This window comes from Hermetia illucens, chromosome 3 (genome assembly GCF_905115235.1).
Source record: "Hermetia illucens chromosome 3, iHerIll2.2.curated.20191125, whole genome shotgun sequence".
Classification (NCBI taxonomy): Eukaryota; Metazoa; Arthropoda; class Insecta; order Diptera; family Stratiomyidae; genus Hermetia; species Hermetia illucens.
The window spans coordinates 120,472,384-120,544,472 of record NC_051851.1 but is presented as its reverse complement, the minus strand read 5'-3'; the positions used below and the strand labels follow the sequence as shown (position 1 = coordinate 120,544,472).

The 72,089-nt window shown below is 40.7% G+C and overlaps 1 protein-coding gene across 2 annotated transcripts; it reads left to right on the top strand.

Moving 5' to 3' along the window:
- The first annotated feature begins 31,449 nt into the window (after positions 1-31,449).
- On the top strand, positions 31,450-52,078 carry LOC119652968 (type-2 histone deacetylase 1-like). Of its 2 annotated transcripts, none has more exons than XM_038057371.1 (3): positions 31,450-31,711; positions 42,458-42,678; positions 43,188-52,078. In XM_038057371.1, exons 2-3 carry the CDS (start codon positions 42,523-42,525, stop codon positions 44,049-44,051), a joined length of 1,020 nt encoding a protein of 339 aa, XP_037913299.1. In that variant the 5' UTR covers positions 31,450-31,711; positions 42,458-42,522; the 3' UTR covers positions 44,052-52,078. The 2 variants fall into 2 exon arrangements, with proteins under 2 accessions (XP_037913299.1, XP_037913300.1); XM_038057372.1 differs by lacking the exon at positions 31,450-31,711 and adding an exon at positions 32,020-32,617.
- Positions 52,079-72,089: the final 20,011 nt, after the last annotated feature.

Sequence of the window (72,089 nt, the reverse complement as noted above, 5' to 3'; positions counted from 1 at the left end):
CGGCACTGGTCAAACGGAAAGAATAAAGAGAGGAGACTTCAACTTTGAGACCGGTGATAATTTCTCCTATCTAGGGTCGAAAATCACAACGATAAAAGCTAAACCGGCATCCAACAGAGCATATTGCAGCTTACAAAAACTGTCCCACTCGAAACGTCTCACCATAGGGTCAAAGCTCTTACTGAACAAGACCATGATCTTGCCAGTCCTCATGTATTCCTCGGAGACTTGGGTTCTTAGCAAGAAGAATTGCGAACTCTTGGCCGTGTTCGAGAGAAGAATCCTCCGAAGAATTTTTGGCCCCCTAGATGTGGATGGATGATTCCGTAGCCTACATAACGACGAAATCTATGAGCGATACCATGACCGTCCGGTTGTGGATAAAATCCGGCTCAATAGGTTACGGTGGGCGGGTCACTTAATCCGTATGGATGAGGATGATCCAGCCCGAAAGTCTATAAGGACAATATCTATGGTAGAAATAGAAGACGAGGCAGACCCTGCCAGAGATGAAGCGATTGCGTAGGTCAGGACGTTAGAGAGCTTTTAGAGATATCGAATCGCTGGACCTCGGCTCAAAACCGGGATGTCTGAGTTCCTTATTAAGGCAGGCCTGGACCGGATACCGGTTGTTACGCCGTTGATGATGATGATGTACAATTATATACTTAACCTTGGGGAGCAGCACATAGCCCGCAATAACGTCTAAAAAATTAGCGCCTCCTATGAAAGACGTTAGAACACCCAAGATCTACCTCTTATGAGCGATGTGGCACAATATGAATATAAGGAATAATACTCCAAACAGAGGGAAAATTACTACTGCTATCTTTGTCATCCACGCACTCAGAATACAGTCAATGGGTAGTATAGGTCTCAGAGTGAAATGTTTTCTTTAATGAAAAACTTCAGACAGAGGAGAATAAAGGAAAGTCTCCTGCACCTAAAAACGGGAAAATTGTACCAACTGATCCTCCAAATTGATGTTGGGTTAGACTCATAATCATTTGTCGCACCGAAAAAATCTGATCTGCCGCTGATTTGCCTGGAGTGAAACCGCGTTGGTATGGACCAATGATGTTCTCGACGTAAGGGGCTATCCAATCTAGCAAGATAGCGGAGAATATCTTGTAGATGGTATTCAGCAACGTGATACCTCTATAATTGCTGCACTGCGTGATATTCCCCGTTTTATGTATAGGACAGATAATGCCCCGTTGCCAGTCGTCAGGCATTGATTGCTCTACCATACTTTGAGCATCAGTTGGTGAACCGCCTCCTGGCGAATTATGGTCTTTAAACCGATGAATTGCACTGGACTATGCTGATTGGTGGCAGCATTTGTCCATCGTCTTCAGCTGGCGGGACCTCCTACTCGCCGATATTTTGGGTTTTGTGTAGTTCATCAAAATACTCAACCCATTATTCCAACATGCCCATTCTGTCGGAAATCGAATTTCTCTCTTTGTCTCGGCAGGAGTTCGTTCGCGTTCTTTGAGAATGCAACATTACTCGGTATGCGGCATTCTTCCGTTCCGTTGCTAGCTTCCATTCATCGTCAAACCGACCGTTTTGACTTCTCTTGCGGCTGGGGTCAAGTATCTTTGTGGCCTTATTAATGATAACGTTCTTCAGGTGATTGTGAAGATGATTTGTTGTTGCTTCAACTCCAGGACATGTTAGCTGTGGTTATTGTAACATGGGGGAACACCCTTTATGGGTTTTACGGAGGGTTGTGTTATGAATGGCTTCAATATTCACTCTCACCTGATTGTTAGAAGCGATTATAGATGGTGTCGTAATTCGAGCAAGAAGCACTATGCCAACGAGATAGTGGTCCAAATCTATATTGGGCCCCCAATATGTTTTTACTTTCGTCAAGGCTGAGAGCTGACGGCGTTCAAGTGATCAATTTGGTTGAAAGTGGTCCCGTCTGGAGAGTCCCACGTATGTTTATGGACCGCTTTCCGTGCAAACCAGGTACTTCCAACAACCATTTCGTACTATACTACTAACCGAATAATCCACAGTCGGTTATCATTGGTATCCCTATGTAAGCTATGGGTGCCAACGTATCGCCTGAATACGGGCAGGCTTCGAAGGTCTGTTCAACTGCCTGGTAGAAGGTATTCTTCTCCGACTCTGCAGTCTCCTGAACGTTTATGAGGTTTGTAAGTGAACGTTTATGAGATTTGTATTTCTAAATTTGCCTCGCAAAGCAGAGTGCACAGCTTTCCGCTTATAATTTCAAAGCCGCTAACAGCAGATTTCATTTTTTGGCTGACTAAGAAACCTACTCCCAACACATGGTTTACTGGATTGCCGCTATAATATATGGTGTAGTTGCTCTTCTTCAGGAAACCGGTTCCTGTCCAGCGCATCTCTTGCAACGCTATTACATCAGCCTCATATTGGGACGGATAAACAGCTAGTTGCGCAGCAGCATTTGGTTTGTACAGAGAGCATAGTTTCCTGGAGAAAATGCGCAAATCGTTATTCCGTTGTCGTTTGCGGGTTCATTGTTTTGAAATCCATCCTGTCCGAGCCTCCTGCCGTGGCTTCGTAACTTCGGTTTTCCGTGTAAGATTGTCAGCCTTACCGAAACCCCAACCTGGAGGACCGTATGCACTTTTTCATGAAGAATGAACTCCCAGCAATCACCATGTAGAGGTGGAGATAGGGTTTGGTAGTAAAGCTGTTGGTGTTGGTTCAGCAGGGGTTTCCCAGGTGTTATGCTCCATCGTGGTTACCAATCCACGTTTCGCCCCAATCCCCCCCCCCCCCACTACTCCCATAGAGGAACACAGAAGAAACACTAGCACGGAACGGTAGAGATCTTGGTTTCCAGATAACTGCATTTCCAGATTTTAACAAGGACAGCAAAACCAGATCTAGCGCTGTTACTACGTCGCCCCCTGATTGACACCTTCCATGCTCTGTCCATTAACCTTGGTTTTGTTTTTATTCAGTACAACTCTACTTGTCGCTCTTTCCAAATTCAGGGTCATTTGGCCAAGGGTCATGACCCAGTGAGAGGGTAAACAGATGTGAGACAAAAGGTCATAGTCCATTGATGGCAGCATGAAGAATGTAATCGATAACAAAAGAAATAATAATGGGGACCGGTACCAAGAACAAATAATAAGGTATGCAACCCTGACACACACCGCTTTGGATCCAAAAATCCTCTGAAATTCTACCCCGCTGTCGCTCTAATAATGCTTATTAGTTTCTCCAGAATGTCGCACTACGTAGAGCAATCAAGATAGACACCCTGTTCACACTATGAAAATTTTTTTGAAATCGAGGAAAGGCAGATAAAGCAAAGATGTTAAGTCCGTACAATTCTCTAAAATGATCAGTAGGGTGTTGATGTGGTCAATGCAGGAGGCTATGATGGAGGGGAAACCAGCCTGCTCTCTGTTGATCAAGCTTTCGAGATGTTATTTAATGCGTTCCAGGATTATTTTAGCCATTATATTTGCGACAAAAGGGAGCTTGCAGATACCCCTCCTATTGTCACACTCAAAACGGGTCTCCTTCTTTGGAATCTTAACCATCATCCTCTTCTTCCACTCTCTGGGAAAGGTCTCCGATTCCCAAGATTTACGTACGAATGAAAGCAGTAAAAATGCCGTAACTGGAAGTACTGTAGGTGATAAACAACTCTGTGAGGAGACCGTCCAGCGGCTTTACTCCATTTGTGTACATTGATGACCGAAATGATTTTTCCTCTGCTTGGAAGAACAGTCCGTATCTATTTCATCCAGAGAATGAACCTCGGATCTGATATGGTTAAGAACGGCGGTGAAGTGTTCTTTCCTCCTCTTCAGTTGCTCGTTATCGTGGATGAGAAGTCAACCGTTGACGTCCTTCACAGGACCATCGAGAGATTTGCAACCATATGCAAGCTATTCGTGATGCAGTATACACTTCTGGAATCATTGTGATCTGCGACATCTTCCGCTTCTGTGCCCAACGCAATAGCAAAGTCACTCTTGTCATGGCGTACAGTACGCTGAACTTCTCGGGATTTCGGTCGGTATTGGAGTTCGAGGGCGTTACGCCCGCCATCGCTCGCAGAAGGTCATAGAGCTAATCCCTTCCGTGACGGATCAAAGATAGCCTATGCAGTCGGCGCGGGGGTTTTCTCGAATACACACAGTGTATCCAAGTCGTATGGTCTCCCAGGTTTCGCCAGTGTATTCCAGGCGGGAGTACTGGCGATATTGGAAGTCTGTCGATGGCTGGAGCGAGATTCGAGCCCCAAGCGTAACATAGCCATTCTGACCGACAGCCAAACGGCCATCAAGGCCTTGTACTCAACGACGACATCTTACCGGCTGGTGTGGCAGTGCAGAGACGCGCTCAACCATCTGGGCGGCACGCTCAAGTCACTCTCCTCTGGGTTCCCGGGCATAGGAACATAGAGGGGAATGAACGGGCTGACGGATTGCCATGCAAGGCTCTGTTCTTGGGAGTCCCTCGGCGAATACAGTCGGTGTTCCGCTGGCGGCTGTCGGAGGCCGAGTCTACTCGCACTACCTAGCAGTCGCAGGTCTGAGATGGCGAAGGCTTACAAGCTGTGCCAAGTCAAGGAGAATTTGGCCCGCTTATAACATAGCCCGATCACGAGAGCTCCTGTGCAAAACGCGTGCAAATGCATTCAAGATTACGGCGGTCTCACAGGGCACTGGCCCATAGGGGACCATGCCGCTAGACTCGACATATCCTATAACTCGCAATGCCGAAGATGCGGAGAAGGAAAGGAAACCCCATGCACTTTCTCTGCGATTGCCCAGCTCTGGCTAGAGTCAGGCTGCGGACACTGGGTAAACCACTCTTTGGGGACCTCAGAGAGGTTTCTAGCTGCAGGGTGGGAGAGTTGCTTTCCTTCGTGAATGCTACGGACTGGCCCTGAAGATCCGAACCGGCTGGACTCTGTCACCGTCTTAGGCAGGCCTAAATCCCAGGAGAGAATAATTTGAGTTCGGCGTGGACCTTGGTGTTTTTCCAGCGAGGGTATTTTTTCTTTTTCTATAGATGAGGTGATTGATAACAACAACCAACAAATTCGCTTGGCCTCATCCTGGATAACTGAATATTGGTAGGAAGGTGAATATCACGATACCCTTTATAAAATTTTTAATTCTTTCAATCTTTGTACTGTATAGGCATATGTAAACTCGTGAACGAAACCTTAATAGGGAATCATCTACTGTTTGGCTTTCACTCCATGCGTACTTGTATTTCGGAAACATAAAAACTACGACTTTATTCGCAAAGTTATTCTACAGTGGCACGTTTTCCTGCCTTCAGATTGTGTATTTTTGCATGCCCTATTCATACATAGGCATAGGTTATGGAACTAATAAAGAAAGTATAAGTGGCACGACACTTTGGTCAGTCGAAACTTCCTTCGCCTATAGCCTTAAATGCTACAAATAAATGATATAATAATGTGCCTGGTTTTCACTTCCACTTTCCTATGCTACATATTAAACCTAATTAGAGCAAAACAAATTCCTTCCCCATTATTCGTATAAGCTACACTGTCCACAGAATCCTTTCAAAAACATGGAAACTTTGCCAAACACGCACACCAACGCCACGAATCCCAACTCCTGTGAGTGCTGGCGTATTAAAGCTTTTTCATTTCATCTCATCTCGTCGTTGGGTCACCACCGGTAGAAAATTGGGCGGTGGTCTATTTATTGATTTCCTGGGTTGTGATTTTTCTGTTCTCCCCAGCCTCCATCACCTAACCCTACAGCAAGCAATCACGCTTCTCCCCAAACCGCTTGGCTTCGACGAGAAGATGGCTGCTAGCTGAATGGTTGGATACTTGCTTCGACCCTTCCTGCATCCTTTCGTTTTGTTTTTGTTAGATGCCCGAGACTCCAAGGGCGGAAAGATCTACATAGCTCGCTCTCAGTTTTAGTTAATTCCTGAAGTGAAAAAATCGAGAAAGATTCATTGGGTTTTCTTTTCTTCCTTTTGGGGATATACCGAAAATTGCCTTAGATGAATGGGCGGATGTATCTTGAAGAGTTGTGGAGATTTAATAAGAAAAGGAGGAAGAAAGGGCGACGGTTGTCGGGATATTTCTTAAAACGTCTTTACTTGGAGTTGTGGGGAAGGCAGCCCGAACAGAAAAGTTGGATGGTAGAAGCGCTGCGAAAAATGTGGGTTGGTTTCTATAGGAACTGGAGCAGTAGAATGTTAATGGCAGGTAAGCTATTTATCAGTATCGTGTTCAGTATGCGAAGTTATTGTTGAAAACTGAAGAGTCTGAACTTTTAATTGTCTAATTTGTTGACCACCATTGTCGGTGAGGAATTCAAGTGAATCATTCGTTTAAGAAGGGTGGCTGGTTGACTGCATGTGATTGGCAGTCGTCGCTGAATCAATTTGCAACTGCTTTCAACGAGTACCTGGTGCATTTCAGCTCTTCCCGCATATTCAAATTCAGACTAGGGAGTTTTCTGAGAATAACCACTTAGAAGACTAATGAGAACCCCTGTTACCAGAAGCAGGAAATATGCAGAAGCCATCAATACATGTGACCGAATGTTTGTTAGGTTTCATACATAAATCAATAAAAAGCGAGGAGTGAGGATATTCCGACCATGTCCGAATCAGGGTCACCTGTGCTGTAGTTGGGTGGTGGCTTGGCTCCACATTATTAAATGAAGATTGGGAGCTGGAGTCGTTACTATGCTGGGGGCATAGCTACGTTCTATTGTGGCACAGTTGTGTACTACGCTCGGGGAACGTTCCATGATGCAGTCTGCAATTGACTACATGCTGTTGCTACCATGGATGCCTATGTACTGTTATAAATCATTCAGGAAAATACCTAGAGGATGCATTTGTTACTTGGCTGGCTAGTGTCTGCTATAGTCGGTGCTCTCGAGTCCTCACTGATTATTATGTTGCGGCAAGTGCAGCTGATGTGAATGAAGCTCCTACTGCTGCTACTACTCCTTCCCTGCGTCAGCGGACAGGACAACTTTAGAAATCGAATCTAGACTGACTCTGCTAATGACATCCCGCTGTAATTCGATTTCGATTCGTGAGGTTTCCCAGTTTCCTTTGCCATGAGAGGTTGGGAGTGTCACCGCTGATTTGGTGGGAGTTAATTGGGCATTGCTTTAATTTGATTTTGGGTAGTTATTCAAGCTGACAGTGATTTAAGGCATCCTGAATGTTTTCCTCTTTACTATGGACAGCTAGACTAGGGACTTCTGGTTGGAATACGTTTCATCCTCAAAGTAAATTTTACATTTGTTCGAATACAGTAAAATCGTTTACTTCGCTTCCAGCAAAATGTATGTGGGAACCCCCTCACAATGGCACCTGCTGGGGAAATCGAGCCTAACATTTTCCTAAGAAATAGTATAATGCAAATACCTCACTCCAAATTGAGCTCACTGGGGTTGCGACGAAAGCTTCTCGGTTTCGTTATCGAACCTTTTCTAAAAATATCAAATCATTGTTAACCGAGGCCGGGGCACAACATGTATCGTTAGTTAATTTTGGTTACAATCAAATTTTGTTTGTATGCCTACAGTTCTGTGACATACGAACCGACCCCGATTTATGAGAACTGAGTCAGTTGTGAACAGAGCACGAAGGATATTCGAACGGGAATTCACAGTTGCCTATGTCCTCCGCATCGCCCTCCGTTAACGGTGGGGCATTCCGTATGCGATAAGATCAAAAGGATATCAAGGAAGGGACATCGAAACTCTGTGTGTTAACAGAATCATAATATATAGCGGTAATGTCAAAGTAATCGACCGCTGATGTAACCACAAATTAATGCAGTGCTCGATTACATAGCAAAATTAATGACTGCAACTGTGGAGAGGGTGAATTGGTCCCGGCTTCCTCGCTATACGGCCGAGGTACAATTCATTCTCATGGTCGTCTGGACTGAAATCTGTACGGAAGAACATACGAGTGTATGTAGTCATCATTAGAGTGACGAACAATTATTCTTTTTTAATCGAAACATGGTCACTGGTTTCGATTAATTTTCCGCTTTTTTCTTCTGCTTCTTTCGGTGAAATGAAAAATATGATAAATGGTCGGGGATCAGAGGATGCTCCCTTGTTGAGCTTGCACGACTTTGCATAATATTGGGAGGGTTTACTTCTGGACTATGTTTAAACCAGAGCCTTGAAAATTTCCGAAATGATGCAATATCAAAGAATAGCTGTAACATAAAAAACCCAGTTGAGAAATATTTCAGTGGCATCTTAATTTCTGGAATGTTTTACAGAGATTAAGCGGGACGTCCGAAAGTTTATCGCGCACGGACGTGAATTTTTTCCCTTGCATTTTTTTACTCACACTATTTCTCTTCAAGCCGGCAAATTTTCCTTATGATTTTTCATCAGATTGGGGCGCATTTCTTTTATTATTTGTGCACGATGTGTTCTAGTGATTTATAAACATAATGACGGTACTACCAACATTTTAATTTTTCAATTGATTGACCCTTGCTGACCTTACTTACTACACCCTGACCAAACTTTCCCAATAGTGACATTTCGTGAACTTTTCCAATATTGATTTAATTAGCGCACATTTTAACAGCCTTTCTCCTACATACACTCAAGCGTGTAGCACTTCTACTATTATACAACACTTTATTTGTAAACTTTTTGAACAAAATGGCATCGTGCTCTGCAATCTACGGTATTTTATGTGCAATTTGGAAGCAACCCACAACGTCTCGGTCGAAGTTTTTAAACTGCGTTGGTTATTGCAGGAAATTTTTCCATGTTTTGTAAACATCTTGAAATTCCTTTAACCTTTCTGGACATCCGAGCAAAATTCTCATCTAACATTTCTTATCATTGCGATAACTGCCACGATGTATAACTTACAAATACGATCTGCCTTCCACATCAGCAGTCGGACATGCTAGCCTCCCTTCGTCACCAGCTACAACCGCCCACCTCCAACAACAGACGATCCTGGATCTACTTCGAGCAGATTACGAATTGCCACAAAACTACCCGACCTTTTGACATGGTTCCCGTGTCAGACGAAGCTCACTTTCCCACCGATGCTCTAAACCCTGGCACTTCATCCACGAAGTACTGGAGTACATAAAAAGCAAAGTTGGCATACTTCCACTCAATCGGCAATCCTCCTTTCTGTCCCGAAGGCGTATTCATTAAACCGTACAAGCGTAGCAACTCGCGAGTAAATTTCTGGGCAACCTGTTTGCCTTGCCAATCAATGTAACTAGTCCTGTGTTCACTGTCCGCTTGTTCTATCAAAATATAAAAGATTTAAGAACCAAGCTTCAAGGCCTTCAATTTATCCGCACCAGCTAGCCATCATCATGTAATTTGTATTTCTGAAACCTGGCCTGACGACAATATACTGAACCCGTAACACTCCAAAGTGTATTTAATTTTCTGCTGCTACCGGGACCTTGTATGTCCACTGGTGGTAGAGTCCTAATTGCAGTAAAAATTAATTCGGCGCCAGACCCGCCCTTTCCTACTCTGACTCACCTTATGATTGTGTTGCCCTAAGTGTCTCCTCGCCTAACATCCTCCTATTTATTGTACTTTATATCTACGTCCCCTATGGTAGCCCTTTCCACCTGTACGAAAAATTGTTTGACAGCTTGTCGGAACTCCTTGCTGCAAAAATTCCCTTTTCTTCCTCTGTAGAGATTTTAGCCTTCCCATGCTTAACTAGCCTGAGCATCCAACTCTTCCTACTCCTTCCAACAATCTATTCCACATTTTCCTTCTGTTTTCTTCGTTTATGAACACTTGTTCTGACCTGAATTTTAACACCTCCAAAAACTTCTTGAACCCCACCCTCCATGTCTTCCTTTCCAACCTCCCTGAGCATCGCCTCTCTCTATTTCCTCGCCTATCTCCGTATAGAAAAATTAACTGTCATCACTCCCACCTAAATTTGAAGTAGAGCTCCCTCCCTAAAACGCCAAACCTGCGCGTAATTCTGTTCAACTTCCGGCTTTGCGGAACTTTGACGGTCTTAACTCAGTTTTAGCGTCAATCAACTGGGATCACATATTATCAAAAACTAGTCGATGATTAAAATAGTGCATAGGAGATATTTATTGAGCGTCGAAACCGCCCTTGCCAGCGGTAACTTTATACCATTTTGGTCCCACAGTCACCATAACCCCACCCCATCTTTCCCTTTTTCCATTAACTAGGCTGATTCCACTGCCAGCTTCCCATAACATGTTTACTCCATCAACCACAGCACCCTCTATGCCTATTCTTGATCCAGACTGCTCCGGATCTCTCCTCACGCCCTTCTTATATTGAGTTCCTCATGGATTACCTCGACACAAATGTCGGCCCTGGCCCCGGTGGGCTTCCTAACCTCTTCCTTATTAACTATAAAAACACACACGCCCTCCCTCATATCTTCAACAAAAGTTTAGAAGAATGCTACTTTCCTCGTCCTCGAGAGATACGTCTACGACTGGTCATGGTTTCATGAAACATCGATCTACTGCTTCAAACCTTTTGATATTTACCAATTTCGCAGCTAAATACCTTCATTCAGAACAGGAGGTACACGCTATTTATACAGATTTCGCTAAAGCCTGATACGGTTGACTACAATGTTCCCCTCTCCAGACTCTCTGTTCTCAACCTCTGCCCTCCTTAACACTTTTCAACTCCCTTGCCTGAGACATTCTTGAATATTCCTGCTTTCGCAACCGTGACTGTCTCGGTCTTGAAGCTGTACAACGTAAATTCACAGGGACCCTCTTTTTTAAAAAATAACCTTCCATGTAAGAATTGGAGGATATTATAAGAACCTTCTATTTCAGTTGCCAGAATAAAAAAACGAGGTCCTCCTTTACTACAGAAGGTAACAGCATTCTGCCCGACACCATAATAACAGACTTGGGAATTACTAGGTGAGGTTGATGGTTGCCAACCGAAATTCAATAAAAGCCTTGAATATGAACTTATTGTGTTTGTTTGAATGCACAATCGGGCCTGCCTCTTATCGTAGTGTTAATAATATGAGAGCTGTGAGTAGACTCCTCTTCAACCCAGTAACTGCTCTACTCAACCCTCTAGCAATTAGATCACTTTTAGGGAGTAGCTCACTTCGGTAGAAAAGAAAGGTAATTAACTTAGTTCAGGCAGCTCTAAACTTTCTCACTTAGTGTGTCTGACACAAACAGTGTATGCTGGGAACCAAGAATAAGATGGGCGAGCGGCGAAAACCTTTAAACCACTCCAATCACCGGGAAGGGACGCATTTTCCCAGAAACATATTCTGTTGTCATGAACACTACTCAAGATTGTCCGCAGGTTAGGGTACTATCACCGCTAATGAAGAATATAGTGGTTGATCAACTCCTGGAAAAACTAACAAAAACAGGGTTACGCTAACAATATTTAATTTTTTCGAAGGCCAAATATGAGGATACCCTATGTGATAGAATACAAACTATTATAGATTGAGAATTGCTAGGGCGGGACTGCGCATCAATCCAGCCAAAGCCATAGTACCATTTGCTATGAAGCGCAAGGCTAATCACCTAAGAACCTTTAGACTACACGGCAGGTGCAGGTTAAACGTGAAACAGGGGTCAAATATTTGGAAATTATACTAAACCAAAACTTACTCCAGAAAACACATTTTGGGAACATATGTGGCAAAGCTAAAAGAACTTTGATAATTTTCAAGCCCATAGCAGAAATGGAAGGGAGATACACCTCAGAAATACTACAACAGCTAGGTAGTTACATAAACTCTAAAGGGTAGCTTGTGTGTACATCACTGGGGCAATGGGAACGTGCCTAAAGCCATCCCTAGAAGTCCCTTCAGGATTGAGTTCTCTCCATCTTCACATATATGTAGATACAAGGCAATTTTATACTGCCTAGGCATATCAGCGAGGCAGTGGTGTTGAAAGGGTAACATGAAAATGAAGTTTCATTTCATCAAGAAAAAAGTGGCGATGTTCACAATGTCCTTTGGATTAAACCAGGAACCGATTACCTAATGAACTGACAGGTCTTTCACAACAGACCAAGTGGACGCAAGAATCTTTGGATTCTATTGCATATTGAGTTAGAAGGCAATGAGGTAGTGGATAAACTGGCCAGGAAAGGAAGAGGAACGTCGCTAAACGAATTAGAACCCTTGTTTGGAATCGAAAAGGGGTCCATGACTGCTAAGGAATGAAGAGGAACAGTTGACGAAACTATAGTGTGCGAATTTACCAGGAGCAAAATAATCTAGGGTGCTCATGGAAGAATACAACCCAAACGCTCACCAAATTGTTTAAATCTAATCAAGGGCGTAAGAATCATAGTAAGAATGCTCGCTTGGCACTGCTGGCTAAATTACCACACGTGGAAGATGGAAAAAAGGCTATCTATGAGCAACTCAATGTGGTCCAGAAATGGCTTCCTAAAAGTGGCACTCTTATCAGCATGGGTCACCTAAATGTCAAGATTGGCTTTGATAATAGCTTGCTGGGATGACAATGATAAAATATCGTCGATTTCTACAGCTTCCACAGCCAATCAAGGTGAGGTAAATTTTAAGTGACCGGCAACGTACTCCCAATCAAACGACAGTAAATTTGGGAATTGTCCTTCGGATGTACGAAACATGAGATGCGCTCACTTCGGTCTTATTTTTGCGATACGGCTGCTTTCATGATACGGTTGTTGTTACGCAGTGAAAGAATTACCTTTCTGACCAAACGACAGACATCTTGAATAGCTCTCCGAAGAATATTGATGAGCACTGGGCTGCCATTAAAAGTACTCTTTTCTCTGCTACAAGTAAGTTGTCGGTTAAATTCCGGAAAGGCGCTTCAAGATCCGCCTGATTGCAAAAATATCAAAGCGTATGTCAACATGCAACAAAACCTGGAAAATGCAGCGTTTGTGTTACGTCACAAAAATTATCTCCATGATCCCAAACATCCAAGACGACCGAGATGGAGAGGGTAGCGCTCAACTATCTTAACCATTGTACCGGTCAAAAGTAATAGCTAAAATAATCTTATATCATAACCCAATATCTCAATAATAACACATATAAAAATTGGAAAAGTACCACCTATTGCCAAAAAATTCTTTAAGAGGATTAGAAGTAGGGGCCTTTCTCATTATTCTATATCCCCCCCCCCCCCCCCCCATTCCTTGCAGCCTCACGAGGTAGGCTTAAAAATTCAAACGTGACCATCATTGTATCAGAAAAACCTCACCGCCATGAGCTTCCATTGAGTTTGAAGAGAGCAACCCCCTCCCCTTCCCCTCATCCCCTTCGAGGATACGGTTCGAAATTCAACCTTTACCACAATTATTATTCAGCCGTCAACTGAAAAATATTGCGCAACACCCCATACACAATACAACGCGTTGCACAAACGTTCCTGTTTCGCAAGAGATTTTATAGAAGTTCATATATATTCACTCCTTGGTGGCCTATAACCTAGTGATAGAGCAAACAGCGTGAAGAACATCACCGATAACAAAAAGAAGTTAAATCGGTGACAGGATGCAACCCTGGCGTACTTCACTATGGATCCCAAAATCCTCCATGATCTTATCTCAGCGCAGCATGTGACATTTGGTATCATTATATGTCGCTCTGATATTAGCTATTAATTTCTCCAGAATCCGCTTCCTTTCGTACAGCATTCTTGGTACACTCCGCGGAAGTCGTAGATCAGCAGTAATTGCAGGCGCAGCGATAAATAAATATGCCGGAAGACCGTCAAGCCCAGTACTTTACTCCGTGTGAGTGGAGTGATGGCTTAAATGATTTCTCTTCTGCTTAGAGGAATCCTTTGTATCCGAAAGATTTGCGATCGCATGCAAGCTTTTTCATGATGCGGTATAAATTTTTGAAACCAGTGTGATCTGCGGCATCTTCCGCTTCCCTTATCAGCGCAATGTATACACGCCGTACACTACGCTGAATTTCTCGGGATTTCGTTCAGTATCAACGACCTGGGTAGATTCCGCGAAAAAACATTTTTGATAGCAGCCCAATGCTCATCGATATTCTCAGTCATATTACTCAGTATATCTGCCGTCTGATCAGCAAGACAGCTCCCCCACTCTTGAGCGACAGTTGGATCATAAAGCGGGATCAACCATCATGATCACAATGTCAATTTTAGAAAGCCTCTCCTGAACTGTACAATTGTGCTGCTTGTTAACCTGGACCCGCATCTTTAAATTAGAAGAATCAGAAACCTGCTTCCAGGTTAAGAGAGTGCTTTGCGGTAGCCGTCAGAAGGAACCCGACACCAGATTGGCGTCTGCTACCCCTTGGCTTTCCAGAGTACAAAAACACATTGAAGCACGAGGAAAAAGAGTCCCACCATCTTATTTCGCTTAGGCACAGAGAGTCCAAATTATATCGTTGGAATTCCCGCTGAAATTGGAAAAAGCGAGCATTCCGAGGAACTTCGCTACCGTTGCTGAGCAGTGTGAACACATTCAAAAAACCAATCATAATCCGTTTTCGATAGCCGAAGGTCGTAATGCAAGGCACCGTTAACGTTCAAGTAGCAATAAAGTTTGCATTTCCTTTTTTTTAGTCGCCTCTTACAACAAGCAGGAAAACTTTGCGTGTATTCTTAAGTCCCAGCTCATAGAGCTGTCATATCTTTGAAACCCGTCAAACATTTGCTCAACCCATTAAACACCATTGACAAATTATTGCGCAATTCGTTTGTCAGTATACGGGCCCTTTTAGTAAAGATTGAATTTTTAGCCCCATTCGGTGGGTGGTGGGAAGTTTATGGAGGGGAGAGGGAGATACTCCCTCTTCAAAACTCATAACAATTGCCCCCTCTCAAAAACTGTTTCTCGGAATGGAGTTGTTTTGGTATCATCATGGACAAGATTAAATTTTCAAGCTTTTTCTTTGAGAATGGAAAGGATATGTAGAAAAAAGAGAAGGGGCCAGTCTTTCTAATCCCTTTGAAGGATTGCGGCGGTTACCACCCCCTTAAATACCATGGTTCCTCAAAATGGTGCTATATTCATATCAAAATGTTCAATTTTGGGCGCTATACCCGCAGAGTTAAAGGGGAGTATAATGGGAGAAACGAAAGATCCGCTCTCAAATCCCATTGACCTCTGCCGTCATCCTGCCTTAAAAATTATGGCGGCTACCATGAACTCTATTTTGATATCATCATGGTAAAGTCTCGCAGTATGAGCAGCTTAGGAGGAAATTTCTCAAGCTGACTGCATCCTTCCAGTGAATTACAGTACGCTTTAAGTCGGTAGGTGTATACCGTAAAATGTTATGGATAAACTTTACCGTTGGAAGCACGTACGCGTGGCACAGACAGTATTGCTCCGCATTCAACGATGTGGGGGAGGCTGCACCACTGTCCCTGAAGAGGATTTGCGAGCTACCATCGTTTCAAATGTGCTTTATCTGCCTTCCAGAAGAAGGGCGTAATATTGCTGAGGCCCTGGAACAGCTTGGAGTCCAGAATAACCTCAACACCTCCACCTGGATGCTATTAGGTAGCAAAGCAGAAGAAAGAACCGATAGGTAGAGAGCTTTCCTGACAATCTGCGGCTATTGGAGTATCTGGTAGGAACCGAATTGCAGATCCCCAATTGGGTTAATGAACCCGCTTTATTTAACATGGTCAGACAAGAGATCATCGACATCACGGTGGCATCTCATGTTTAACCACCACACCATGGTGGAACTCGAATTTGGCAAAACAGGGGAGAACGACAAGGGTTCCCCTCAACCGAGCTCTAATTCACCCGCTTGCTGGATTCAGTACAAAGAGGCACAAAAAGCTCTAAAGAAGAGCATAAGGTCGGCAAAACAATCATCACGGAGACGCTTTTGCGAAGAGACCAACCCTCTTGAGGGAACCTCAAAGAACGTAGCCAGCAGTTGGGTTATCTATGTTTATAGAGCGGAAGGTAGGTACACAGAAAGCGATGAGGAAACAGCAAAGCATTTGCTTGAAGTGCACTTTCCAGGCACCATCCAAAATCTCATCTTAGACACATACAGCCCTCAACCGGAAGATTGGACTCTGGCATGCGAAGTAGTTTCACGGGAACAAGTGAAATGAGCATTTAATTCGTTTCATAGATACAAGTCTGCAGGCCCGGATAACATTATTCCTGCTCTAGTAATAAAGGGAATGGATGCCCTGGGTCTACACATTCGGAATATACACCGCGCTAGCCTAGGACGCCTAATGGGAATGGGAAAAATTGAGAAGGCAATGTCCGATAAAGAACACATCTTAGGCGCATTCATGGACATCGAAGGCGCCTTCAATTATGCCTCATTCGCGATGATTTGTAACGCAGCAAGAATCGATCCGCTGTTAATCAGTTGCATCCTTCACATGCTAGGGTGGAGAAAAACCCTCATATCGGTCGGACAGAGGTATATTGCGGCAGGATGTCTTAGGGAAAGGGAGGGGTTCTCCCTCCTATGTTATGGCTATGTAATGGGTAATGGACCTTGGTATGGCTGGCATTTTGATGTATGCATGCATCGTCTGGTGGCCAAGACTGATTCAGAAGCTCGATTGCATAAGTACTACGGGATCAATGAGTAGTGCGCCGACCGTGGCAATCGAAGCTATTCTAAATTTGCCACCAATCTATTTTGAGATGAAACGGAAAACAGCTAACGGTCACGCATCCACCTGAAAATTGTGGTGGCTCTGATGCCCGTTGATCATACGGTTTCAAGATTCGTCTTCGAGAAGAGATACTCCGCCGTAACCACCAAAAGAGAAGAATGGTCGATAAATAGCCACGAGTCTTTTGAGATTACAGACTTAATAATCTTCACCAGCTGGTCAGTCATGGAAAAGGGATCGGGCGCAGGGGTATTCTTGGGAGATCCGATTATTGAATCAGCTCGACCTCTCAGAAAGAAGGACCACAATATTCCAGGTGACATATGTGCGATTTTATTGGCAGCAGAAGAAAGTTTACGGCAAAAATGGAGAAGTCGCACCATTCAAATCTGCTCCGACAGTCGGACAGCATTGTCAGCACTAAACAGCATCGAGCCAATTGGTGTAGAGTCTTCATCAGCTGATGCTAAAACTTGGCCAATTGAACAAAATATTCCTGATGTCGGTGCCAGGGCACTCAAATATCGCTGGTGAGCTGACAGACTGGCTCACCAAGGTTCCAATCCCAGTGGGGCCAGAATCGGCTTTTGGTATCCGGCCATCCGGCAAACCCTCTGAAAGGGAAAATGATAAGGATTCACGCAGCTGAATGGAGAAATTTGAACCTCTGCCGGCAGGCGAAAATCTTTAGGAAGGAACCGCAGGCCATTAGAGCGGTATTTTTGTTGTCCCTTAAGAAGTGGAACACGAAAACCCTAGTAGGGCTTTTAACGGGACACTGCCCATTAAACTACCACATGGAAAAAATCGGAGTGGTGGTCTCGGCCATATGCAGCCAATGTGAGGAGGAGGAAAAGACGGCCTGGCGCTTCGTATGCAGCTGTTCGCCTCCTCAAACCTCAGACCAAGATACCTTGGTAAGGTTTTCTTCAGCGAAGAGTCTGCGTATTCTCTGTCTCTGGAGAATGTTCTCAGATTCGCGGAAGCCTGTGAACGCCGTCGGTAAAAGGCCGATGAATAGGTGATCTCCGGGAATAGTACAATGGGCCCAACAAAGGTGTGAGTGCTTGGAGCTTCAGCTCCCCCTACGAAACTAACTGACTGTGCTGGAATGTCCTTCAGACGTAAACCGATCAATGATCACGAGGCAATACTTACAGCCGTGTGAATCTCGCAAAAGGGCATACAAAGTCGACATATGTGGTATGCAAGGGTTTTATCGATTTAAGGAATACACCTAATTCTTTCTTAGTATGCCTAGTGACCTTATACCTTTGCCATGCGATCCACTCTCCGCAATCGCGGATAACACCTCTAACCCGCCGTCGGCGCACGCTACTATGGCACCGAGAGTCGCTGAAGCCACAAGAACTTCAAAAGCTCAGTTCCGAACTTGTCTTTACACTGCTGCTTAATTTTCCCAAGCGGCTGCCTGAGGTTGACGCGCTGATCCTTCAGCCGGACATACGAGCACTCGCTCAGCACATCGGCGACGAGCGCGACTAACTTCTAGTCCAAGATAACCAAAGAATGATTAAATTTAGTGGCGCCCGTTGTCACGCCCGCCAGCGCAAGCTGCCTCTCCAATTGGAGGAACCCCGCCTCCAGGTTCCGTTGCCAACACACTTTATTGAAAAGGACTTGAGTGGAGCACCGCAGCGGAGCAAAACCATCAATGAGGTTAAATCAATAGCAAGGTGCAAACGAATTCAAAAGGCAAAAGGAACACACAAACTCAACTCAACGCAACGGATATTATTTACAAAAACAAAGTAAGGATTATATAAAACAGAACAACAACAACAAAAACCCTTAGAATAATACAATATCGTCTATTGAATGTTGGCTTGGTCACGAATGTCGATGACCTTAGTCGTTCATCTTTGAGTAGCTCCTCCTTTATGGTTGCTCATGCTTCGGCCTCAGTTGTCCTTGTGTATATATTTTGCGGCAGTGTGAATGTTTTTTTGCCTTAAAATTACTTTATAGTGAAAACTGGAGTAATTTTTATTCCTGCCGTTTGTCCGAAACGTACGACCGCTTGTAGATATCATCAGCTGAGACAAGCGTTGAAGTCCAGCGAAAATCGAAAATACTCAACAGGAAGTCTTGAGTCACGTCAATGCAAGGCACAAGATTCGTTCGGGACCCGGACAGCCCCTCGGACGATTTGAAATACTTGCGGCTGCATAAATATATTGGTTAAAGAAGAATCGCTCTCAGAACCACATCGACGGCAACAGCAACCTGCGGCACACAATTAAAACAATCCTATTATAATTACTATACTATACGCAAGAAACGCGAAGTTACGAGGGTCACCTACTGAAACAGTAGAAAGGCCCACTGTCCCAACGGTGAAGGAGACTGGAAGTGAAAAAGGGAGTGACACCGTAGAGGCTAAGAGTCCTGATGGCCAAAAAGGGAAAGACGCCACTGAATTCGAGTTCCGAAAAGAGGCCACGAGAAAATATGCAAACTCACAGCTGCGTTACACCTCTTTTTCGGGTAAAAAGGGTGGCTTGGTGAATTGCCCAACCAAGCGGAAACGTAAGTCATCTGGATATCAGGTGGTTGTCAACTCCAAAGGACAAAATTGGCCATTATCACTTTCACTGAGAAGACAGTGGCGAATTCTTTGCAGAATAAGTAGAACGGTGCCAACCAGTTTTTTTTTAAGTGCTGGGCATATGGACATATAGCAGGGGCTTGCAAAGGGCAGGATAGAAGCACTTTGTGTTGCAAATGTGCCGAATCGGGGCACAAAGTGAAGGCTTGTGAGAGAAAGTGAGAGAAAGTGTCGTGCCCTTTACAAAGACCGCTGTCTGCCGGAAGGAGGTGTGATTCATGTTCCCGGTTCTGAGCGGTAAAAGATACTTAAAGAAGAGTTACAGAAAGCGAAAAGTCAAGCATCATGATTTACATCCTGCAAGCAGACATGTATAGGAGAATAACTGCTCGCCACCTGATGGGACAGATGGTGCAAGAAAGATGAACTAACTAATTGCTTCTCAGCGAACTGTGCCGAGATAGGAGCTCACCATCGTGCTGCTACCATTTGGGTGAGAAATACAGTTAACTTGCGGATGCAGGTCCATGGACAAGGAGATGGTTTCGTTTGGGTTCGTTTTGCGAAAGTGAAGCTCTTCAGCATTTACCTTACACCTTACCATAGATTCGGTCCGCTCTTCGGAATAGGTTCTCAGCCTTGAACAACAAGATAGGGGCATAGAGATAGAAAGGGTTCTAGGCGGCGGAGACTTTTACCTCGAATGCCTCAACCAGATTCTCGAAGCACACAGATTTTGGAGTTGGCCCCCAGAACAAGACTTATTATCCCAAAGCCGGTAGCACTCCGACATTCCGAAGCCTTGGTTGCGAGGGCAGTGCAGATAGAAAGTACTGGAAAATTTCACTGCCAGTGATCATCAGTACATTTGCTTCAAAGTGATAAACGCCTCTCCCCAAAGCTCTGATTTCCGGCAAACACCTACCCCCGACAGAACATCGGCAAAATCGACATTCCAAAATTTGTCGAAGCTCTCTCAAGAGAGGGAAGACAGGACCCAGACACCGACAGAAGAACTGCGACCGAGTAGCTAATTCATTCAACGAAGAGCCTTATCACCGTAGCTTGTAATGAATTGGGTCTTAAAAGAAAACTAAGTCCCGCGAAATTACCTGGGTACTGTTGGACGGCTGAAAGTGCAAGCCTACGAAAGAATTGACTTCGGGGGATTGCTCAACGTGCAAGAGGCCAAGACGAAGACACTTAGATCCGCAGAAGATAAGACAGGGAAAACGGAATTCCACCACAAAATCAACAGGCAGAAAGCGCACTGCAGACAGGAGCTAATCAACGACGTTTAAAGAAAGTCATGAATCCTCGTGCATAAGCTGATTTCCAAAACACTCGGTGCCCTTCACTCACCCTGTTCCATGGAAGCAGCGAAGATGAAAGAAAACGTGCAGACCCTTTCTTCTGTCCATCCCATCCAGGCTGACGCTGTCGACTAAGGGGTGAGTGCTGAAGAATGCCTACCCTTTAATTCAAAATAACTAGAGGAGGTCACTCTACTCATGAAGAACAAAAAAGCACCAAGATCGGATGGTATTCCCAGCGAAGTGTTCAAACTGGTATGTAAATACAAGCCGAACTTGCTACTCGATGGCATTCAACGCATGTTTAACAGCGGGTGTTTTTCCTTCCCGTTGGAAGGTTGCGAGACTTGTGACGATGAACAAGGCCAAAGACAACCCCTAGGCAACGTCAACGTATCGTCCGCTCAGTATATTGGACACAGCCAGGAAACTGCTTGAGAAGCTCATCAAGACAAAACTGACTAACGCAATGCATGCTATGTGTAAATACTCACCAACACAATGGGGTTTTAGAGCGGGACGATCCACAATTCATTGAACAGATGGTCCAAGCAGTGAAACTGACTGAGGTATACAGTCGCCACTGTCGGCTCCTCCCTAAAGGTAAGAAACACCTTCAATTCTGCGAGGTGGTCTCAAATGATTGAGGCACTGGAAAATCATTTTCCAACTCCAGGCTATCTTTTGCAGATATTGAGGGATTATTTAGACTACTACTCTTCAGGACCCGGGATGAACAGCGCAGAATGAAAATCACTTTGGGGTGGCTTTGATCCTCTTGATCCTCCTTTGGAACGCCTTAGACGGTAGTCTTCTACGACTCTAGATGCCTGATGAATCGCATTGTTGTCCTGACAAGGAGGAGGGTTTCCACAGTTCTCCTTATTCACGATGGTGAAACGATTGTCTTGTCGAAGCGGCAGTGAATACCTGGGCGTTATGATAGACATGAAGATGAGCTTCTTCGAACAGATTCGCAACATCGCAGACAAGGCTGCGACTAGAATGTTCGCAATTTACCGGCAGATTTCCAGGAGGTATTTTATCTTGCAGGCGTCGCTGATGGCAGGGCTTCTGTGTTTCCTTCTTTACGTTTCCGAAGTATGGGCTGACCACCTTAGTAAAGAGATGTACTGCAAGCACCTAGCCCATGTACAAAGATGAGCAGCTCTGCCAATTGTGTAATGGTCATAACGAGAGTTTTTCTGAACGCTCTCGATGATGCCGAAAGAAGGTTTGTTTACTTCTCAGAAAGCGAAGAAAATAAGGAAGCTATCGCTTGCGAAGAGAGGACATTACAGCAATCTTGGGAAATAGAATCGAGGGTAAATGGATCGCGCATCTCATAAAAAACGTACAGCCGTGCTTCAATCAGAAGCACGGTGCGGTTGACTATTACCTAACCCAGCGGCTCAACGAACGTGGGTTTTTTCAATCTTACCTGCAGACAATCGAGAAATCCCGGTCGCCCGATTACGTTTATTGCGAGGATATAGTGGATGATGCCTACGATTGCCATCATCTTTCCATGGGAGGGTGTCTTGAGTCCCCGAACATCATAAATGAGGCAATGCTGCAGAGCGAGAACACGTGGAGCTGAGTAGTATGTTACACTCAAGGCAATCTTAAGGCGAAAAATAGGGAAATGGATAGGAGAGATGCCAGGGTAAGCTCTCTGAATCCACGGAGTTTTGCTCTGAAACTGAATAGGCCTGGCCTGATGTAAAATATCAAACGGCTCCGGATTAGAGTCTTACACACTGCCGGAAAGTGTTTCAGCCGGTAGTTTGTATGAGACAAGAGCCGGCTCCAAACGGTTCACTTTATTTATACAAATTCATATTTTAAACCAATGTTTTAGCTACGATGCAGCGTTTATTTAAATACCCTAGTCGTCATAGCTTCCAAGTTATTGTGATTTTAGTATTTTAGAGACGATTCTTTTTAAGGTTTTGTTTGCACGCACTTTTCTCAGAAACGGCTATGTCAATTGACACGAAGATTAGTGAAAAGGTGGAAAGTGTGAACGCCCAGACATGCACTGAGTTACATCTTTCTACATTGAATTTAAGAGGGTCCTCATACATGCAGACGGAGGGTGTCATTTTTTTTTCACCGAATATAGTCATATTAGGTATCAAATGAAAGGTCTCGATCAGTACTTTTTGATGGCGGGGGGAGCGGGGGTCGAAAGTGATGATTTCTTTAACGGACCCATTCGCAGAAACTGCTCAACCGAAAAATCTGAGAAAATTTATTATACGGCCTCTACACAGTGGCCAGGCCTTAAAATACTCTGCTCAAATTAAGTTAATAATAGTATATTACTATATTTTTGGGTAAATTGACTATAAACTATAATATGAAGCATATTATTACCCACAGATCTCCAGATCTAAAAAAAACAGTTGGCCAGATCAAGTCGATGATTTCATGAAGCCCTTAAGGATCAATAGGAACTTGAGTTACAAAGTTACTTACGAGATCATCAACATCAACAGATTTTTCCCTGTGGAAGGCAATGGAAAAACTGTTGGAATATCGACATCTTTTCATCGAATTTAAAGCCGCCTACGGCAACTAGCCAGGGTAAAACTGTACACGGCCATGAGGGAATTCAGTATCCCGACGAAATTGATCAGCCTGACTACGCTGACCCTAATCAATGTGCGAGCCGGGATAAAAGCAGCAAGATCACTCTCAAGACCATTCAACATTAAAACGGTCTAAGACAAGAGGATGCCTTATCATGCGTCCTCTTTAAGCTGAACATGGAAAAAGTGATCCGCGATGCTGAGGTAAATTCGGGGAGCACCTCTTTACGTTCACCCAATTACTGGCTTACGCTGACGGGAATAATAAAGATAGACGACTACAACTTTGAGACCGTTTATAACTTCTCCTATCTAAGATCGAAAATCACAGCCGATTACAGCTACGACTGTGAAATCCACGCACGATTGTTGACAGCCAACAGAGCCTATTTCAGTTTACAGTTCCACTCAAAACGTCCCACCATAGGTTCAAAGTTTTACGTATTCATGTATTCATCGGAGATTTAGGTTCTTAGAAAGAAAAATTTCGAACTTTCGGCCCCGTTTGAGAGAAGAACCCTCCAAAGTATTTTTGGCCCCCTACATGAGGGTAGACGATTCCGTAGCCCACTTAACGGCGGAATCTATGAACGATACTGTGATCGTCAGGTTGTGAATAAAATCCAACTCAACAGGTATGAACGAGGATGATCCTGCCCGAAAAGACTATAATGACAATATCCATAGTATAATAAGAAGGTGCGGCAGAACCTGCCTGAGATGGAGCGGTGACATAGGCCAGGACGCCACACAGCTTTTATGGATATAGAATTGGTGGACCCCAGTGCAAAACCGTGATGTATGGATTTCCTTATTAAGGTAGGTCTAGACCGGATACCGGTTGTTGCGCCGTTGATGATGTTGAAAGCTACAAGAAAGCTGCCACTGAAACTAGTAGACAACAACCGGGCAAGTAGTGATGCCGAAAAAGGGTGGCATTTACAAAACAAAAGATATTTCTCCTCCACTTGCCAGAGATGGGGTCAAGGCTTCTAAAAATATCCATGCCTTCATGGAAAGAAAGCTTCTCATTCCAGGACATGATCTAATCACGGGAGAAACGTTGAAAGAACCCCCAGATGTCGCAATCACTCATGTGACTCACAAATTCAACGCAATTCTGTGTCTCACCTGTTTCCCCAAGGCTTGGAAGGATTCTGAAGTTACAATGATTATTAAATCTGTCAAGGACCAAACGCAGGCTGCATCATCCAGGCTTATAAGTCTGCTACCCACCCTATCAAAGATGTTCGAAAAACTACTACTTTCAAAAATATTACCACAACTAATGGAAAGCAAAGTAACTCCTTAGCACCAGTGTGGCTTTCGAGAAAAGCAAAGTACTATCGAATAAGTTCACAGGATCGTCTCTAAAAAAAGGAGGACACTGGAGAATAGAAAATATTGCTCAGTGGTCTTTTTGCATGTGGGGCAAGCCTTTGACGAAGCGTGGCACGAAGGCTTGATTTTTAGAATAAACAAAACTGCTCCCACTTCAGTTTCATGGAATTTTGGAATCTTTTCTCTTGAAGCGCCAATTCAGGGTGAAATACAAAAGATTCACGTCTCGCAAGTACAACAGCGAAGCTGCAGTCCCCCAAGGTAGTGCCCTTGGAACGATACTCTTCCTCATCTAAACTAAAAATTCGCGTAAGCGAATCGAAGTGCTGTCATGTTACTTTCTCTCTGAACTGGCAAAACTGAGTTAAAGGAACTACAATAAGCAAGTGGCAACGTAGTTGAAATACGACAATGAGAATTGAGTGTGACCGTCCATACTGGACGTACGTCATGAAATATTCCTCTCCGATAGTTTCGTTAAAATTTCGTTAAGCACAGGAAACTCCGTAACAACCGAATTCAGTATAGGAAATGTCAAACCGATGCCATCGGAAATGTCGCTTAAAATTTTGTTTTTGCAAAGTGGTGCAAGCAGGTGAGATGTCCGAAACGCCAACACGAAATGACAAGCATTCAAACGAGTCAATGCCATTATGGACAAGAATGATTTTTGACAGATCTCTAATTTAGGTTCGTTAAAATTTTGGCATTGTAATATGCCGTTATAGTTCCGGCTAATGATCTTAATTAATGCTGTAACGCTCTGTCAAGAAAATGAGGTAAAGTATTTTGGTTTGCAAGTGGATCGACGGCTAACATGGACAGTGGACATATTGAGACGAAGGCGATGCAAATAAATCTAAGCATAAAATATGTATTGACTTCTAAACAAAAACTCTATGCTGGAACTCGACTACAAACGCCTACTCTACAAAGCCGTCATAATGGCAATATGATCTTACGGAATTCAGCTGAAGGGCTAAGCATGCATATCTAACATCGAGTTGCTACAGAGAGCCCAGTCCAGGATGCCGCGGACTATCACCCGTGCACCTTTGTATATGAAAGACGAAAACATCCACGGGGACCTTCAAATTGCGACAGTGAGAGAGGGGATATCATTCCAGGTCACACGGTTCAAATCAAGGTTAGCTTATCATCCTAACCCCTCAGTCGAAAGACTGGTTCAACAGCCTCGAGAAGGTCGATTGAAAAAAATGGACATTCTAGAATGTAAATGAAGACAAATGAAAGGTTGTGTTCTCGTATGTAGACTAATCTGTAATCTTACTTTGAGAATAATGTATTCTATAGCACTGGCGGGGAATTCATCTGAATTTTAGCTCTAAGATTTAAAAACTTCTATTATATGTCGTTATATAAAAAAACTAAGTTGGACATAAAGTCGAACGACCCATTGCGGAAGCTAACAGTTCAAAAGCAACGCGACAATTCACATAAAAATCGGCTCAAAAACGCCAAGGCATTGAAAGATGCCACATGCGCAAGTGGACAGGTTCACTTCTAGAGCATGCGTAGAGTCTTATGAGTAGCGAAGTTTCATAGTCGCCCGGCCAGAAGAAAATCGTTCATCTCCGCATCTGTTTGTGAAAAATCCAAATCTTTGAGTCTTAGGTGCTAAGTTCAGTGGTTCGGCAAAAGTGAAATCAGGATTTTGTAGGTAAAATACGGAGCTTAAAACCTTCAAGCAGGTATCGGTTACGGTTTCAAAGCGACCAAAGTGAATAGATTGGTATTTATTGACTAGAACATGAAGAAGAAATATACTCTAATGTGCTGTGTTTTAATTTGTAACAAAACGCGACCTTTGGCATAGAACAACCGTTTGTCTTCCAGAGGAACAAAAACCCCAAGTACACTTCCTTCTCAGTACCAGCATAATATCCCCCGCCGACTCTATGCGCCTCCCCAAGTGGTCAACCTTAATCTGGTTGAACATCTGTAGTATTTGCTCGAAGTCCAAGTTCATGCACGGCGCATCTCCAAAAATTTCAGGAAGGTAATTTAGAAAGTTTGTAATAACAGAAATGTGTATTCGATGGTCAAAGGACTATCATGAGTAGCCGAAGATGACCTAGAGGGAAGAGCTATCCCAAAAACCTAAAAAGATGACGAAATTGACCATGAAGGCCACAAATGCTGAAGCTCCATGGAAGTATTCGGTCGACACGTGATTGCACGCCTCTGTACTAGCCAGCGCCGCGAATGTGGGGGGGGGGGGGGGTCCTTTGAACACTACGATCCCTAACATTATGCAAATATTCACGTGTCCTTGCCGATGCGTGGGTCGGCACCAGATCCTAAAAAAACCTTAAAGAACGTCAACAAACGCAACGATTTACGTGCACCTAAAGATAGAAACAGACGCGAGCTAAACCTGGAAGTGAAAATAATAAAAAAAGACGACTCCACCGCCCAGCTGAGCTGTAAAACTTCGGAACCGAGTGCCGCGATCGAGAGAGAGGATCCACGACAGATTATATCCTGGATCATTGTTCCTCCTTCCTCAGATGTTTAGTAAGGCGCGGCCTGTGAGGTTCCCACCCTCAAGCCATTATTTTGGATGATGTCCCTAAAATGAGAGTTTGGCAGGATAAGGAGGAGAGAAGAACGGAGTCCTCAAATCAAAAGAACTTAGCTAACATTCATGGTGCAAGAATATATTCCAAACTCAAACTAACAACGCAAGCAAAGTCATGATTCAGGATAAATGATAAATGAAGTAACAATAAAAAAAACTAGACATAATAAAAACTCCGCCGAAGCCGGTCCCAAGCCCCGTTGTGAAAGGAGGAGCGATGGATAGTTTCAGTCTCAACAACAGTCATCAACAACACCCCGCGGCACTGCAAGCGACAGTTTCAGTTCAGTTTCTGCATACACATGTCAAATTTCATGGAAATCTGGCCATTAATGCCACAGTTATAGCAGTTCAAGCTTAGCAATTTCTAAAGCCATACAAATAAGATAATGACGTCGTAATTCACGAGAATAATTGACATTCGCGTGAAATATTAGAGTCGCATTTATGAAGAATCTACTTCTACCTAGCCCCCCAAAACCTTAAGTTTTGTGTTAAACATTTATGTGAAATTTAAGCGTCGAAAGATGCCCCATTTCGACATCTCCTCAAATAAACTTACTAATAGCACATTACCAACTTTTAGAAATTGACTGAAGAACCCCCCTTAAGTTCACCCTAGGAGTACTAAAGTTTGGACCGGCATAGGAGATAGTTTCGTGCATACATATGCCAAGATTTGTGGAAATCTAACTATTAGTGTCAATTTCATTCGTGAAGAATCTAGTTCTCCTCAGCCCTTTTTAAGGTTTTGTTTGCATTAAAATCGATTCAATGTCTGTCTGTATGTCACATGCACTTTTCTCAGAAACGGCTATACCGATTAGCACGAAATTTGGTGACAAGGTGGGAACTGTGGACGCCCAGATATGCACCGAGTGATATCCTTCTACGTTGAGAATTAGGAGGGGGGGTACAAATGGGATAGTTCTACACTTAAAAAAAAACTTTTCATACCTGAAGCGCCCAGGTTGACTATTATCAATACAGGGCTTTCCATTAAATGATTTATTTAAATCGCTTTCTAAAAAAATAGGGGGAATGGAATTTTTAGCTATGTGACACGGAACTGTCATGCACTCGTCGCTCCTCAGATCTTCTTTTCCTTCAGTCGTTGTCCCATTCACAAGCTTGATCGGTTCTTTGTGATCGGTTTCGCAATTTTATTTTATCAAATGCATGATCTGGATGTAATCACGAGGCTTTTAAATCGCTATCCAGCCGACCTTTTGGTATTTTACTATTGACTTCGATGTTCAGACCAACATTGGCAAGTGAATTCTCGTTAGCGCAAATTATGTAACCATACAAACGAAAACGTCTCACTTGCAGTTTTTCCATTGGTGCAACCCCATATCGATATCGGATATCGTCATTTCGGATGTGGTCAAAACGTGTCACGCCTTTAGTCCAATGCAACGTCTTCGTCTTCATTACCGCAAGACGCCGTTCATTGTCTTTTTTAGTCGGCCAACACTCAGAACTATACAGAGCGGCAGACGGACGACATTGCGGTAAATTTTAGATTTGAAACGTTCGCTGATACATCGATCACAAAGAACACCAGTGGTGGAATGCCACTTCGTTCCGGTTGCGTTAATGCGTGAAGTAGTTTAATTACGTATGTAGTTCTCCATTGGCTGATACTGTTGACCCGGGATATTTAAATCGCTCAGTTCTGGGCAGGTTACTGCAATGGAGAACTGCGTTATGCTTCTCACGCAGAGAAACACAAAACCTTTTATATCTGAAGCGTCAAGCTTCCGATTTCCCGACTTGTTTTATTTTTACTTTGTTACTTTTACAGTTTAAGTACTTTTTGTTTTATATAAATTGTCTTGATAAAATAAAATCAGAGTTTCAAACCTATCGTTTGAGTTCTGATCTTAATTAGATAAGAAGACTCTTTTTCTCTCTCCTAGAATAATGTATCAACAATATTAGTACAGGGTGCGGCAGCATAACTTCCTTTTTTAAAATGCGCGCCACTCAGTTAGTTGATGTCATAGCGGAGCGCTAGTGGTCTCGTTCAAGAGGGGATACTGTAAAGTTTGCCGTTGAGATTTACTTTTCAAGCGGATGTTCGGTTATTGCAACACAGCGTGCATTTCGGAATCGCTTTAATTTAGCCCCGTTGACTCCCGTCCCAGACCGCAAATCAATTGTTACATGGGTCACTACATTCAGACAAACTGCAAGTGCGACAAAAGGAAAAATTGGAGTCCCTCGGCCCGTTAGATCACCTGAGAACAGCGGTGAGAGCGTCAATGTTGCGATCGCCACGGTGTTCTGCGCGCAAACACGCATCTGCCCTTGGACTATCCGATCGTTCTGTGAGAAGAATTCTTCGTGATGATCTTCATTTTCATCCCTATAAGATGGCGATAGTGCAGGAACTTTCAGAACGTGACTTCAATTCTCGGATGAACGCGTGTGAACTTCTTCTTGATGTCGTTCCCGAGGGTGCTATTGTTTTTTTTTTAGCGATGAAGCCCATTTTCATTTGTGTGGGTCGGTTAACAAACAAAACATGCGCTACTGGGCTGACACCAACCCTCGAGAATTGCATCAAAAGCCTTTGTATTCACCCAAAGTCACAGTGTGGTGTGCAATTTCTTCAGCTGGAATTATTGGTCCCTGGTTTTTTGAGGAAAATGAGGTTACAGTGACAGTGAATTCGGACCGGTATGTAAACATGCCACCGAATTTTTTTTTGCCACGGCTAGAAAATTTGGATTTGGGGGACACTTGGTTCCAACAAGACGGTGCAACAGCACACACTTCAAGAGCATCGATGGCTGTTTTGAAGGAACACTTTCCAGAGCGCCTTATCTCAATTAGAGACGATTTCGAATGGCCGGCACGCTCTCCCGATCTGTCCCCTTGTGATGTTTTTCTATGGGGTTTTCTGAAGTCCCGTGTTTATGTGAACCGTCCAAGAACCCTACAAGATTTGAAGACCAACATCCAAGAAGAAATTGCCAACATAACACCTGCTATGCTAACAAGAGTCATGACAAACGCCAGAAATCGGTTTACGCAATGTATGGAGAATGGGGGACGTCACCTAACAGATTTGATCTTCAAAACAATGTAAATAAAAACTTTAGACATGTACCTACATTATAAAAAATAAATAAATATTTTCCGATGCATACAATAGTTTTTATTGAGTTTTGAAAAAAGGAAGTTATGCTGCCGCAACCTGTATAATAGTCGCATTACGTGGCCGATATTCGTGGACCTGACACTTTGGTGTATTTGTACAAATAACAAGAGAGTTGAGAATCTTTTCTTTTCTACCAATTTGACAGTACCAATGCCAATTTTTTAGTACCATAATTTTCCCGTTTCCGCAACATTGGCCCTATACAAATATACATACCCCGATGCCGAACCTAAAAAGATGAATCTGAACATAATTGTCATTATGACAATCAAAATCTAAGAGAAAGAACAGAAAAACTGGTTGAAAAACCATCTTTATATTGATGCTAATGGAAACTTTCATGGAATTAGCTTATCAAATAATCATATATAGAACCGAAGCATTTTGAGGACGCATGAACCAACGCACCAATCTTACCGACGTTTTTCCTCAAAAGATAAGTGCCACCTAGTGGTGGCTCACTTTTGAACCAAACAACCATCTACCAAAGATATTTACCATTGAACGCTGCTCGCCAACTTATTTGTACATCCCCCCAATAGATGGGACTATTTGCTAGACGGAAGTTTTGTACCTTCCGGCATATTAAGGCATCAAATGTGAAACCGTCTCATACTTCAAATTCAGCTCAAATTCACTAAAGCACATACACTATTGCACGATCCCTCGTGAATATTTCTGATGCTTAAGAATTTAATAAAATTAAGTTCAACTTATAATTTTAAGTTAAAAGCAGCAGAAAAGTTTCATTCCAAAATCTTTCTGCTTGGTTCAAATATCAACTAAGATAAGATTCAGCCAACATTACGGACGCTTAGAAATCAACCCGGTGCTGAACCATTTCGTCCGGTCGGGTTTTGTCTGCAATTACTAAGCTTTTCTATCATGAGGGTTTCAATTTTGTCTCATAAAAAATTGCAGTCCACGATATAATTTCATGACCTGTAGCATGCAATTTTCGTGCCGTCTGAGAGCAGGAGCGCAGGTAGAACGGAGCTTGCTGCATCGTCTTATATGCGGTCATCTCCCTTTCGCGCACTACAAATGTGCTTGACTTTAAAAACAATAAAAAGAGACGGATGTTATGAATTTGAAAAGAAAGTCGCATGCAATAATAATTGTATCATACGCGCGCTCGCATGGCTGCCGGAATCAATTCCCGCTCACGACGCAGCAGCTGACTCTCCGCAGCTACGTCACGACACGCCGATCGTACTCGCACGTACAAGCGCCCGCAGTCGAAACTTGTTCGCGGCAGAGCGCAGCGTCACGAAAAAAAGTTTCGACAATATTTTTGCCACTGTGCCAGCGGCCACTGCGAATCTTCTCTTGCCGTTCGCCGAGGAGGCATCCAGAAACCATTTTCCTTCCGTGAGTGCCCGCAGACTTCTTCGAGGCGTCGTAGCTCCAGCGACACCGTGAAAGCACGAAGAGGACAATCATCGCCGGCATTGGACCGACTCTAGGACCAGCTCAAGAAAAAGGTAATTTCCTTCATTTGCGACCGAAAATATTGCGGCGGGCGGGCGGTGCTCGGCCGTACCGTGCGACTGTACCTGGCTGCGGGTGCCAAGGCGAGCGAAATTTGGCAACAACTTCGGCTTTTCGGGGACGGCTCAGATCTCTGCGGATTCGTCCTTGCAAGTGATGATATTTGGTTTTTAGTTACGGTGCTCGCTCCTTTCCGTTGAGTGTCCGCCGGAAGTTTCCAAGTGAATCGCGGACGAAATATCGGAACCTGGCGAAAATCACGGTATCGCTCGCATGCAACTCGGCCCGAGATTGCAAGCACGGTTCGGCTGTACGATTCGTCGGCTCTCACCAACACAACCGCAGCAGATTGTCTTCGCGGCGAAAATAACTGCGACGTCAACAAATGAGAATTTCCCTGCTGGCCGCCGAATGGTGGACGAGGTAATGTCAAATTTCTGCTCTAGTGTGGAATATTCTCTGGACGATTATCGGCACTTCGCGGCCCTGAAAACGACTCGGAGGAACTGTTATTGCCAAAATAGACACTTTCTCGCCGATTTTATCTACGTAGCCAAGTGAATTGTCCATCTGCCGTTGGCCGAAAGTGAGAAGGCAACACAAACACAGAGCGAGAGGCAGCAGTGAGACGGGCGAAATCGACCACTAGAGGAATTCTCGGTTCTCGCCATCTTCGCCTTCCATATTTGTTTTCCACTTGGACGTTTACGACCAGCCGCCGCGTAGAGTGTTTTCGCTACAAATAGAACTTGACTAGTCCGTGGAAAATTGAGCCCAGTGGTAGAAAGGACGATAAAGTATCGACAAGGGTGCGGAGCTCGTGCTATACTTGCCATTTTCGAGCACAGTTGACTTTTCCATTTGTTTGCGATCGGGATTCGGTGTCGGAGACAGCAAAGGTGAGTTTCCATTTTGTGTACTGCCGACGTGAGTTGAAGAAGAGAAAACCGAAAAATACATTGGACAAATTGGCGAGAAGCGTATTCCGTGCAAAACACTCATTCTTGCCTCGGTCCGGTGGAAAATGGAAGCTTCTACGTCTTGCTCTGTGGATAATTACATTTGCGTGCTCCGGAGTTAGCGAGTGCAGGCTGAAAAGATAATTTGCGTCGCATCGGTGGCTTTTTAGGCTGCCCTTGCAAGTGGCCGAGTGTGGAGTTAGTGCAGAGAAACCAGCGGCTGGTGTTCGCGGTGAGATTTGAGGCCGTCGTCCCCCATTAAGGCAATATTGGGAGCAGTGCGTTGAAGCAAGTGATTTTCGGGTCATGACCGACAATGTGGATATACCGTTCTCTCGGTAGAACTGTAGAACGGCAACTTGCTCGGGGCAGCTGGAATTGACAATCGATGCGACCCCGAAATTCGCTGCGAACAAATTCTGTCTGTCCGCAACTAGTGGAGAAGTATCGAGGGTGCATCGATTTCCAGCACTGTCAGCCCCCAGAGGTGGCTATGGATAATCGATAAAAAGCATGAATTTATTTGTGTTATGGCGAGGTCCATTAAAGCCGACACGATACGCGGACGAATGTACCGCACGAGAGTCAAAATAATCAGCTAATCGTGCAGAAACATTAGTTTTTCTCAATTCCAAAACACTGTTAAGTGCGTCTTCCAGATAGAAATCATTCGAAGATCACTGCCTTCTATTTTTTTTTTATTATCAACCAAGGTCACACTCATAAGGAGGAGAAGAATTCACGAAGTTATTTAAACCTGAATCTGATTTATTCTGGGCCAACCTAAACATCTTCCTATTGCGCAAAAGAGAACTACCTAACATTCCACTTATAAACCAGCAACGGCCAATTATGTCTCCCTTGCCAGTGATTTCTTTCAACGGTTTGAACTTATCCTTTTCACTGCCCTACGAAAAGCATTATCTCATGAAAATCAAAACAACGGGATTTTGTAATGGTTCTAGCGTTCTCCCAAGCTCCTATCGGTGACAATTAAAATAATTTAATAGAAACACTTCAAGGTTTTGTGTTCATCTTGTGTGAAAAAGTTTCTCTGCACATTTTTTCACTCGTACACAGCAAAAAAAATATTGATATACCCCCGAACTTCACTCGCCATTTATGTGAGTTCACTTTATATTATGATGACGTCATGCACGTCTTAGAGTGCAATAAATTCACGTGAAATACAAACTTTAACCTTTTATGAATTTATTATACGTGACCATAATACCAAATTTTACCAAAAATGTAGTAAGCATCGTAATGGGATATATTTTGGGGGCTAGATTTTGTATAGAGGCATCACTGATCTTTTTTCAGGTTTCCCAGTGGGATAAGTTCGTAGAGTGAGATCTCTTCCACCTGGGGCACAAATTTTGAATCCTCATTAGCCTGTCTTTCATCCAATATAAAAAAATAAGATCAAAGGTACTAATTGAGCTCTTTCATTTGAATAACTCACATGACCACAAACCAATACAGAGTGATGCCATTCGCTGCACGTGTTACGGTTCTCAGATCATATATTTTCATCCAATTTCGTGACGATAGTTCCTACCGTTCCGAAGTAAATCTCGTGTGACAGTCACAAAACCTATAAAATGCTTGAGTTACCGAAACCATTGATAATCAGATGGGGCATGAAAAGGGATGCGATGGAGCTTCCAATATTTTTTCCTTGATTTTTAGGGGTTTGCTGTGAACAAAACATTAAAATCCGTTTACTGTCCGTATGACACGCATTTTTCTCAGGAACAGTTACACATATTGTGGGTAGAAAGGTGAGAACTACGGACACCCATGGGCAATTACATTGTTCCATGTAAAACTTAAGTAGAGGAAAGGGTCCCGATGAACGTAAAAGGGGGCTCCAACATTTTTTTCACCGAATATAGCCATGTGGGGTGTCAAACGAAAGATCTCGGTTAGTACAGACAAGTATTAGTTTTGACATTGATTTCAAAGGGGAGAAATGTCCGAAAGGGGTCAATTACTTCAAGGACCCCTTGATCGACAAACGCATTGCACTAATGTCCATTGGCTAAGTTCAGCATCAATATTGTTCCGTAGCCTCCATTGAATAGTCCGGGAGCAATAAAGGCGACTATATCAACGATTTTCTTCCGAGAATTGAAGTGCTTTGGGGTCATGCGCCACACCGTATCGGTAAAGGGTTTATTGGCGTTTTAGGTATTCCACCAAAACATTTGGTCAAAAGATCGTCTCTAGAAAGATCCTTGTAGAGCACGTCTCTACGTGGGTGGTTAAAAGATTCTAAGGTATTAGTGGCCTCACGCCACTAGCACCACCGTGTCTTGGATTTTTCTCTGCGCAGCAGCAGTTGTCTAGTGTCTACATTATAGTGTTTGTCATAACCTCCGTCGAATTCAAATTTCTACTTGTCGCCCCATCTTCTCTCTCCATGAATTGAGGAAACACAGAAACCGGCCTTAGAAACTGTCGAAAAAGATGCAGGAGGCGAGAAGGTGAGGAATGAGGGTTGTTCCGTGAACAATTGAAATTCGCCGGAGTCGTTTTATTATCCCAAATTCGAGGAAAGCAAAATAATCCGTGAAGCCATACCAATCCGCTCAGCTGGTTCGGCGCAAGCTACTTCATATCTTTTATAATTTTGAGAATTGGCTTTTGAAGCTTGGACACAATATTCTAAGGCGACCTATCGATTAAAATTGTTTTTTAAGAAAACTCAATTTTTTGAAGCACCTAAAAGGATTTCCCCTTTTTAAGTTGAAATCGAAAAATCAATTCCGCGTTATAAATCACAAACCTTTCTCTATTCATGTATGTAAGTGTACACAAACTAACGTGCGACTGAGATTCCAATTAACTAATAGGGGCTGTCATGCCGAAGGTCGCGTGATTTGACGTTGGATACCAGTCGAATCAGTTGTGATTGAGTACCTGAGTCAAATCGGGGTAATAATCTCGGGCCAACGCCATGCTGATCACAATACCTCCTATAGGATACTATAATCCTGTAGTGTACCGTTACGGTCTAGCATGAAGTGCTCTAACGCACTTCAAGGCCCTGACCCTATTGGATTGTTGCGCCAATGATTATTATTGTGCATAGTGTTCCTCTTGTGCCGGACGTCGGTGTGCGCCGCGCTAAATTTATGCAAAAATTTAGAGTGGTTTTCTGCAGAATATCTAGATACCCACCCTCTGCATTTAAAAACTTTGGCTCTTTATACGAAAATACGCCCCATTCGGTGCTGAAAAAATCTATTGTTAAGTTGCAAATTCCACTTACAACTGTTTTCCTTCTTGAGCAGTTAAGTGCAAAAGTTTGAAAATGCTAGTTCTAATGGAATGGTTAAAAGGAACAGAGCATGCAAATATCAGAGAGTTGATAAAGCTGAATGTGAGAGGCAGCAATCTTCCACAACCGAACCAATATTAAAAGAAAACGCCTTTGGATTCGCAAAAAAATTGCGTTGTCTTGCGTTTAAAGTAAACATGGGACCGCTGAAAATATAAACGAGCATGTGTTTACGACAGTTTAATACTAAATATAGACAGAAAAGGCAGAAAGCATAGCAAAGAAGCTGATTAGAGCCAACGTGGAATAGTCAAACAAGTTAGGTCTTCCATAATGGGGAGAAGTAACAAATTTCATTGTTTTCAACAAATAAATTACCTACCTGTTGATTATATGAGGAACAAGCGGTCATGGATGACGAGAAATTTGTTCAAGCTATTGATCATTGAAGATTCGTGGGTATCATTAGAACTTCTAAATGCCTTACCAGATACGTAGATTAGTAAGTTCTATAACTTGGAAAATTAAAAAAAAAAATCACTCCTTTCTCAAGATGCCACACCTACCATAATTACAAATTGTTGCGAAGTGTTCGAGAAATTTAAGTGGGATGACTTCCAAGGTAACTGTACTATGTCCAGATTGTAGACAATCTCTGATAGCTAATATTCTTCATGACCCTCAAATTCTGGAACAGGTTTGTAAAATTGCAAGAAATGAGGCCATCGGCAAAACTGATGCTACAATAAAAATATCCGATAGGGAAGAGATCAACCAATCTACCGCTAAGCTGCTAAAACTTTGTCAATGTCTAATATGCCGGATAGTGTATAATATTATTTGACGAAAGACAGAATCAATCCGCTCAGACGAAAATAACAGATTATCTTAAAAACAACGATTATTATACATACATACACGTGCATATAATTGTGATTTTCAAGTTGAACGTTATAAAAAAGGAAATCATAAAAGCTTGAATCCTGAAGATGAAAATTTCGTGGTTACAAAAAAGAAAATGAAATGGCGCCCGCAATATCGAGATATTGCAGCGTGAGAAAACAAAGAAATAGAAACGCGAGGAGTAGTACCCACGAAAAATATTTTGATTCTGAATAGAAACGGAAAACGGTTTACTGCTTACCGCACGCTTTTTTTTCGGAAACAGGTCTATTGACACCAAACTGGGCGGAAAGGTTAAAACTGTGAACGCTCACGCATACTGTGAATTACATCATCATTCTACTTTGAATTTAAGGGGAGTCTCATACATGCAAATGGGGAGTGTAAATGTTTTTCACCAAATAAAATCATCTTTTATATTCTCAGAACATACCCAACCGAAATATCTGAAAAGACGGCCACTATATGGTGTCTAGACTCCGAGATGCCTTCCATACCGATATCTATTCAAATAAAATTAATAAGTGTGTATTACTATAATTTTTAGTAGTTGACTGCAAAACTCAATACTTTGAATGTCAGTATCACGCGTAAGTGAATATTCCCACATAATATATGCATATATTACTTACTAGGTACCAATGGGACAAATGTCCACTCAAATGTTTTATAATTCACAGACCCACAGTCACAAAAGTTGTCAGTAGTATAGAATATAATATGAAGCATATTATCCCCTCCAAATTTGCTATCAAACTGATCAAAATCATACTAGTCTAACAAAGTTGCAGTATGAAGAGCTGAACGTTCACTTTACCGTGTAAATTTATTGCTATTATTGCATCACACTAAAGTGAGTAGTCTGACATGCCAAATGCATATACATAACGGGCTAGGTATAAATGGGATAGTTCTGCACTCAAATATACTCACAGAAGAAACAAACAAAACCTTTCCTACTTGAAGCGCCCAGCTTCCCGTTTCCCGACTTGTTGTTCTTCTATTAGAGATAGTTTTCTCTGTAATTTAGGGCGATTAAGAAACCTTGCTCGTACGATAAAGTTTCGAGCATTTCTAATCTTAGTATCAAAATAAAATAAAACAAGTCAAAAACCAGAAGCTTGGCGCTTCAGGTAAAGAGAGGTTTGGTCTATTCCCTAAGTAACAATATTTTAGTGGACATTCATTCCATTTGCACCCAGCTCATAATCTTATGTATTTAATATGTTACATTATTCAGTTAAGTTTGATACTGACATTCCGTCTTAAATTGCATAAAATTTGCGCAAAAGAAACAAATTAAAAACTATATTACTGCAAAACTTGGTGATTCTAGAATACAGCGATTTTTTCAGTCAATTTCTAAAAATATAATAATAAACTATTATTAAATTTATTTAAACAGATATTACCGAGGGCATTTTGAGGTCAAGACTCCTTATAATGGCAGCCTTGTATTTTTTTTCAATTTTTTTCATTTCAGTAGCTCCTGGGAGCACACCCGTGCATTTGTAGCAACAATTGAGTCGGCAACTTCTTGTAGAATTTTATCAAAATTCATTGATGATCGTCCTCTTGCTCATCAAGCAACATTTTTCGGGTCTATCCTTTAAGAACCGGTGCGATTTGACACGTAAACAAGTAACCAACGCAGCATTGAGCACTTGTAAAAATGTCTAGTCTATTCTGCGCTGTCAGTAGTAATCATGTGAAAAATATTTTCCCGTGGAAAATTGAATTTTGGTCGTGATGGATAAACATTACGGAAATAAACTAAGAGGCAAGGAGGCAAAGCAAATCGACTTTTCTAATGCCTGGTGAGACCCAAATCCGATAGAAATATGTGTTCGAATGACTGAAAATCCACGGAATCCATCAAATTGTTAAGCCAGTACAAATGCGTTTGTTTTACGATTTGGTGACAATAATATTGCCCGGTATCTCACTTGCCACCTCTCTCAGAAGCTTCGATTGTTCATTGGCCGTATTCAATCTGTTCCCCTCCGGTTCCAGTAAGATCGCCAAGCTCTCTTGCGCATCTAACTTCTTACTGTTCCCTCATTTCTTGATGACATATACGTTGTCCCAAGTGTTGCTGTTGTTTCCTTCCTGAATGTTCTTGTAATGTAATGAGGGTATTGAAGATTTGTGACTTATTTAAGGGATCCATCGCGCGAAGTAAAATATTAGTATGTCATTAAAGTGAAAAGACAGTCATATTCAATGAGTATTCCCAGTGTTCTTACATTAGGGATCCACAAAACTTTTAGTACCTGAAGCATTGTGCCTTCGGGTTTCTGATTTGTTCAACTTTTAGAAGAAAGTAAATAAATTTTTATTACTAGCGTGGATGGCATAATGCTATCATCGAAAGTACTCCGCTCGTTTCTCCTCAACATCATATCGACCATGAACGTCCTCATTTCATTTTCATGAACGGGAGGCGGCGTTCATTGTCTGTAGTAGCTAACCACCACTCGGAGCCTCAAACGACAAAGCCAACGAAGCTGCTGCTTCTTCGAAAAGTCGTGCTAATTAGTAACACAATTTCATTCCGCAGCCCAGAATTGGCTGCAAGCACCGCTACTTAAAACGATTTAGCTTTAGAAGCAAAAATTATTTCTCTGGAACCAGTCGTTTCACACAAGAAGGAGATGTTCCCCTATCCTCGGCATAATTTTGCATTTGTTGCATCACAAAACGCTATTTGGGCGCAAAATGTTACGTCCTTTCTTCACATACAGATATGCCCGTCAAAAACAGCGCCTGTATAATTCCGATAATTCGTATCTTCAAGGGGCTGACGGTTTGATACGAAATATAGAAAACGACTCGGGATTGTCAAATTTGTAGGAATTAGCCGAAAATACGAATTATAGGGGTTTTTTTGGCCCCCTACATGAGGATGGACGATTCCGTAGCCTACACAATGACGAAATCTATGAGCGATACCATGACCGTCCGGTTGTGGATAAAATCCGGCTCAATAGGTTACGGTGGGCGGGTCACTTAATCCGTATGGATGAAGATCATCCCACCCGGAAAGTCTATAAGGGCAATATCTATGGTAGGAAAAGAAGACGAGGCAGACCCTGCCTGCCTAAGATGGAGCGATGGCGTGGGCCAGGACGCCAGACAGCTTTTAGGGATATCGAATTGGTGGACCTCGGCGGAAAACCGGGATGTCTGGAGTTCCTTATTAAGGCAGGCCTAGACCGGATACCGGTTGTTGCGCCGTTGATGATGATGATGTATAATAGTGCATTATGCAAAAAATTTGCCAGGATCTATTCAATCTATTTACTTTCAGTAACTTCCACGTTTCTTACTGAATCCTACGATTTTGAGAAAGAGTCAGTGGTGATTAGTTATCTCAGTGTACTTACAGGGTCTATGGTCTGAATCAGCCGGGGACATTTTCCTACAGCAGATACAAATTAATAATAGGGCCAATACACTAGGCAATATTCTGTCATGACGTGGCGTTCCCAGTGGCTGTTAGCCAATCTTTCCTGTCGTTTTGTTCTGGGAGTGCTTGTTAAGACGTCATAGAATATCAATTTCACACTAGAGTCAATAGTCTAATACTAAGTATTAGGTTGTTGCAAATGAAATGTCGGATATTTGAGTAAAATTTCAAAAAACTATAACTTTTATGAAAATTAATTTTATTAGTCAAAATAAGAACCAGCAGCTTCAATGCACTTCTCCCAACGAGATACAAGGGCATTTATTCCAGTTTCGTAAAAGTCTGGGTTTCTAGAGCTAAGAAATTCTTCAAAGGCACTTTTGACAGCTACTCCATTGCTGAATTGTTTCCCCGCCAAAAAGTGATCCAAATGCTTAAAAAAGTGGTAGTCGGTTGGCGAGAGGTCGGGTGAATATGGTGGATGAGGAAGAGTCTCATATCGTAATTCATTTAATTTTTGGACTGTCATTCTGGAAACATGAGGTCGGGCGTTATCATGGAGCAGTATCACTCCATCTCTGTTGACCAATCTAGGCCGTTGAACACGTAATTTCTCGTGCATTTCATCAAGTTGGGCACAATATTTCTCTGCATTAGTTGTTTCACCACGCTCCAAAAACGAATAATGAATAATTCCAGATGCAGACCACCAAACAGTTACCATTACCTTCTTCGGGTGAAGGCTCGGTTTTGGCATGTGTTGTGGAGGCTGATCGGCATCTAGCCATTGCGCTGATCTGCGACGGTTGTCGTACAATATCCACTTTTCATCGCATGTCACTATTCTGCGCAAAAAGGGATTGTTCCTGTTGCGGTTGAGTAGAGAACTGGATATTTCCATTCGCAGCGCCATGTTTTGCTCGTTGAGTTCATGCGGAACCCACTTATCAAGCTTCTTCACCTTTCCAAGCTGTTGTAAGTGCCGAGATACTGTCGAATAATGTACGCCTATTTTCTCTGCAATGTCACGAATCGATGATCGGGGATCAGATTCCACTATCAAACGCAATTCGTCGTTGTCGATCGATGGTCCTGGGTGTCCACGAGGTTCACTTTGGAGGGTCATGTCGCCTGATCGGAATTTTTCGAACCACCGCTGTGTCGTTCGTTCGTTTGCTGCGTCAGCTCCAAATGCTCTGCAAATGTTTCTGGTTGCCTCCGCTGCGTTGTGACCAAGTTTAAATTCATATAGAAAAAGTAGACGTTTTTGACTCCCTTCCATGCTTTTTTCTTTGAGTTTTACTTGGAACTTCAATGACGATTGAAACTGAAATGACTCCTTGATCGAACGAACGACTATTTATACTCAATTATCCCATACCACCAGAGTTACCTTGCGGCAGTTTTAAACATTAAAATCATAACTAACTTCACTTCATTGAAAAATCCGACATTTAATTTGCAACAACCTAATACATAACATATACACTGCAAACTACTTACAAATGAAACTCTTGAGTTCCTGTGTGTATTTTTACATTAGATTCAGAAAGGCTGAAGCCAAATATTGACCTTCCAAGCAAGTCGAATAAATCACATTCAAATAATCAAAAGAATTTTACATAAATCATTAGAAACTGGCACCCTACAGTTAACATTTGAAGTTAATGTATATATTGTAACCTGCAATTTTTGTATACCTCTTACCATCTCAATGGAACCCTGTCAGAGTTCGCTATTTCAAGGCCAAGTCAACCAGTTTTTGAATATCGCGGGACTTTCTATAAAATAGCTTCATAATATGCATCGGTTTATCATATTCTGTGCCCGGATGCCGTAATGGTTAGAGCATTGAATTGTCGTAACAACAAACCTGGTGGCAGGGGACTTGATCATGGCTGGCTGTCAATCAATTGGATACACACCGACTCAATTGTAAATTAGTAGGGTAGTAATTTCGAGTGAATATAGTGCGGATCACATTGTCTCCTAATGTACCGTTATGGTCTAAAAATGAAATGCTCACGGCTAATTGGATTATTGTGTCAACAATTATTATTATCATTACAGGTTTCAAATGCTTGTTTATATAGATTGATTGATTGAGATGATATTATCTTACGAGTATTCATTACTTTGCCAGAATAAAGTAATCATCATCAACATTACCTTTCCGTTCCAGGTACCTCATAACGACAACAAAAAAAGACAAGAAAGCAACAAAAAAGAGAATACACTACACAAACGATGGCCCTAAATATAGCCGTCCCTCTATCAGGTGTTGGTGGACTATCACCGATTTCACCAATCAGTCTCGATTGTTGGGAGCAAATTAAAATGCTTGTCTCACCGATTGGAAGTGAATCGAGCGGAGTCAGCTCATTGGATTCGGAGGAAGCAAAGGTGAGTTTGCACATAATATGTTATGTTTTATTGGATGTAATTTTAACGGTTATACAATTTAATCTATGAACCTGTAACGAGTTGAAATTTTCATGTACGGAAAGGTTTTTATAAAGGATAGAGTTTTTATATTAACAATTATGAAAAGAAGGCCAGCCTAAATCAAGTACTGTTATGCTTAGTTGAATAAAAGGGACTTATTCTCTAAGTGAGCAGAAGTTTCAGATGTTCGGATATTTAGAACTAAGGCCATATATTTTGGAAATATCAACATTAAAATTGGTTTCAAGCAACCTTCTGTTTACTGAAATAGATATTAATTTGCAAAGAGAGAATGAAATAACTAAATCACATAAAATGAAGGAATGTTAGGGTATATTCGGTCGCACACACACTGGAATCTGCAATTGCAAAGAAGTTAGTATTTTTTGGTTTAGGCTGGTCTCGAATTAGATCATTAGTTTAAAGAGTTTCCACATTGGCCCACATCGATTTTCTTCCGAAAACAGCAACAATCCCTACCATCAACGCCACCGGACACGCCTGAAGAATTCGAAATAAGATACAATGGACGTGATATACTCGACTTGGGCGCAAATATAAATCCTGACAAGTGGACTTTGCGCTACACATATTTACCCGAAAATAATAATATGCCAATGTATTTGGCAAACCGTTCACAATATCATCGTTTGGGTCCAAACGGTCATATTCAGGATTACTCGTTAGTAAGATGCGAACACTGTGATTTTCAATACCCGATTAATAGTGGTAATAGTTATTTCTGCCGAACATCCGTTACTGTATCACCGACGACGACATCGACCATGACGTACACTGGACCACAGGTGTTAAAGCGACAACAGCCACAACCAACTCAACAACAATCACTACCGCCACTGCAACATATTTATCATTCTAATAATAATTATAGTATGTATAACAACAGTCAAATGAATAGCAATAGTTTCCTGAAAAAGACAACAGCGACTACACTCAGTACGCCTGCTACTTGCACTTTGTCATCCGTGTCATCTTCAGCCTCTTCATTCGCTTCGACTTCACCCACTTCTTCATTGTCATCGGGCTACAGCAGCTCAAGTTCAACTAGCAATGGTAGTTACAATAACTTTGGTGTGAATGGCATGAGATTTCCACAACAATCCCCTCCAAGTAGCAGTAACATGTTCGTGAATAACAACGCTAATAACACAAAATCAACAATGCCATCCACATTTAACAACTTCTGTTCGTTTTTGAATGCTTTCAGCAATAACAATGCCAATAACTCAAACAATGGTTACATTAACCAAGCTCAAGTAGGCAATGCTGGTCAGCAGCACCCACCTTACGGAACGTACAATTATTTCTAAAACGCAGCGGACAAGGATGAGATATTTCCTGTCTGACTCACTTTGATTTATTTCTTGTTTCGCTTAATGTTTTACTCACGCCCAAAGTGAATGGCTGGATCTGTCTCATGAGAAAGATGCATACGACTCAATTAACATGAGAATGAGAAACAATCAATGAGCCTACTAACATTGAACCTTCACATCGACTGTGTCAAACAAAATGTGTAGTAAACAACATTAGAAACATTTGAAGAAATATTTAAGAGACTTTTACTATGGTTAATTCACTGATAAGAGGATCATTTTGTAGTCATGTAATCAAATCACTTAAAATAAGTTAATGTGTTCATCAAAAATGGAAAACTACAAAAAAACGTAAGGCAGCTGACTGGCTATCGAGACGAACAAAGTCAAAATGGATTCTAACTGACTTCCACAATTATTATTGAGTTTGTATTTGTTATTCTTAATTTTAGATATTGTTTTTGTGTCTTAATTTAAAATCTATGTTAGATGCTCTTCCATGCACAAGCTAGACTTTAAGCTCCGAAGCAGCTCAGGGAAAGCTGCTCTAGTCTTAATCCCAAAACAAACAGTACCAGCATCTCATCAATGGTAGTATGGAAGTCTCATTCATTGCGGAAAACCAATTTCGTGTTATTTAATACTTTCATTGGAAAGTTGTTTTTTCTCACTATAAATGATGATCGTCGCCAGTGTGTTTTTATAGATACTTTGCGAATTGTTTCGCGGGGGCCGAACAAAGTAAAAATTAAACTGAGGGAAGTAGTAGTAGACTTAGAGAAAACCCTTTGAGCAATGAAAATTCCAGTTACCGTCCTATATTTAATATATAGAAAAGATACATTTCTGTAGAGCTTAAAGCAAGAGAGAGATTAAAGTTGCTCAATTTTTGTGATGTTTAAAAATTTTATATAGATTTTTCTATTTTTAAATAAAGTTGAGGAGTAACGTTCAGTTGTTCAAGACATTAAAATCAATCCAGAAGAAGACGAAGAGTCTAATGAGTTATGTAAATTTATAGGCAAACTAATGTGTCGGTGTAATCGATCAAACAAACATCAAAAACTGAAAAATGATGTGCTTGACTTGCTTATTTTTTATATCAAGTAAAAAATAACACAATTTCCTAAATAACGTTTAAATAATTTCTTTTTTTGCATTCACATACTATTTAAAGATTATATACATATATTTATAATATTTAATATATAATTTTCTAAATATCGAAAGCAGAAAATGTGAAGAAAAAAATCTCTAGTTTTATTAATCTTAAGACAAAAGATAGACATAAGTTAAAGCAGAAGAAAATGAAAACAAAGTCGATTTTAAAGGTAATTTTAAGTATTATGGAGGATAAAGGTAGATAAAACCAACCGCTGTGTGATCGTAATTTAAGACGTAAATGTATTGTACATACGAATATTTATCTGTAGAAATAAGTTAAAAGGAAGTTAGATGATTGTCTAGGCTTAAGGAACACACATATGTACACAGCATCCACAATGAAACAACTATCATTTGGCCGAACCGAGGATCTCAATGGAAGATACACCTTTGTTCAATAAGGGATACAAGAGCAATATAATTATTTGTCGGAAAAATTGTTGCCTTTGACACGAGGGTAGGAAATCAGTTTTGCTTCGAAAGAGTCGCTATGTATTCATACGTATAGAAACAAGAGACAATAATCATTCTGGAACCGATCGAGAAATTCCTCAAAATTATTCCGTTAAATTGATTTCAATTTGAAAATGGGGACTAAGCACGATCTTGTTGAAGTGTAAAGAAAATGAAGATGAATTAATAGAGAACCATAACATTCAGGACTTATCCACTTTCTAGACCATAGATTGAAATGCGCCAGCGATTAATGTGCTACCATTCAAGCCAGTGTTATTTACTAGGCAAGCGTCCAACATTTTGTGCCTATCAACTTCAAACCCCAAAGCAAAGTTGAAATTGCCTGAAATGACAATAGTTTCACTGGCGAGTGGATAGTAGATCATAGTACAATATTAAGTGAGTCCTTTGATGCCAATGGAAAAGCGATGCATTTCCATAATTCCCAGATAATCATGAACATCAATAGTTTGGGAGTCTCTGATTTCGACTGTGTATCGAATCGCACAGTGAGAACGCGGAAGTAAGTTAGAAATTCAAATTACAATCCAAATCCCCTGTTTGCATATTCTATCATCCAAATGTGCCTTTAGAAAAATGTTCGTTCTAAATCTTAAAATAAACGTTATATGGACTGGGGTGGGGACGAAGCAAAGATTCTTTTCTAAATGTTCCTTAATGAAAATATATTCTTGTTTCGGAAAAAATAAAATTCTCTAGTAGAATCTGCATTGGTCTCATACGGTCGACATCCTTTCAATTGGCAAAGCGATTTCAAAATGTATTCAAAATTTAATTCATCATGATAAATTGTGATATTTCTTTTCTCGCCCTGGAGGAATGTAAAAAGTTGAATTTAGAAATAAATAGCTCTTTTCTGTGAATAAATTTGAAATTCCTTCAGTTACTTGAAATCTTTGGAATGGAGAAGCAATTTGGTCGCCAGAAAATTATATCGCAGACCATTTTTTCAACTTCCAAATTAGTGTCTTTCTCTTTCTATTCTTGATTATTTCTAATTCATGCTTGAAATGTTTGTCCTTTCATCCCATGCCACCAAAATCCTAGATTGTTAAATAGTGCGAACGTCTAATAACTTGAATCATTGCAGTAGTGACACATAAATTATCTGCATATGAATGCGATGCGAACAGAAATAGTGCACTGGTTGCCAAAGCTGCATTTATCTACGGAACATGTTTCCAACCATAATATATTTTGTTCCAAAAATTCAATGCATTCTAGTCATTTTTCATTGCAGATTGAAATTCTCGTACCTTGATAGAATTTTCCTAAAAGTTGAGCTAATAACCACTTGTTCACCTTGAATTTTAATAATAAGATTGGCAGCGTCACCCTAATGTAGGTAAAATCCTTATTCATTCGCATTAAAAACTACACTAACTGAAGGGCCAAAATATGAAGACTTTATAAATTTAATATAAGAAAAGAAATTAATAAACATTAAAATGCCATCGTAGAAAGTTGACTGATACAGCACACGTGGTAATTTCTAAAAATGTGATCTCAAAATCGGTGCATAAAATATATTCAATTTTCAATGCCAAATAATTTTTTCCTGAATTTCAGAAATGAATTTTGATTTGTAAAATGAATTCTCCTATGCTTAGTTTTCAACTGGAGGCAAATGCAACCAATATTCCCCAAATGTTTTATTTATCCTAGCTATTAATGAAAAGACTGAGTTAAAGAAAAAAAGTCAATGTATCTCTGTATTACAATAAAGCAAAACGTGTTTATCAAATGCTGCCGAATTTTTGCCATTAACTGCTTTACAGCTACGTTCAACGGGCGTGAATGTAATATCCCTGGCTCAAAATTTGCAGTTCATCTGTAACTTAGTGGTACCGTCTTGAAATGCAAAAACAGTCAGCGCTGCAGATGGCATTGTTTCTTTAAATAAGTGTTAGGTGCTAATGACAACACATTATCATATATTTTGTACTGAAAAATAATTGATTTAGATGTTAATATATAGAGACGATGGAAATGTTGGAATCTGATTTAGATGTTAATACATAGAAACGATAGAAGGGTTGGAATCGAAATAAGGCGGCTTCAAATGAACAATTGCTGCAATATTTTTTTTAATGTAGGAAAAAGTAGATTTTTTATTTAACAACACTTTAGTGCCACTTGACCAGAACGTGAAAAATTCTCATTGAAACAATAAATATTCCCATTTTTTTCTTGACTGATAACTCAATTATGACTATTCTGTTACATTAGAGATAAGAAATTAGTCATGTGCTGCAGATGATATAAGCCAGAAATTGTAAAATGAAAAGCAAGTCCCTTTGACTGCCAAAAAGATGAAGATTCAAACATATCGAAAGTGATCTAACAGACCTCGGAGGGTTTCGAGTAGGCAAGAAAGAAGATTGTATTCGGCCATTTGAGATGTTAAACTGCCTCAGTGCATTCATGCGATTTTAGTAGTGTTGTGTACTCCATTCTTATTTGTGTTGACATTCTTTTTGATATGTGATCTGTGGTGTTCGTTTAAGGGTTGTCTTCTTTTCAACTACCATATAAGTATATATTATATTCATAAGTGCACTCGAATAAATCAATCAAAAAGTAGGGTATAAATATGGAAATGTAATGGGAGAAAATGGCAAAGTTTTCTCTGTTAAATGACTTTGGGAATAGTTAAATGACTCGAACTGTGGGTTTTAAGAAATCTGTATCGTGGTTTAATGTGGTTCAGAGCTTTTATTTGAGGAAACGTTATCTACAAATCTGTATAGGGTTCGTCTAATTTGGAACAATCGCAAACTTCACATAATGATGTTTTCTCCAAAAACCTAAGCTCTATGTACATTTGTTTATGCTGTTCTATATGTATTAATAACTTGCAGAGTAAAGTAAATGTGGCTTTAGGATTAGCCAATAACATCGGTGCAGTAATGAGTCCAATTATTTTTTTTTTTCATATACATTTTGTTTATTTTTAATAAAACCTCCCAACGGCAATTAGTCACAGTTGTTAAGAATATTTTAGTAAGGTTTATTTTTTAATGCAAACGTGTTGTGAATTAATATCGGTCGTCTAATTTAGAATTAAGTAACATTTTTGAACATTTCATTGAGATACACTTTGTTTCAAAGTACTAGTTTAGTTTTGCTCGTCACATTGGAATTTTAGTGCAAAAAATAATCTTATTCACGTTCAAATTTCTCTTAAAACGGTCTAAACTTGAAATTATCATAGAATGGTGCTTATTCACTTTTTAACCTCGAAAAGAATTCCATTTGCAGAATAAAATGGTTAGTTTCACCTGCATAGAGCATTTTCGTTCGTTAGATTGACACTCAACCTAAATTTATGCAGCAAATCTACCTTATTTGCGGCTCTGACAAAAGCATAAGATCATTTCGCTATTTCCATCCAGGCGACCTAATATGAGTATGTAAGCAAAAAGTTTAACGTGCAAATATAATTTTAAGTATCTAATTTTGTAAAATTTTAAGCTCATTTTTATGGTCCACTTTTTGAAGATTCATGTTCGCATCTTTCACTGTATGTCATCACCACATAGCGAATGCGATAAATTGCCAAATGATCTGCATAAAGGTTACGTATTTTCTTCCAAACTGGAACCATATTAATTAATTTTGAATCGAGGCTTTAAAACGTTAATTTTTTATTTGAAAAAGCAGGCGAACTACTTCGTGAAAAAAGTATTGTAATTAATAATTTGTCCATTGATGCAATGCAATTACAGAAATATTAAAATCTAGTCCATATAAACATATAAAATGAATGTATTGTACTATCGGCTCAAACCGAAATTGAAACCAACACTATCTGCTTAGTAAGCTCACATAATTCCGCAACCAATAAGCACTGCATTCCAATAAACATTAAAATTGCATTTACATTAAATTTTGCTTCCCAAAATTTTCATAACATAAATTTTACCATTCGAACCCATACGAAATAAATCAGAAAAATTATATTCTACCATACTTGAGTTTCCCCAAGGATAACCAGTTTATGTGGAAATTGGAAACGAAACAAAAGTCAGCACAAACGACCATTGTATTTGTGCAATTATTATCGTGTGAATAATATCAGGAAGCAGCAAGAAGATGACATTGGATAAAATACAGAAGAGTGAATGTTGTGTTGAAAGTACATATTACCAACATTGCCATTCTCCGAATCCTTGAGTCGAAAAATGTACAGCACGACTTATGGATGAAATTTCGAGATACTCAGAAATCGTAGTTTAAATGTGAAATTGAAAAGTAGTTGGTCAACTACTCACGTTGGTACATATTCTAAACAACTTGCATTCGACTGAATTTGTACCATTGCCATTTCCTGTTGTGAACAGATTATTACAAAGTAAAAGCTTGGTTTCTTATTGTTTTTCCTCAACACCATTATGATAAGTAAGTATCCATGCTGTTGTCTTTTCCATGGAAACCATTTGACGGGAGACTTAACGACTTTTCGAAATTTAAATGAAATCCAAAGACTTTTAAGATTTATTCGCTGCTTGATTCTAGAAACTAGCATACCAATGTCATGGACTTAATAATGTAGATTGATCTGAGAATAGGGATTCACTATGTGCATATGTATTAGACGAATCAAATGATTAATAGCTTAATGTATAGGTAGTAAGTTTTTGAATGGAATTTCTTTTATGATAGTTTATAATAGAAAATGATTTATTGACTAAATTTACAAGGAAAATTATATTAGATGTATGTTGCCAAATAAACGCGAACAGCTAACCATAGCCAACTAATATATAAAACAAACGATCGGAACAAATCAATAGATTCTAAATAAGATAATGATCCTTTCTAATAATATGAAACTATATATCATGTTACTTAAAACGTTGAGACACAACTCAATGCGAAATTAAACTTATGTACTCTGAAATCGGCGAATCCCACTAAAAATTAATTAGTGAGTGATGAGATATGTTTTGCGAAAGCATTTCAAACATTGAAACTAGCATAGAGACACGAAAATAGGATTATACTAGGCATGTAAAGCTTTTGTTGTCAGTCGGAGAAAAAGGCAGAGTAGCTATCATACAAGAACAGGAGCAGGAAACATAATTTGCTTACCACGATCATTTACTATCGCTTCCAAATGGTTATTGAATATTGCTATTTAACACAGTCCTATTTCATTTATATTTTTCGAGTTCTAATGACAGCTAAAAGTACATCCTACATAGTATGGAACATTCTGTCCAGCTAGAGTGGAAGTAACCATTTGAAAACGAAACACTACTCCTGCATTAACCAACAAATAATGATGTTTTAAAATCGTCTTTTCTCGTGTTAAACAACAAAAAGGAAGACATTAACTATTCCAAATATCGTGTGCGAGGATCTTACTGACAAACTACAATATATATTATATATCTACTCCCTATTAGTTCATTGATGAAAACTAAAGAGAACAGCAAAAAACATTCAGATAGACTTACAACCTCAACATGTTGTAACAAATTATAAATGAAAAGAAAAGTTATTTTTTCTATAGTACAAAGTTGTGCCTTATTTGTTTGAATAATGGAAAAATCTTCAAAAACAAAAATAAATGTAGCTATATTTTTCGTTTGACTAATACAATAAGTATCGGTAGAGAATGTTAAACACATTGATTTGACATTATTTTTGTATTTTTTCAACTATGTAAGTAAATGAGAACGTTACTGCTGATCATCACGCAATCATATACGTTCCTTATCAAAGAAAGCAATCCCAAATTCGCGAATAATACAATTAATGAAATTAAATTACATTCACAATATATTTTATGTATATGATGATAAAAGTACAGCCTTTACTTCCTTGGAATATCTTAATTGCAAGTATGAGATCGATTGGTTTGTTTTTGATGCTACTTGTAGTACTTTTGCGGGAAAAACAGTCCTTGTTTTTTCGTTTGCCTGTTGCCTTTGATTGGTTCATTCATTCATACCAAAATAGATGAAAAACTCAAGCAGACAAGGAAACAAATAAAATTTTGTCAAATGAGATATGAAATCCGATGAATGTGAACTTAAAAAAGAAAAATTAGTAATTAGGATATTCAAGTTGAATCGCAGAAAAAAGCAAATCTGTTCAAATTTTCCCCTCAAATTGTCATTGAAGTTTAAAGAAGTAAAACGAAAAGATAAACATACATAACACATGCATTAGAAAAAATTATCAATATGATATTTACCATATAGTTAATAACATAACAACATTAAATAATACTAATGAAAACCTACAAAAATATTTGAAGAGCATAAATTTGAGACTGTTTTCTCCAATGTGATAAATTACTTTATGTAAAGGCAAAAAATATGAAATATTAATTTAAAGTGGTAGCGTAATAAAGTACATATTTATTATAATATGCGTTTTATTTTCTCATCCTCCTCCCATAAAACTAAATATTATTGGGTAACTATATTTCTGTTAATGATTGGAAACGTGCGAACTGAATTGAAGCCCCAAAAGAAGCGAATGACATAAAACATTGGAATTATTTTAGTTCGGGGATTAGAAACTAGTTTTCGACTGGTGTCATCTACAAATTTCAGACTGACTTGATCGGAATATATTCCAGTCTCCAGTGACGCAGTAAAATCAAATTTTTTGAAGGATGGTGCAATATTTAAAGCTGGAGAAGAACCCGGTAAGGCGCCGGATCCAGGCACCCCAGAAACAATCTCCCCGTGTAATCGATCTACCCCGGCCTAAAATTGATAATTGTATATTCATATAATAATCCTTGGCACAACAATCCAATTGGATCACTACCTTGCAGTGTGTTGCAGCATTCCATTAAAAATTGTAACGGATCACTACAGGATTATAGTACCCTATAGGAGGCAATGTGGTCAGCATTGAGCTCCAGTGAAATTTGAAACGCGACCTAATATATTACTATCATTTTTGGTTGTCGTTCAGTCGCTTCAGTGCAAACTCTAAGACTTTGAATGTCGACAACTCGCGAGAATGAATGTTCTGACATTACGTGCTACTAATGGAAAAAATGTTTTTATATAAGAAATACACAAAACCTTTCATACTTGAAGTGCCCAGTTTCTGGTTTCAAGAATATTATTTTTTTAAATACGCTATCTTACTCTGAAAGTAAAGTTGAGAGGGCAGCATATTATGGCTTCAATTGATTACAGAACTAACGGGAAATATTTATCATCATCGATTCTACAGCCCATTTTAGGCATTGACCTTCAGGATGTCCTCCCACTAATTATCTCGAACGGGTCCTCCTATCTGGAAATCCGAGCAGTGATGCGCTGTCTTCATCAACAGAATCTGCCCAGCGCTTTCAGAGTTTTCCCACTGGTCTTCTTCCATTTGCTCTGCCTTCGAATAGCCGTTTAGGTATCCGACTGTCGTCCATACGTTCAGCGTGGTTAGCCTATTACAACTTCCGAAGGTTGATTAATTTGGAGACTTCAGGGTTGCCATGATAAAACACTTTCTAAGTTATACTCGACAATCGTTATCCTTTGTCTAAGGGGCGTAATTTCCTTCGTTTGCGTCATGATTTTGGTCTTGTTTTCGTTAATTCGTAGACCAACTTTTTTTGCTGTTTTATCAAGGTTTAAAGAAATCTCGTTTCCTAATGTGAAAGATCGCGCAATGATGTTTATATCGTCCGCATATGCGATGATATGGCAGGACTTATAAAGCAGCTCCAGCGCTAGATCGAGACATAGCGGTACCAGCCCATCTTGTTTTAATTCATTTAATGACAAACAGACTGTAGACCGACTTTAATAAGGTTTGGTTTTACACAAAACCTTACAAATCACACGTTTCCAAGATTCAGTTTACAAGGGAACAACAAGCGAGTGGACTAGAATATATCCAGGGATATATTAATAAACATTTGCTGATGAATACGAGCCCACTCCGACCATCTTTATGCAAGATAACCAAAACATACTGCTAAAAGCAATAAGGCATGATTTTCTTCAGAAAATGGAAGTGTTTCGCATTTGCCCACTCAAAGCCCTAATTTAAACCAGAAGTTTTTGATTACTGCTTGTTTTGATATGTCAATGCTGTGATCGTCTAATAAATTCAGAGTCTTATATTCAAAATACTTTTGAAAAAATCGTTGAATGGAATTCATTACGTTAGTTAGCCTCCTGGATATTTGCAATGGATTAAGTGAGAGTGCATATAATAAAATTACTGACCATATTAACTCTACATTTAAAGCTATATTTGGACGCTGCGGTAAAAAAAAACCGTCAAAGAAGAAAAGCTGGAAAATGAAAAACCAATTTTGAATTTCAAAGTTTCTGGCGACGGATCTTGGAAGAAAAGAGCCTATGAATCTTTATTCGGTATAACAAAGCTTATTGCCTACTACTCCGGAAAAGTACTTGATTTTGTCGTTATTAAGGATGTGCTTCACAACAAGACAAAATCTGGTCCAAGGAATACAACGAGGTTATACAGATCATAATGATGAGTGCAGTAATAATCATCAATGCTCTGCAGTCAAAATGGAAGTAGACACTGTTAGAGAAATGCTTTAAAGTTTGAAGAAAAATTCGTTGTCAAACGGTTCCCATGGAATGGCCACCTTATCTTTTACTGTTACGGAGTTGAATATTGTCAAAAAGCTTGACCTGCCCAACAAAATCACAATTTTCCTCTCCCTCAGTCATTTAAGGCGAGATTTGACACCATTTTCGGAAACTATTTAAACGGATTTTTTTCAATTGGTCATCGTGACTTCAACAACAAATTTCTAAATCGATTTTTCATCTAAATTTCCAAATGGACTATTATAAGGGTACTTTATATTTACAGGCCTTACAAGCTTTCGAATGGCAAGTAAAAATTATGGGAATAATTATAGGAAATTTACAAATATTACGCAATAAATGGAAGGAAACACATTCTTGATGCGTAGCATATTGACTTAGATATGGTAGTTTTAATTGCCAACAATGGGAAAATAATGTGCCAAAAACTTGTGAATGACACTATATCACAATTAGCTAACTAATATAACACTCATTATAAATGTTAGTTTTTATCTGTGATTCGTTTTCATGTTCCCAAGCAAATTGTTCGTGCGAGTTAGATAATCGTTGTGCAGAGAATCAAGTTAATTTTTCAAACAATATTTCGGATTCTGAAAAAACGGGAAGAACAAAAAATCATATCAACCTCAACGATCGAAGTCAAAGCACAGACTTGGCGAAGAAAAATATGATCCTTCAACAGGTTGATGCCAATCCCAGTTTAAGTATAAGTTGAAAGTCGTTCGTATGGCAAATCCTTGGACAATTCAGGCCGACAATCGTAATATGAATTTATTGTGAGTGTTTCGGCAGATGTTTTTGGGGATAAACTTATTGAGCATATCATACTTCCTCAAGGTGTAAATTAGTCGCCCTTGAATCATATACTGCGAAATGAATTTCAATCCAAAATACTGGAGAGCATGCCCATTGCCTACCGAAGGGACATTTGGTGGCAGATGGACGGATGCCCGGCCCACAGCGGAAGAGTCGTCACTGAATTAATGAATAGTGAGTTCCAACAAAAGAGGATACGGACTGGTCGCATGACCTGTTCGAAATCTCGACTTAACATCGCTTGACTTCTATGTATGGGCGAATTTAAAAACCTAGGTCTACAGTGAACCTATTGTTTCCCGGGAACATCTTTTGCAAAAAAATGAAGCTACTTGCAACAATTTGGGGGAACAGGGGATGATGTCTTTCGAATTGTTTTATTTGTTGCTAGAAAGTGCCGGCTTGTAGCTAACAAAGAATAGGGCATTTCGAGCAATACCTATGCAGTGCAGTGCCAGCGAATTATGAACACCACTAATTTCAGTGCAGCTATGAAATTTAGTGAACGTAAAGGGCTCCGGCGCGGGAACTCCCTTTTTTGAATTGCGTGCCACACAGCGGCCATTATCCTTACGAAAGTGGACGTGTGCACAACTAGCCAGCCTAACATTTTTTTGTACGGTTAGTTTAGAATCGACCATGCAGTTGACAAGAGAAGAGCGTGCGTTTGCCATGGCGGGTTAGTTTTCTAATATTCGTTCGATTATTGCAACTCATCCTGCATTGAAAAAAAAATTAAAATCGCGCCTGCAGGTCCTGTTTCTGATTGAAAATCGGTTGTTCAGTGGGTGGACACATTTTTGGATACTGAAAGTGTGTGTTCTTCAGCGATTAGGCACATTTTCATCTGCCAGGATGCGCTAACAAATAAAACATGCGATATTGTAGTGGCAAAAAACCCGATAACTTCACAAGCAGCCCCTCCATGCAGAACGTGTTAATGTTTGGTGTGCATTATTGGACCCTGGTATTTTGAAGAAAACGACAAGACAATTACAGTTACTTCTGATTGTTATATCCAGATATTGAAGAATTTTCCTTTCCAAACTTGAAGAGATGAATCTGAGGGACAAGACGGCGTCACATTTCACATCGCACGAACATCAATGGCTCTCTTGCGCGACAATTTTCTCATTGAGCAGTGATCTTGAATGGCCAGCACGCTCGCCACACTTAGCACTCCGTTATTTTTTTTATGGGAATATCACAAATCTTTGGTGTATACTAATCGTCCAAAGACCTTAGGTATTATCAAAACCAATATTAATAATAATAATAATAACTCCGCCGAAGCCGGTCCCAAGCCCGGTTGTGAAAGGAGGAGGGATGGATAGCTTCAGTCTGAATGGCTGTACGCCACCGCAGCGTCTCAGGGGGTAGGTGAGGAAAGTGCAGGAACTTTGCAGTCTTGCAGATTACTCACTAAGGAAGCTATCTACACACCTGGCAGCTAGGGATAAAATGTACCACCAAAAAATGAGAAGAAGGAGAAATTTAAGGTCCGGTACGGATAGCCGGCGGGAGTCGTCTGACTTGGTGACTGGGTCGGGCTCTCGTAATGGACAGCACGGCGTCGAAACCGCTAGTCGTGGGGCGGTTCGACGTCTAGGCGCCACGACGACCAGGAGCACAGCTCCGCCTGCTGCAGCTGTTTCGCCACAATCTGTGGCGACCACTTCAGCAGGTTCGCGTAGGAAGATGATGAAATGGACTGAAGAAATGAACCTCTTCATCATCCGCTCCTACTACGAAATAACGGCGGGGGCGGGTACAACATCTTACCGCCCCTTGTTGCACCAGAGATTCGTCGAGCGTTTCCCGCAATTCGCGCACGTGACTGTGCAGCGAGTCGCAGACCAGTACCGCTTCATCACTCGCAGTGACATAATCCCGGCCACCATCAGGGAACGTGTTCGACTTGAAGTCATCGGGGAAACTGGTGACCGAGAGTCGATGGGGGCAGAGGCGGCGGCATCAACAACACCACGCCGCACTGCTGGCAACAGGTTCAGTACTCGCCGAAGCACTCTTCTCCACCGTCCAGCTGAGGTTTCCGCTGAAGTTCGGGACGAATTCCAAAGAGCGTGTATAGAGTTCTCGGATATGGATCCTTTGCATAGACCAGGTATTCCCAGGCTCTATGCATCTCCAGCAACTCCGGGAATTCTATCTCAAATCAATGATGAGATTGCGTCTCGACTGTGTGCTGATATGTCGCTGCTGCAACTACAATCACTTGTGTATTGTGGTGCAGTTGCGGCTATCAGATTGCACGGTCAGAAGATTCGCTTTCGCGTTATTGGTTTGAGTGACAAAAGAGATCCACCATGGAAAATTCGTCTGGAACGTCGGCGGGACTCACTAAGGCAGGACATTGCTAGACTGATTCAGATCAGCACTGGCAATGCCAGCCGACGGGTGAGAAATAAAGTGCAGAGGGTTTACCGGAACTATGCCATCCCCTGTGAGACACCCTTAGTTGAAATTCTGGACACACTAAAACAGAAACTTTCTGTCATATGCAGTCGGTTACGACGGTATGGCGAAAGTTATTCCAGACGTGTCCAGAATGCAACATACGCGAGGAACTAGCGGAGCTTTTTCAGATCTCTCAACGAATCCCAACAGAGCGCCCAGACAATACAGTTCTCGGTGACGGAAGCGAAAGAGGAATTTCCACCTTTCCTCATTGCGGGAATTACCTACCTTATCCCTAAGAAGGACACGGTGCAGGACCCCGCAGACACAAGACCGATCACTTGCTTACCAACCCTCTACAAATTCATCACGTCCATTATTAGTGGAAGGATCAATGCGCACCTCGAGACCAACAACATTCTGTCCGAGGAGCAGAAGGGCTGCCGAGTTGGGTCAAGGGGTTGCAAAGAGCAACTCATTATCGACTCGGTAGTTGTAGGACAAGCAACTAGAGGCCAAAGAAACCTCTTCAGTTGCTATATCGATTATGCCAAGGCTTTTGATAGCGTTCCGCATACCTGGCTAATCGACATCCTACATCTGTATCGCATTGATCCGAAACTAATAAAGTTTTTGGCGACAGTCATGAAGGGGTGGCATACCACCTTGTCAGTCCGTACATCTGAGGGTGCTAATACCTCAGAGCCCATCCGTATTCGGAGGGGCATCTTCCAGGGAGATTCATTGAGTCCTCTTTGGTTTTGTATGGCACTGAACCCCCTTTCATGGCTACTGAATGATGCTAGAGGGCATGGTTTTGCAATAAAATATGGCCTACGTGCTAAGTGCGAACTGACACACTTGATGTACCTAGATGACATCAAGCTGTATGCTGGTACTGACAACCATCTTAGAAGTCTGTTGCGAATAATAGACATGTTCAGCCGTGATATTCGGATGGAGTTTGGATTAGACAAATGTCGAATCCAAGCCATTCGCAAAGGTCATCACGAGCCGCATGCCGGACATAGCATTGGTGACCTCCACATCGAAGCTATGACCGAGACAGACTTCTACAAGTACCTAGGAATTCTGCAAGGAACCCATGCTCGAGTTGGTGATCTGAAGGAAGCTCTGCTGTCCGAATTCCTGCGACGTGTAAAGCTGGTGCTGAAATCGCATCTCTCGGGGAAGAATAAAATAAGCGCGTTGAATGTATTCGCTATCCCTTCACTGGCTTATGCATTCGGAATATTGCCGTGGACGAAGACCGACCTGGAAAACGTCCAGCGGCGGATACGGACAACTACGTCCAAATTCCGAATGCATCACCCAAAGTCTGCCGTGGAGCGGATGAACCTGCCTCGTGACATCGGAGGTAGGGGCGTGGTTGACGTGGCGGCACAACATCATCGCCAAGTCGACTCGCTGCGCGCTTATTTTTACAGTAAAGAGTAGGCGAGCCCCTTGGATGCGGCTGTCTGTAGGGCAGACTGTGGACTGACTCCACTTAACTTGAAGGATCGATCTTTCAATCCTCTGAGTGGGGTGAAGTCGGACCAGGAGCGGATCGAAGAATGGAAGTCGAAGGCAATGCACGGTAAACACGTGAATTGTCTTTGGCAGCCATTTGTCGATTTGCATCTGTCGATCAGGTGGCTGTGTGCTGGGGAGCTCTTTGCTGAGACGGAGGGGTTCATGTGTGCCATTCAGGATGGCGTGGTCGCCACCCGAGCTTATAAAAAGCTCATCATGAAAAAACGGGTGGAGAACGACCAGTGCAGAATGTGTGGTTCGGCGTTAGAGACGTTGGACCATCTCATTTCTGGCTGTACTGTTATGGCACCGGTGCAATACATCACCAGGCATAATGCTGTATGCAAGGTTATCCATCAAAACCTTGCATATAAGCATGGGCTGATCACGGGAACATGTCCGGTTTACCGATATGAGCCGCAAGCAGTACTTGATAGTTCTGCTTACAGCATGTATTGGTACCGGCAAGTTCTGACTGATCGCCATACCGCACACAACAAGCCTGACGTACTGCTAGTTGACAAGACGGGTCGCTCCGCGTATATTATTGATGTTGCTATCCCCCATAATAGCAACATTGAACGGAAATACGTGGAAAAGAAGGTGAACTATGAGCCATTGGCTCGTGAAATCAAAGAAATTTGGCGTCTCGAGCGGGTGGTTGTAGTTCCCATAATATTGTCAGCTACAGGTATTGTACCTAAATCCCTGACGGCTTCCCTTGATGTCCTGGGACTTTCGCACAGTCTGGTTCAAACCATGCAGAAGTACACCATTCTGCATACGTGCTCGATGTTGCGGGGGGTACTCGACGGATTCTCCCACTGACCTACCACCGGCCAACACCACCAGTGCCCCTTTAGTTTTTAAGTAGGCAGGATCGTCCGAGCCTAAATGCTTGGCACTTAGTGCTAGTATTAGGTAAAATCCGGCATCTGCCGAGATTGTGATAACTCGGAAAATAATAATAATAATAATCGTTGGCGCAACAATCCATATTAAATCAGGGCCTTGAAGTATGTTAGAGCACTTCATTTAGGACCGTAACGGTACACTACACTACACGGTAGGAGGCAATGTGGTCAGCATTGCGCTCGCCCGAGATTATTACCCTGCTTTGACTCAGGTACTCATTCACCGCTGAGTCGACTGGTATCCGATGTCAAATCACGATACAAATTCCACTGCCCCCATTGAGATTTGAACCGTGGCCTTCCGTACGACAGCCTTGTGCTCTAACTACTTAGCTATCCGGACACCAGACCAGTATTCGTACTACTATTGCTAACATCGGCACGGACACACTGGACAAAGTGGAAAAAAACTATCGATGTCAACTCTCTCAATGTATTGATCAGAACAGAGGTCACCGTCAAGATATTATTTTCAAAAGTAATAAAAAAAAACTTTAAAAGTACCTCTATTTAAAAATAGAAAGATTTAAATGACATTTCTAATAATTATTGTTTTATGATCTTTTCAAATTGAAACTTCCCGGGCCGCACCTTATAGTTTCAACAATTTTAAAGGCAAGGGGCTTAAAAATTTGCGTTTTCTTCAAGTTATAGTAAAATCGTGTATTTGACAGTATGGGTAGAAAAGCTGATGAGCCAAAAAGAGAGCCATTTTTCCTCTCATTCGTGGAAAACGACCGAATTACTGGTAAATTGCCCAATTAGAAGGGGTGAGTGTAAGTACAGTTTCCACATATGCTAACAATATCTATGGAGGAAAGAGCGGCCAAGTCGAACTGTAAGGCTAAACGCAGAATCGCGTAGAGGATAAACCCGATTGTGATTGGAAAATTGCTGGAGAACCGGAAAGTAAAATCCAAAAAAAATTCCGTCCATTCATATCGTCCCACAAAGAGGCCAAAATGAATAAGAGACGGTGAAGAAGATCCGTTTGAAAAAGTAGGGATAGAATAAAAAGTAATTTCAAAGTATAGATATTTGCTATTCCAAAAAGTAGCTGCGGTTAATGTTTATTTGTTCCACATCAAGACCAGGCTTCCTCCTATTTAATGCATAATATGCCTAAATGTCCAATGATTAAGCTCTTCATTTTTACAGGTTTTTCGAAAGCTAACATAATTGAGCAACTTCTGTCAACTTTGTATGGCTGTGTACTGTTACGTTATTGCATTTCCAAATCTAGATGAAAAATCTATTATGAAATTTCTTTAAAGGTTGAAAAGTTATATCTGCGAAGTGACGGTAACCTTTGCAATTGAGAAAGTATTAATTTATAGGAAATTTTATGTAGTTTCCGAAAATGTTGTTAAATCTGGCTTAAATGATTGAGTGAGTGGAAAATTGAGATTTCGTTGGGCATTTCAAGTTTTTGTTACTATTCACGAAAAACAGTATAAAACTGTAACGGTAAAAGATAGAGTGGCCTCTCTATGGAACAATTTTCCACAAACGGGTGGCGCTATCCACCATTGAAATTTCTACCGTAGTTTGGGAAATTACTGCGGGATTCAACAGAGAGAGGAAAATGCGGCCAATGGAGAATATTTACTCAACCAAGAAGAGAAACTCTACGGCCCTGGCATTGTAGATTGATTCGTAAGTTTCTGCAATCATGTTTTATATCATAGTTTATCTTTAAATGCGTTTTCCCGAAAGTTGACTTTTTTAAACATTGGGGCATCACTTCTACCAGAAATATTTGTGGAATTCAATCATTTTTTTTTCAGTTGTTCAGTGAACATCTAGCTATGATTTCCCGAGCCAGTTTTTGAAAATTTTGATTTGTTCCATTTTTACAGGCTGTAAAGAGTTAAAAAAATACAAATTATAAACTTTTTATTAAATGATGCATATTTAATAAAAATCCCGAAGGAGAAAACATAACCAACGGAATACTCATTAAGAAAAAATATTTTTTTGATTTCGGACGTTTTAAGTATATTAGGAAGACGATGGGTATTTTAGATAAATATTTTCGAGAAGTGAAAACATGAACAAATTAAATAAAAACAAAAATCATCACTGGTTACTTTTACAATTAATTCCCAAAATAGGCCTGAAATTTACGCTTGATGGTAGAAGACGGCCTTAAGGGGGTCATCCCCTGTAAAGGCCGTTTTTTTCGCAGTTTTTAGAAATTTTTTGTGAAGAACTGGATGAAGATACAAATACAAATTTTTCACCATAGATTTATTAATATCCTGAGCATGCGTAGTAATTTTTCCAGCCCGATAGCATTGTTCGTTATTGAAATACAGAACAACTTATACACCCATCTCCAAAAAATGATGTTTTTCTGCTGCCACGCTAGAGGGCGCTATGATCACCTTAAAGACAAAAAGTAAACGGCATTTTAACGTCAAGACTTAACTATAGTCCGCAAACTAGGATTATTAAAAAATATTAAAAACTACATTTTTGGCGCCGTCTTAAACTTGTTTCTGTGAATTTTGACGTTTTTTTAAGACTTCTTTATTGAATAAAAAAAAACTACTGAATGAATCGCAATTATCCTAGTTTGCGTACCGTAGAAATATGTTCTGAATAAGTCGTGAAAATTTCAAAGAATTTGGTTGGATAGATTTTGGGCTATGGTGGTAACCGATTTTCAACATGCAGTTTCGAGGAAAACGCATTTGAAAAGTAGAATGCGTTTTTCAACCATAAAACTGACCATTAATCTGCTATACCTAATCTATAAACCTTAGGTTTCTTCAAGAAACACATGTACAGCCTTAGCTTCAATTTTTGTCCTTTAAGTGAGGTCATTCGAACGTCATTCGGACTGATAAATAGGCGCTATACGGCGATCGACATAAATCTGGCATGTGACTTATTACGTGTTTAACACTATAATTTCCGAACGACCCCGAATATCAAAAAATGACTTTGCCTATATATTCTACACTATATCTAGATGTAATTGATGCCAGAAAAAAAAATCGATTCCACGGATCCGACACACGGGATGACCCCCTTAAAGCCATTCCTGACGTACAGTCGTGATGTAGGTGATGTAGTGTTTGTAAATCAAGTCAGGAAACCGGAAGCTGGACACTTAGATATAAAAGATTTTGTGTTTCTTTATGTAAGAAACCTTGAACGCGTGACACTTCCACATATATATTGTTAAAAATTTAATTGCGCACTATTTTTCAAGAGCCATTTATATAAAGTGCCAGGATAGCTGAGTGGTTAGAGCACAAGGCTGTCGTACGGAAGGTCGCGGTTTAAATCTCACTGGTGGCAGTGGGATTTGTATCGTGATTTGACGTCGGGTACCAGTCGACTCAGCTGTGAATGAGTACCTGAGTCAAATCAGGGTAATAATCTCTTGTCTCCTACAGTATACTGTAGTGTACCGTTTCGATCTTGAATGAAGTGCTTTAACACACTTGAAGGCCCTGATCCAATATGGATTGTTACGCCAACGATTGTTATTATTATTTATACAAATAGTTTACCCTGGAAAGCACTGTATCGATAATAATCAACTTCATGCGCTTCACACTAAGTGTTCAACATTATTAGGATGTGTGAAAAAATTCACCTAAAACAAGCGCAAACAAGTCGGAAAACCGCTGGTTTTGTGTATTTCTAAAATTAAAAAAATGTAACCCCCCCTTTTGAAGGTATGGGGACACCTCTTAAACTCAACGTAGAACAATTTTTCTAATGAGTCCTTTCCCACTTTAAGTTTACACATTTTGACAACTTACTCGCCCACTTTGCAATTTACGTCGAAACTGAAATTTGCTTGTGAAAGCTGAAATCATTCATTTGATACCTCACACGGATACATAAGGATAACAACAATTTCATTCCCCTTTGTATGCATGGAGAGCCCACCTTTAAACCCTATCTAAATTTATGTGGCTTCATAAAAAATTGGGTAACTAGTATGTATGTTTTAGCCATTCGTCAGAATCTCGACAGTGTGAGGGATATGAAAAACATATTCTGGCTACTAATTGGCATACGAGCTCGACAGAAGAAGACAGCAAACACAAGTATTGTCCACCAGGCTCAGATAGCTGGGGCTTTTGGCAGAAGGCAGTAACTGCTAATTAGAATTTGCAATCAATAAATCATGGTTCTCCATTTGGAAATACTCGGAAATACGTAAGCATCATTTGCCAATTTATGAAGATTTGTTAAAGGAGGATCTGGCGGAGAAGATGTCTAGGTAATCATTCACAAAATACCGACGAAAGTTTCAATTCATCAGTTTGGCATTTTGCGCCGAAACACATGCATTAGGGATTAAAAGTAATGGAATTGCTTCTTGTTTGTGAGCTGGTCTATTTAAAGAAGGTTATAGCTTTATTCTTCAGTTGGTGAACGAGTGGACTATTAGTAAACCAACAAACCCGGATGCATGCCGGGAAAATTGATAGCCAGAAAGTAAGCCGGCGAAACAGACAGCCTTTCACTTATTAGAGAAGTTAAGGAAACTCACAAAGACTGTCGATGCAGCAAAATTAACTTAGTGAGAAGCCGGAATGATTAATGTAAAAGGCTAGAATTGCTGAATAGCTAGTAAGTCTTTATAATTATCAAATTTTCGTTATCAAAACTTTAAATTTTTTTCAAAATAGTATTATTCGCAATTCGCACTTTTTTTAAATTTTAAAATTTTTTGAAAAATTTTGTAGTCTACATCAAGGACCCTAGGTTGCAGCCTTCTATGCAAACATGCTTTCCAATTTGTTTTCTTTTTATGTCAGAAAAAGTTTCTATAAATATAGCTCCTCAAGACGGTGTTATTTGAAATTTTCAAAACATAATTCGATTATTGTATCTAGTTAATATCATTATAGTTGTTTTTCAGATAGAAAATCCTTCTCAAATTGATGTTCTTTACGTGGATGTCAAAAAGTCAAAATGTACCGTTCATGTATCCCTCAGAGTCAAGTGGCTTGTTAACAACAAACATTGCGAACATTGGTGCGGTGGATGGGTCACTTAATCCGTATGGATGAGGGTAATCCAGTCCGAGAAGTCTATAAGGCGTGCAGGCCCTGCCTTAGATGGGGCGATGGTATTGGCTACGGTGTCAGAAAACGTTTAAAAATATCGAGTTGGTAGGGGATACCCTTACTAAGATAAGTCTAGAGTGGATGATGATGATTATCATTGCAGTGTCACACCATTCAGCTTCACGATTTAGCTTACTTTTGTTGCACTCCTTGAGCACTTCACCACAGATACGCATACACTAGAAAGTCTAAAGTATGCCTTCGAGCGTGTGAAATGTCCGAAAAGACAATTGAGGCATTGTCCCCAAGTGTTTCTCTGAGAATGCTCTTTAACTCTCACGATCGAGGACAAATTTCATTTCAACTGGATACGTTCTCCCTATAGCCACCCTATTGAATTCGGGGGTGAGCTCAACTCTAGACATTAATTACGGAATTTTGTCCTTGGGGTCAACACTATGATCGATACCTTTGAAACCCTTTAGCACTTTTAAATTGACATGTATAAAACTTTTCTTTTAGTTCTCAAGCTAGTTGCATGTGCAGGCTGAACTTGAGTCCAATTAATGAAATCTCTTTTGAAACAACAATGCTGAAATTATTCATACCTACTGAATTTGTTTAATCCATTGACAGAATTTTTGAAGTAGGTTTTTGTGATATATGCTTTATGTATTCTGCATCATTATCGTTAGCAACATAAGAAGAAGAGTTTGGTTGGGTTGCAAGAATGGCGTAGTAATTTGCGTTTGTTAACTTCTTCAGATAGCTGAGTGGTTAGAGTACAAAGCTATCGTACGGAAGGTCGCGGTTCAAATCTCACTGGTGCCACTGAGATTTGCATCGTGATCTGACGTCGGATACCAATCGACTCAGCTGTGAATGAGTACCTGAATCAAATCAGGATAGTAATCTCACGGGAGCGCAATGTTGACCACATTGCCTCCTATAGCGTACTATAATCCTGTAGTGTACCGTTACGGTCTTAAATGAAGTGCGCTGACACACTTCACCTGATCCAATTGGGTTGTTGCGCCAACAATTATTATTATTAACTTCTTCAGTAGCTGTATATTCTGGACTCCGTTTGCTCAGCTAGAAAAACGATACACTAGTGAACGGAACGCAACAGTAAGCTACTTGCTTTAGGTTGACAATGCACTCCTTGAGCTATTAGCACTTGAGAATTAAGTTGAGTATGCATTTTTCTAAAGTTTATTGTGATGGCAATGTTAAACAATTAATGTTTTGCGATTTGTACTTTGTACAAAATTATTGTTAAGCATTTTCATTGAGTTTAAATTGAACTTTTTCTTAATTTTCATTATTAAAACTGATTATTAGGCACTTTGACTGTGCTACAGTTTTAATCTTCACATGGGTATACAACGATTGCTTGATTCGGGTGTTGAACAAAATACTCTACTCTATGAAATGCACCTACGTTTCCGATGGCTTCAAAATCAGTGTTAAAGATCTACAGGAAATCATGATTGGCATGTTATTTTTACTTGGTAGGAGCAGTCCACAACTATTTTACCCGTATGGTAAATCCTTATTTGATATATCCCTAGCCTAATCAGCGAAGTTAACACATTCTCCACGCCTCAAAATTCGACCATAATTCTAAATCTTACACTGTTATTCATAAGGAATAATCTTGCGTCCTTGATCAGAACATTAAACTATATCGCGCAGACAGGGAATTTTCCTAAGAAATCATCTGATCGACATCTTTGTTAGCTCTTTCCAATCTGAAATCTTGCCTCATCCAGAACTAGAGATTGGACATAATGCAGTTAACAGATTTCCTAGGGCCTTCTTCCTTAGTGTAAAATTGAATCGAGTAATCAATCAGCTTTTGTTATTGAAAATTTATTCAAAATATCATGTGCTTACCTCCACATCTTGGGTTTTTCAAGGACTTCGAAACTTCTATTCGAAAATTAAATTTTTCTTGAAAAGTTCTAGCCTTAATTTACCTCGTAGTCTCATGCCATTCTTAGGACGTAATTTTTTAATGAAGTCCTCACCGATTTTCTTTTCCTTTTCAGCACAGACATATTCATATGCTCTAAATCTTCAAAGTCGTTATTATGAACAATCAAAAAAGAAAAGAGTAAAAGCCAATGTCTCTGATTGTAAACGCGTTTCAATTAGTCCCTTTGTCAAGTAAACTATGTAGTTTTCTAACATGACCCCGAGCCTTTCAAAGTCAACGGCGTACAATTCAATGGATTCTTATTTGGATCCACGAACAATAGTCAGGCACAATATCTGGTTATCTCAATCCATGTACTATCACTCCTTAAGACAAAATATTATCTTAGAACAATAGTTTGAATACTTAGCTGACTGATCGATGATTCACTCGAAACTTGAAGAAAATCCTGAACACATGCACAGGCTCTATTGTAAGGCAACCCATAACAATTCTCTGACGGACTTTCGCCACAGAACAGCACAAAGGACAGCTTTTCAAAAACTTTGGATTTGGCTTTGAATGCACTAAGATCTCTATAATGTGCTGTGCCATTGAAAGCAGAACTCCTTTGGTCTTCTGAAAGGATTCGCATTCTCTGTGAGATTATGCACGTATGGAGACAGATATCAGAGCTTCTCCTGCTGCTGATGTTGCTGTTCCTTCTATTCTAAATAAGAGTCATAGATGATATCCTTGTATGCAAAATGAGTGAATAGAAGGAATTATCGCTATCACATGTACATCCATTCCTTTAACTAAGGAGAACAATAAAGTCGATTGTCTTTTGTTAGAGCTCACTATAGTTATCATCATCATTTCTAGTCCTTTACTTTTGCTATTATCTAATAATCAGAAGGTTTCTATCGTGAGACAAAAGAGCGAATATGCTGTGGTATTGATATGCTTTATTCTAATTTACGCATTGTGTGCATTGCAAACCACATTTCCGTTCTTCGGGAATTGTACTTACAGAGTGTATTTATATTTGGATTTGTGTTGAAATTTGTTTATGGGGCGCGAATCGAAATTATGTTAATGCGAGCGATTTTACATTTCTAACTTCTACAACATTTTAACAATCAATAAGTACGATTTAGGTACAAGTTGCGAAATAAGAAACGATTTTAATAGCGCTTTATAATAAAAAGCAGCTTTTTGCATGCACTTTTAAGGTTTTGTGTGAAACAAAACCTTATTAGAATCGATTGGATGTCTGTCTGTCTTTTTTTTTGTGAATGGAGGTGAACATTTTAGACAGACACTGCCGCAAACAATTGCAACAGGGTGTGAGATTCTCACCCACTAAAACCACACCCACTTTCTCCTTCCTTCTCCGCGGAACCGCCACAAAGCATTACTTCGCGGGGAGGAGTACGCTTTAAGCGACCAAGCCTTCCGTTTTTCGCGTCCTCGTTGCCCGCTCCGCTTTTCCAAGTTCTTCCTGTATAATTTTGATTGCGGAGTTCATCGTACACCATTTCCCTCCGATTTCAGCATTTCTCCGACGATGTTCTGCGGGTTTATGCTGATTTCCAGAGAGCCTTCCAAGCTCCTTCTCTCTGAGTAAAATCGTGAACAGGGGAACCTAACATCAGTCCTCAGGTATGCAACCATATTCAGAACAAAAGGGAGAATCATCCAATTTGAATTGGTGCAGATGACAGGAATGGCAGCAATTGCGTCAGATGGTAGTTAATCTCGCCTTATCGTCGCTGGATCCCCTCCCCAATACGGGGAGTAAAAATCTGGGTCCAGCAACCCCTTTGCGGATGGTGGGGTGACCTGCCACTTTCCAGCGGATCTCACCTTGCCACCTTTCGGTATTCTGTATCCTTTTCAGGTAGATTTATTCTCCTTTTCTCGTACAGGCAGCGTGCCTCACTTGCCAGCGGTAAGTCATGTTTAATCTCCTCCGATCATCCTCACACGCTAGTGCTTCCCCCCAAACTGGTGCCGCGTATAATAGTGTACAGCGAACCACTACGGCCACAAGTAATCTGCAACTGTATCTTGGACCTCCAATGTTCAGCATCATGCGTGCTAATGATACACTGATATTTGCCGCTTTCTCACAGCCATAGTACAGGTGTCCCTTGAAATTGATTGATTGATTTTGAATCATTACCCCCAGGTATTTAATAACCGGCTTCGAAGTGATGGTGGGACCACCAACACGAATATTAACCGCATTCCTCTTCCTACGGTTGGTAATCAAGATCGCTCCCGCCTTTTGTTCCGCAAAGTCAAGCTGAACCATCTCCAGCCACACTTTTACGGCGGTAATGATTTCGTTAGCGTACACTTCAACATCTCAGGTTGTTTCACGACGCCAACCACAGCTAGATCATCTGCGGAACCAGTTATCGTGGCCTCCTTGGGCACGGGAAGGACAAGGGCCCCATTGTACATCACGTTCCACAGAAGAGAGCTCAACGCTGAGCCCTGTAGTACTCCTGCGGTGACGGTGTACTGCTTGGTTCCAAAGAGAGAGATAACTTTCGAGAAGCTTAGTCAAATAACAAGGGACGCCCGTTTTAGCCAGTGAGCTTTTCATCCACTCCCAGTTGGCGGAATTGAACGCATTTTTGAAATCCAACGTCACCACGACGTCGCGAGCCAGCTTCGAAACAGCGTCTACGGCGTCGATCGTTAAGTGGACTTGTCGAACTCCAAATTGTCGCTCCAATAGTCCATCCTTATATTCAATGATAGGGAGAAGTCTATTGTAGATGTCGGTTCGAGAATCTTTCCTACCGTATCGATAAGGCATCGGGCGATATGATGACGGATGTCCTGCTTGCTTATTCGGCTTCGGGAGTAAAACTAGTTTTTGCCTCTTGCACCCATCGGGGAAAACTCCTTCTACCATGCATGTTTCAAATACGCTGGTAAACCAGACGGCTTTGTTCTTAACAGCGAGAGAGCTCTATTGGGAACAGCATGGAAACCGGGAGCGGGTTCTAGGTCTGTGTGTCTGGCATCCCCCATTTATTCGGAAACAACTAAACTAATTGTACCATTACGTCTAAGGTTTTATATAGCTATAATATTGTTAAACATTCCTTTTAAAGATACTAGACTTTTTCAAAAGCGTCACATCCAATACCGGCCCTGTTGAATACATCCGCAAAGAAATTTGGGCCGGCTTCTATCATGAAATTAGCAACACTCATACTGCCCAGCCGGTGAAAAGTCGTGGTCCAACTGGGGTAGAGCTGAAGCAGTTGAGGCACTGAAGAATTTTAAACATCCTCCTCAATTAGATAATGAGTCACAAGCCATTTTGAAAAGAGCGTTGAGCGTTGTTTAGGTAATCATACCCAAAACAATAATGAAAACTTGAACGCCACGTTTTGGATTATGGTACCGAAGCACACTCTTTCCGGTAAAAATGTGCTCCGTCTTGCTTATAGATTGGCAACATACGAAGGTCTCAAGATTTGTTAGGGATTGAATCTCCGACTAAAAATATTTTCCGAAAATTTTCCGATTTCCATCAGATAAATTTTTGGTTTGATTTTCCGGGCTAAAAAATGAGCTTATTTGAAAAAAATACCTCCATTTTGTTATATTTTCATGAAAAATGTTCCATTTTAGGTTCAATCCTTAGGGATTTCAGGAACAATGAACACCTTTTTTTATTTTCAGAGGTTTCAATGTCTCAAAATCGTGTACGCGGTGATTTTTTGAGGTTTTTTTTTTAATTTCCACCAGCTGAAAAACAATCTGGGAAAATCTGGAAACAGTTTTCTGTTTATATTTTATTAATACTAGGGAATATATATGCAAAGTTTTATCAATGTATCTACTGTTTTTCCTTTCAATCAATTCTCCAATTTTTTAAAAAAGAAAAGAACAAAATTTCATCCCCTTAAAGGTAACACCGCCCCCCCCCCCCCCCACAAGTTTTTTGTACCCAAAAGCATTCGCATGGGATATCAAGGGTCTCAATTAATAATTATTAATATTAATATTGAGGTAAGTGGTAAAAAAATAAAGGCTTAAACTGAGACAGTACTCGCTTATATGATTAGCCGAATTTAGTAAAATATGTACAGCCTATATATACAGTGGAAATCGTCCATAGCCATCATTCATCATTCATTCATCTCATTCTCCTATCTGCCAATATAATCGAGCTGAGATTTATTCATTTTATTTTGTATGTCAGTTGTTCTCGTCCGAACCAAGATTATATATTTTCGTTAATAATTTCCTATTTTTATTCATTTTCAATGAAAAATCGACCATATTTTTAAAGATTTTGATTTACATCACCGCCATTACAATGTTTAGCATGAAAAAATTATAATCGTAATTTAGACGATAGAAGTATGTATACATAATAAGAAAATGGTTAAATTTTTGGAGATGTGCTTCCTAACGGTAACGTACCTTTTTTATAGGAGCCCATTTTAACTGTAAAAAACAAATACAAACGATTATCAAATTTATTATTTGAAAATTTCGTATCATAGACTCCAAAAATAATATATAAAATGTGTTTTAGAGTGCAATAAATTTACGTGAAATGCAAAGTTTTAATTTTCTATAGCTTTGTTGATAATTGTTCGATTGCGTTCAAACTTATCAGAATTATGTCCTACACAGTTGCCTATATTGATGCCATTTTGTAGTTTGAGAATAAAATTAAGAGGAGTTTTCGGGTAAATTTCTAAAATATGGTAATATACCATTATTAGCTCTATTCGTGCAGATATTGGAACGGGATTTCGTATGGATTGTCAGGTTTTCGGTCTGAGAACTAGACCTGTTTCACTTTTTGGACACACATTTTGAGCCCTCACACCCCTGTTTCAACCAGAAATAAGAATTTCGAAAAGTACTAATCGAGCACTTTCATTTGATACCACATATGACCATATTCGTACGAAAAAAAATGCATCCATAGGGACCCCCCTCAAACTCAAGCCACGGCACTTGCGCACATACAGAGCACACCTAGTTATGGAACCGTCCGCACCGTCGGCATCTTTTAACGACCAGCATAAATCCTGGTTCTAAATAATAATAAATGAAGATGCATCTGCACATATTCTTTCCTCCGTATGACCCTTATAAATATTTCGGTCTTGATCATTTTCCATATCTCGTCATAC

Excerpts from the sequence above, each read along its gene's own strand:
- LOC119652968 (XM_038057371.1), top strand. The coding sequence starts at position 42,523 with ATGGCCCTAAATATAGCCGTCCCTCTATCAGGTGTTGGTGGACTATCA. Across the intron at positions 42,679-43,187 it reads TGGATTCGGAGGAAGCAAAG|CAACAATCCCTACCATCAAC; the intron begins GTGAGTTTGCAC and ends TTCCGAAAACAG.